This window comes from Schistocerca nitens, chromosome 7, assembly GCF_023898315.1.
Source record: "Schistocerca nitens isolate TAMUIC-IGC-003100 chromosome 7, iqSchNite1.1, whole genome shotgun sequence".
In the NCBI taxonomy this organism is placed as follows: domain Eukaryota; kingdom Metazoa; phylum Arthropoda; class Insecta; order Orthoptera; family Acrididae; genus Schistocerca; species Schistocerca nitens.
In genome coordinates, this window is record NC_064620.1 from 49,103,680 (window position 1) to 49,175,768 (window position 72,089).

The 72,089-nt window shown below is 43.2% G+C and overlaps 8 non-coding genes across 8 annotated transcripts; all 8 read right to left on the bottom strand.

Annotated features, from left to right (window-relative positions):
* Nucleotides 1–16,330: 16,330 nt before the first annotated feature.
* On the bottom strand, nt 16,331–16,405 carry Trnat-ugu (transfer RNA threonine (anticodon UGU)). The gene has a single exon. It is a non-coding gene; the product is annotated as a tRNA-Thr (tRNA).
* Nucleotides 16,406–16,736: 331 nt separating this feature from the next.
* Trnat-ugu (transfer RNA threonine (anticodon UGU)) lies at nt 16,737–16,811 on the bottom strand. The gene has a single exon. It is a non-coding gene; the product is annotated as a tRNA-Thr (tRNA).
* A 331-nt stretch (nt 16,812–17,142) lies between these two features.
* On the bottom strand, nt 17,143–17,217 carry Trnat-ugu (transfer RNA threonine (anticodon UGU)). Its single transcript has one exon. It is a non-coding gene; the product is annotated as a tRNA-Thr (tRNA).
* Nucleotides 17,218–17,548: 331 nt separating this feature from the next.
* On the bottom strand, nt 17,549–17,623 carry Trnat-ugu (transfer RNA threonine (anticodon UGU)). Its single transcript has one exon. It is a non-coding gene; the product is annotated as a tRNA-Thr (tRNA).
* Nucleotides 17,624–17,954: 331 nt separating this feature from the next.
* Nucleotides 17,955–18,029, bottom strand: Trnat-ugu (transfer RNA threonine (anticodon UGU)). The gene has a single exon. It is a non-coding gene; the product is annotated as a tRNA-Thr (tRNA).
* A 331-nt stretch (nt 18,030–18,360) lies between these two features.
* Trnat-ugu (transfer RNA threonine (anticodon UGU)) lies at nt 18,361–18,435 on the bottom strand. Its single transcript has one exon. It is a non-coding gene; the product is annotated as a tRNA-Thr (tRNA).
* Nucleotides 18,436–18,766: 331 nt separating this feature from the next.
* On the bottom strand, nt 18,767–18,841 carry Trnat-ugu (transfer RNA threonine (anticodon UGU)). Its single transcript has one exon. It is a non-coding gene; the product is annotated as a tRNA-Thr (tRNA).
* A 331-nt stretch (nt 18,842–19,172) lies between these two features.
* On the bottom strand, nt 19,173–19,247 carry Trnat-ugu (transfer RNA threonine (anticodon UGU)). Its single transcript has one exon. It is a non-coding gene; the product is annotated as a tRNA-Thr (tRNA).
* Between the last annotated feature and the right edge of the window lie 52,842 nt (nt 19,248–72,089).

The following is a 72,089-nucleotide window of genomic DNA, read 5'->3' on the forward strand; positions in this document are numbered from 1 at the left end:
ATTTCTGGAAAAAATATTCATCACTTCATAACCGTCGAGTACTGTCGCATACACTGGTAACACAAAAATTGGTGTTGACGTTACACTGCCCTTTGGGCTGGAAAACAAAATAATAAATTTTTCATGGATAAGTTTCTTTTTGCAGTCCACTAAGTCAATGCCATATATCGCTCAATTTTCACTTTACATAAAGAGTTTTTAAGATTGTAAACTTTAGATAGTGGTTAGACAAAACATCAAGTAGTATTCCATATGTCTGGTGCGGATATGGTAGTTTTAAATGGCTTCAGCAAATATACAGTTTCGAAAAAGGCAGCAGAGACTTCCCGGAATTGCTAATCCCATCCCATTCGGATTTACTGGATCCGGAAAACCGGGAACATAGCCGTCCAACAGGCTTCGAAAAGTACAGTTATCTAATCTTAGTGTCAGGTTTGACATGTTCATTATAGAGAATACTGAATCTGTTGTTGAGGTCAAAAGATGTCCATAAATGTTTAAAAGTTTATTTCAATTGAAAGAAAATTTGAATGAAGTTCCTGGCGACGTTGAATACACAACTCCATATCTAGTTACTGGATCGGAGATCAAAGACAGGTGGAGGCCGCCGCTGGTGAAGGCTGCTACTGGTTCGACTCCAGTACGTCGATGGAATGTCGGCTGTTATCAACAACACCCGGTTCTCGATCTAGTATTTTTGGAACAAGTCTTTCTTCCACGTTCCCTGTTCCTCTCGTCCAATGTGGGTACATGTAAGATCGAAAATTGGTGCCGGTGACAAAGAAATTATTTATTTTATCATGTGGAAGAAGCAAGCTTATCTCCATTCACACGCATTCACTCATTTTATTTATGGAAGATGTTCTGTATAAAAAACTGTTCCGGTTAATGTAGTGATTCACAGTTTGATTAAATAAATCGCACATGTATGACACTGCACTTTTTAAAGAGTCTGGTGTTCATCGTGTGCTTCGTTTATTTCTCACTGCACGTAAACATTTGCACATTGCGCTGCGGAACCGGCATTTCACTCGCATTGTTGGCGCGCAGTACAGTCTGCTCCGACAGTTTACACGCGCGAGGTTATCTCGTCTGAGGTCTGTTCATTTTTTTTAAAACTTTAAAGTTTGTTAACAGTCTACCAAAGTCCAGTCGTTGCTTCTAACATACTCACTCGAAGAGCGTTCATATTATCGCTGATTTGAATGATTTATCACTGCTTAAAGCACTTTTTAAGAAATGAAAAACACAGTTTGTGCGTATCCACTTTTTCTTAGAGTTCTCGTGGGACACATAGCACAAATATTGATTACTGCTTGGGCTCATAGTTCCACACAACAGACAATCTTCGTATCACTTTACACTGACACAGAAATGATGTTTGTTCATCTGTACATTTGGTATTATGTCCAAACTTGAAGGCAAAATTCATATACTTTATTGAGCATCATATAAAAAACTGACTGATAGAATCTTCTACAGTTGTCTTGATCAACAGGTCACTTTCGAACCGTGTAGATTTAAGTGAACCTCCATAAGTTGGTATATTGTATTTGTTTATTGTCATTTATTCTCATTCATTCACAATCGATTAAATCTCATTATTAGTATTTTGGAACAGATGGCCATATTCCGTACACCTGCCAGTAAGTAGCTCGAAGAGCTAACGGCAAAGCAAAACCCGAAAGTTAAAAGTACCCATTGTGATACGAAAGAAGGCAAATGCTCCAAACAGAGTCAAATTGGAAATAAACAAACATGTGGACTAGCACTCAACTAATATCAAGGTGAAGTACAGTCATGACCCATTACATTCATAGATGCTTGATATACTTTAAGTGTATGCATATTTACCCCAATATAACCTAGGTAGAAAAAATCGGAAAATCATGTTTACATTAAAACATTTACTCCAACTGTTTAAAAAATTTAGGGAATGAACATTCAGTATTGAAACTTGAAGGCTTTAAATTCTTCAGTTGTTCCCTTATGGGAAACTTATATTTGATCAGAAATTGAAATTACAGTTAAACATGTTATACATGACCTGAAATTAACCCTTATAAACAAAGACACATGAGTAAAAGAATTTACAATAAAACTTCTCTGTAACTGCTATTTACATATTTTACAATGGCGCTTGTGCACTAAATATATTTTGTTACTTGGAATCACTGAACTGTGATTCTCATTGCAAATATTTCTTAAGGCTCCTATGAGAGTAGAGTCCCCCTATACTTTCAATATTGTCGTCTTGCAGTAGATAGCAACCGTCATGAGCAATTAAAACAATCTTGAACGGCTCTTCAAATAGTAGATGCCACTTTTTAATTATTTTTTTTTTTTTGTCGAGATTTTCAGGCCTAGTGCGTACCGGCACAATAATCTTATTTATGTCCAGTGCATCTAAGACTAGCTGTATGCTTTTGTCAGCTTTAGTGACGGCTTATAAGGGGCTACTATAGGGTGAATTCGATGGCTCGATAACTCCCCAACCTTTCATTTTTCTTATCTCTCTCATTACCTCATTCTTCGTCGTCCAAGTGACCGAATACGAAGCTTTACAGTAGGGTGGTACGGATACACTTTCATATCACGAATATAACCTTTTATAACACCTGGGCGATCTATGAATACTTTTTCATAGTTAGACAATAGATTTACTAACTGCCTACTTGGATTTTGCAATACATGAAGCTTCCTTCCCTTTCTCCTCAATCATGGCAGAGATGTCACTCACATTGTTCTGAACATCATCCTTATGGCTAGTGTAATGGTCGCCTAGTCGTAGATATTGCTAATTGCTATAATCGCACTATTTCACTCCAATTTATGGAGCTTGTTAGCACTTGATGTTAGGTTGGCGCCATTAAAATGCATTGTAGTAATCGCTGCTGCTTGCTGGTTCGCTGCTGTGTCTCGATGCTGATGCTGGCGCTAAATCTGGTTGTCTAGGGTAAAAACATGAGGTCCCGTGTTTTTTATGTGCTGTTGATGATAAAGAACGAGCGAAACCAACAAATATGTAAAGATCAAATATTTATTACTCTGGTGGCCATCTTAATTCCACTGTCCACCAAAGACCATGACACAACACAAAGTAGTACTTCCTTTACATGTTCTTTGCATTGTTTATCCACCTCAAACAATAACACACAAACACACTTTACCAAAGTGACGTTCCGACTGCGCCCCGACCATTCTTGCTGCTTGTATTTATAACATTGTCAAAGAACTACTAAAAAGATACATAGTTTATAAGTCATATGTACCTCTGTTATCATAATTTGTGCAGATAAGTTATTAATTTGCATCGAGTGACATAATTTAACATGTTATTAAAATGACAGACAGATTTGTTGACTTGACAAAATAATTCTTTGTTACAAAAAGGCCGTTTTTTAGAAGTTTGTCAATTGACTTCTCTAATTTGCATAAATAATTAAGTAACATGAATTATTAAGAATTACATTGGTTTTCGTCTAAAATAGGATTGATTACGTGAATACTGAGTGAAAACGCTCCTAGTGAACAAATAGGTTTCACTGGGTGATTTTTATTTAAGGAGATCCAAAATACCTAAGTTGACCACCATTTTTCGTACTTCATATTAATTATTTAAGATAAACTTAGTGTTTTTACATGATGACATTTGCTGTATCAGTGATCAAGTGATATTATCTTTTGTGTGGGTCAGTTATTCAGTATAATTTAGTGGGTTGACTGTTTATGGAGACATGTTGTGCAATCATTGTTAACATACACAATAACTTTTCTATAATCATAAATACTCGTGAAACTGGTTGAATTTGGAGGGTATCGCATACTTCATTAAAGTGAAGCCTTTAATATGTTCCGTTACACTAGTATACCACTTTTCTGGGTGATTGTACTCTTTAACATAAGCAATTTTTCTTCGCTGACCGCTGTATTTACAGGCTTAGTTAGCTGAATCCCTACTTCGATTAAGATACCAACCATGTGCGTCAGCAAACGGATCATAAGAAGCCCAATTTATAGTGTGTGGAATTCTGTATAATTTTTGTTTTGTTTTGTCCAGCTGCTGAGAAATCTTTTTCTAATCGTTCAAACTTGTCATTTCATCAAAATTATGTACGATTTTTTTCAGCCCCCAAAGTTCATAGGATTTCACCTTGTATTTTAAAACAGTTTTTCAGAAAACGTCCACCGAGCGAGGTGGCGCAGTGGCTAGCACACTGGACTCGTATTCGGGAGGACGACGGTTCAAACCCACGTCCAACCATCCTGATTTATGTTTTCCGTGATTTCCCTAAATCACTCCAAGCAAATGCCGCGATGGTTCCTTTGAAAGGGCACGACCGACTTCCTTCCCCGTCCTTCCCTAACCAGATGAGACCGATGAACTCACAGTCTGGTCTCCTCTCCCAGACAACCCCAACCCCTCAAAAGTGTCCATTGGTTCTTGCGTATTATGCATTTTCTCGCAAAATCAAGTTTCCTTTCATTTAATAAAACACGCCTGAATTACTCAGTGGACAAAATATTGATGCGGGTTTTAACTGCCCAAGCACCAAGTGTTATTCTCACACTAAAAGCAGTTCCATGAGGATTAGCAACGTGAGTAGTGTGGCGACCACCCACTACTACAGAAAATAATGGGGATAACCAGGTATAACGTGGAGCAATTTAGATCCTGCTGGTAGACAACAATAACATAATTAATTTAATTAACTTGTATAAGAATTAACTGGCTAAGGGTTTTAGTGAAATGCAGTTCTCTCGCAAGATAGGCGTAAAAACATAATGACCATTGCCCACAGCGAGACTGGATGTATCGTGGTGCCGTTGCTGAAACATGAGACGTAATGAAAGTACAACGTGTTTCAAAAGTCGGAAAACACTTTAGGAGATTTATTGTAGCCGAATAAAAATAATAATATACATAATTTGAAAAAGTAAACTTATATTGTTTTCTCACTGCAGGTGTAACGTGTAGCTCCATGTGTGGTCACTAGGTCGTATAATCAGGATGGCGCTTTCTGTAACTGAGAATTTGACAAAGAGAGTGCAACGGATGTCAAACGAAATTTAGGATGAAGTACGGGAAATTATTGCCAACCAGAAAGGCAATCTACATTTGGCTTGTAAAGTTCGTAGAAACTTGTTCTTTATGTGACAAGAAGAGGATTCGTCTGCCAGGTGTGAATGCAGATGACATTCAGCGAGTGAGAGAAGCTTTCACAACGGCATAATCTCCACGCAGAGTTTGGAAAGTCAACAACGACTGTGTGGCGTGTTCTGCTTAAAAAAATATTAAGCCTGAAATCATACAGACTAGAATTACAGTTCGCAGAGACGAATGAGGTATCATTCTAGCGATAATATGGGCCGAAAATTGAGAAATCCACTGATATCAGCTGTTTTACCAAAGGCCAGATTGTTAAAGCCCGACACCTGGGAACGAGAAACTTCGAAACGGTGAAGGCACTGTTCGCGAGCTACTCTCCTGATATTCTATGAAAAGAGGTTGAAGGACGGTGCAGCCGCGACAAGCGGTTGACGACCAATACAAATTGCAGAACCTGTAGGTCGGAGGCTAGCTTGCTCTGTAAGGCAGGGTACGCGGCGATATGTGGCTGACCTGACGAGAGAATACAGTGCTGGGGCAGGCACTCGTGTTTCGAGGAACACCGTTCGCACACATTGTTGAACAGCTGGCTCCGCAATAGATGATCACTACGAGTTTCCTTTGCTGACAGAACGACAAGGTCAGTTACAACTGTAGTAAGCACAGCATCATTCAGATTGCACCTCGGTCGTAGATAAATGTTGCCTGGTCGGATAAACCGACACGCCAGCACCCAGGCGAACGACTGCCAGAGAGATGCGACTTGTCACCGATGCCGGCCGGCGTTTGTTGCATTATTCTATGGTGGAAGTTCGCCTGAGGTTCCATGTGACTTGTGGTTATGCCAGACGGTACCATGACATCTCTGAATTACGTGGACATTATTGTGGACCACCTGCATCCCTTCATACTCGATGTCTTCGCCGACGGCGGGGCATCTCCCAGCGAGCAACTGTTAGTGTCACAAATGCAGAATCGTGCTACGTTGGTTAGAGACGGCACCTTATTACTGCTAAGGTCATCAGTCCCTAAGCTTACACACTACTTAACCTAAATTATCCTAAGGACAAACACACACACCCACGCCCGAGGGATGATTCGAACCTCCGCCGAGACCAGCCGCATAGTCCAAGACTACAGCGCCCTGACCGTTCGGCTAAACACGCGCGGCACACTCATTACAAGTTCCATTTTCTTGTATACTGTTTCATTTGAAGCGGTTCTAGAGTGGCCATTTAGTTGACATCGTTCATTTATACACATCCTAATTATTCTTGTTTCTTTATTTGTTATTTTGTTTATTTCTGTTGAATTAGTTGTTTTGAATATGGTTTCAACTGTATATGTTATTGCTGGTTGTGTAACAGTTCGATAATATTTTAATTCTGCTGTAATAGTTAGGTTTTTTCTGTTCTATATGGTTTTGGGAATATAGTTTCCTTCGTTCAGTTTCTTTTTTATTCTATCTTGCCATGGTGGTTCCTCATTTAGATTGTATGGTATTATTCCACCTAAATATTTAAATTTATCAACAGTTTTGCTATTCTTCTGTGGTAGTTTTATTTGCAAGTGGTGGGGTGAGTTAACGTAATCTCTACCTTTTCAAATGAAGTTCTAAGGCTAGTTTTCTGTGCTATTTTTTGCAGTGATTTAACTTGTTTTCTGGTTTCTTGAACATTTTTGGCAAGGAGAGCGAAATGATCGGCAAATCCCAAGCAGTTTGAATTAATATTTTCGCACTTCCGTTTCTCATGTTCTTCTGGGTTATCCCTGTACCATTCTCTCATTATGTATTCCGGTGCTCAGTTGAACAGTAGTGGTGATAGAGAGTAACCTTTCCCTACGTTTGTGTTCATGAGGGATGGTTCAGAAATTTCTCCTCTAAAGGTCATTTCCGATTTGGTGTGGGTTACAATAAATTACCAAAGAACAAGGCCTGGAACAATGCACAACCATTTTTCACAAGAAAAGAGACGGTTAGTATATGGAAAACTGTAGAAATCTCATCCTCTTCTATGTAATACACAATATATTCGCTTATAAGCAACGAAAAAGAAGAAAGGAAAACATTTCAAGGAGACAAAGGATAATCTTAAAGTAGAAGAGGACTTAGCCCATTGTTTCACTCCCAATCTGTTAACAAAATCATAGGACAGAGCAATCATTATCATTCACATTTTATACTAGGTTCTCAGGTTCTGTGATGCATTGCAGTGGCATATATGCACATCAGCAGAGGAACATCTGCAAATTGGATCTTTAGGATTGTCTGTACAGAGTTTTGTTTAAAGTGATTCAGAGTTCTATTTCTTCAAAATCTTTGAATCCTAGAGACCAACACCTAAAATGGTCGTTCCTTTGGGAGCTAGATCGCGTGTGGAAACGAACACTGAAGAAAGTCTCCCTCAACTATTTGGTAAAAACATTCATGCAGCACTCCGTTGAGTCATCGTTATATCCTGTCTCACACAAAAATTCTCGTTGACTGTCACCGCTATATGGGCGAAATTTTGTAGTTATAAAACAAAAGTAGTTACTCGAAACTTTTAAAAAATTCGAAAATATATCGTCATCTTACGAATAACATGATCTGTTCCCTTTTAGGAAGACGAAGATGACTGTTATTGAAAGTTTCCCTCCAAGCTACCTTAGTTAGATAACACACTGGCGAAATGAAATATCACTCTTAAATTTCATGAAGAGTCCTTCAACACTGTTAAAATATTTAACTATTTTTCAGAAATATACACTGTTGGCCATTAAAATTGCTACACCAAAAATAAATGCAGGTGATAATCGGGTATTCATTGGACAAATATATTATACTAGAACTGACATGTGATTACATTTTCACGCAATTTAGGTGCATACATCGTATTGTGACGAGCCAGTTGGGCGGACACCATTGACCAGACGCTTTTAATTGGTGAGAGGTGTGGACACTGTGCAGGCCAGGGCAGCAGTAGAACATTTTCTGTATCCAGAAAGACCCGTACAGAACTTGCAACGTGCGGTCGTGCATTATCCTGCTGAAATGTAGGGTTTCACAGGGATCGAATGAAGGGCAGAGCCACGGGTCGTAAAACATCTGAAATGTAACGTTCACTGTTCAAAGTGCCGTCAATGCGAACAAGAGGTGACCGAGACATATAAACAATGGCACCCCATACCATGACGCCGGGTGATACGCCAGTATGGCGAAGACGAATACACGCTCCCAATGTGCGTTCACCGCGATGTCGCCAAACACGGAAGCGACCATCATGATGCTGTAAACAGAACCTGGATTCATCCGAAAAAATGACGTTTTGCCATTCATGCACCTATGTTCGTTGTTGAGTACACCATCGCAGGCGCCTCTGTCTGTCCATGCTACTGCAAACGTCGTCGAACTGTTCGTGCAGATGGTTGTTGTCTTGCAAAAGTCCCGATCTGTTGACTCAGGGATCGAGACGTGACTGCACGATCCGTTACAGCCATGCGGATAATATGGCTGTCATCTCGACGATACGATGCCGTGGGGTTCCAGCACGGCGTTCCGTATTACCCTCCTGAACCCGCCGATTCCATATTCTGCTAACAGTCATTGGATCTCGACCAACGCGAACCGCAATGTCGCGATACGATAAACCGCAATCGCGATAGGCTACAATCCGACCTTTATCAAAGTCGGAAACGTGCTGGTACGCATTTCTCCTCCTTGCACGAGGCATCACAACAACGTTTCACCAGGCAACGCCGGTCAATTGCTGTTTGAGTGTGAGAAATCAGTTGGAACCTTTCCTCATGTCAGCACGTTGTAGGTGTCACCACCGGCGCCAACCTTGTTGAATTCTCTGAATAGCTAATCATTTGCATATCACAGCATCTTCTTACTTTCGTTTAAATTTCGCGTCTGTAGCACGTCATCTTCGTGGTGCAGCAATTTTAATGGCCAGTAGTGTACATATTTTCAATGGAAATTTTAGAGAACAGGAACCTCATTTATCATTTCTTGACGGAGAGAACTAATGCATTCTTTCCCGCAAAGAAACTGTTTCTCTAGACGAGAGCTGACGCAGATTGCTCGCCACTGATTTATGCGCAGTGGGTAGTTACGCATTTCCAGAACCAGATGCAACCGCTCTTCAGAACCCACACCGGGGACACCGGCAAGGATTTCAATAAGGGATGTTTCCTCCGCCGCGGGAGCCTGCTCCCGGCTTAACTGAATTCTCAAGTTCCGCTATTCTGGCCTAGAAACCATCTGTTGCTCCCGCCGCTCCGGACCACGGACAGACCTCCACCAGCCCTGTACGTAGCAGCAGCGCCGTCTGACGGCGAGATTGCGGGCATTCTTTTGCTCTCTATTTCCTCGGAAGAGATTCTGCGCTAAATCTTCGCAATATCTTTGAGAGAGATTCCTATCTTCTCTGCGCTGGCATCGCCCACTCTTTTGCTACTGGTGAAAATTAAGTCACAAAACAGAGCGCAGAGAGTTAATTAGAACTTTGTTCAGAATTTATCCCGCTTTCGGGTCTTGACATGATGCGACGCCCTTCAACTTCAGTTCTCGATAATTTTTTTTCTGTCTGCGCACATCGATCGACAGAGATGAAACGTGATTTTATCACAAATTCTTAGATATACTGATTACTGTTTAATAGTGTTTCCTTACAGAATGGTACGACACTTAATTGCTTCTACACTGAATTGTATTTGAGTAACAGAATTTCATCCGAATTTCGCCGTTTAGTGCCTCCAATTTTGTCTAACGTTTGTATTGTTCATTCGCTTTTGTAGCCACACTTTATCCCATTTGACGATGCTTCTTATCTCACTGACCAGCTGCTTAATTTTGTGTTATATTCTATTCCTGTTCCGTCTGATGGTTTTTCCTTTCTTAGTTGTCGTCTCTTGTTTTTCCATTCCCTTATTTACATTTGGGCATTTTAATCGACTGTTAATTCCACTCACCTACATGCTCTATAGCCTATATTCCTTTTAATTTCTCGGTACTTCTTCACTGTTATATCTGGGTTCTGTGCAGACTTGTTACCTCACCGACTTCCGGTTAGTGTAGAAGGTACATTTCTTCACATCAAAAATCAAAAGAACCAATTCAGACACGAGAATTTTCTCTGTTGCTTAAGAGCTTGGGGGTACATGTTAACTTGTCCGGCTGATGAATGTAGGCCACTTTGTGACTGAGCAATATTTTGTAATGACAGTTGAATGCCTAAATCATGAGCTAATTATAAAATCTCTTTGTTTCATGTACCGTATGTTAAATAGTCTTCGTGTTCTACAAGTTTTTCACGTTGAGACTAGTCGACGAAATTAATCACATCCATACTATGGAGGTTACATGGTACTAACGAAGCCAGCAATGCTTCGCTATCTCTATTTATAAAAGGCAGTGTCACGAGTGAATGACTCATCATCGCTCAGCGCAAACCGTTATGGACAGAAACTTTAAATTTAGAGAGGTGTGGGTTATGAAATGACTTCTTTTTAATAATAATATGAATATTTATAGATGTGTTTGGAGAGAGAGAGATTGATTTTTGATTGAGATTTTTTACTTTTAAGTCATAACTGGTACCTGAATTTTGGTTGCTGCCTCCTTGAATGATCAGCTTCTGAACCAGTTGTTGACGTGTTGCAATTTGGAGAAAGTTATTGTTCTTTAAGGTTTAAATTACGACTCTGTTAGTTACTTTGCCGTATTGCGGATAGCTTTGACCCCAGGTTTTCGTAGCTCTGCATACCTAAGGTACCACTGTTGTAAGTAAATCAGATCAAACAGCAATCTGCTTTTCGTGAGAAAAGGAGATTGCTTAGCACACGAACTTCCTTCAAACTACACTTCCTGCTACATCAAAATTGGTCAGTGGAGTTCAGCACCATACTATTGTACAAGAATATAAGCCAATTACTGTAATTAAGAAATTATGATAGGTTGTTACTTATTGAATGAAAATTATAGAGAATGCATTTCTTTTCCTGTATTTTAGTGAACTTTGTACACTTACAATTCTGTCGATTGATAGACGGCGACAGCAATGAAGTTCACCTCCTTTTCCAAAAACAAGATATTTCTCTTCTTCACTTCCAGAAAGTTTGTATACATAAATGTTTAGCAACTCTTACACATACTTTACTCGGTTTTATCACTAAAATATCAGTTTTCATTAAATGTAACAATCCGTTCTGAGCGATGGCCTAGCAACACGTCCTTTTTCCACAAGATACAGATTAACAGTTCTTTTTTTTAAAAAAAAAATCAACTGTCTTTCTTTTTAGAGTCCATACTCAAAGATTCACAACTACTATCGATGCGGGGATTGCGCGCTAAAGAGTTTGTTGCTGTCCAGCGGCGCTTCACTTCACTTCAAGTACTTTTTGAATCAAATTTACATTTACGGTGTTTACATACAATACTGAACTTCTCAGAATAAAATCAGACACAAATTAGTTTAAAAAAAAGGGCCAGTGAGGCTCACATAACATTACAGGGTCTTATACTGTAGGCGTCGTTTAAGAAGTGTTTCTTAGAGACTACAACCCTAAGGGGGTGAAACAGACGAAAGCTTTTTGTTAAAAAAATGTCGCTATTAAGGCAATTTTGAAACTTGACCTACAAAAATTGGTATTTTGTTTTTTCGGTCAGAAAGAAATACGTGTTTCAGCATTTTTCAAAATTTAATACTGTGGCAGTGAAACAGTGGAAGCAAGCTTTTTTTAAATATATTGTGCCGTGATCTCCTGCAATGTTCCTGCTTTCGCGGAGTTCTCTCTGTCTAAACGATATGCTTTGCGGCAGGCTGGTTGGCGACCATCCCTTTGACACGCGGGGCCCGGCGCTCTGCAGATGGGAGGAGCGTGGAGCCTGTGTCCACGGGGTATCGCAGGGGATCAGTTGGTGCGTGGTGGACCGCTGTGCCGTATTGGTGTTTTCACTGCGGAGCCTGTGGCTGTTGGCGAGAGGAAGTGGAGTGTGGCTGCAGCGACCAGTAAACACAGCCTCCGTCCAAGAGTCGTTCCGTTATTTCGCTTTGACGAAACCGTCATAATTTAGCCTGCCTTGTGCATCTACGGCAGCTCCCTGGATTAATTTTCAAATGGTGAGCTATTTTTCTGGTGGATCGTTTTCAGACCGTGATTGCTCCCTGTGGCCACTCTGTTCGATGGGTGGTCTTCTAAATCGCTTGAGTGTTGAGTTTGCATCACAGTTAATCGTGAGGGAAGTAACCGACTTATGTCCCGGTTGACTTTTATGTCAGCTCTTGATTGTCAGTTGTGACCGATATTCGGTGAATTTATACCTTACCTGAGTGAGCTGCTACTTTCACGATTTGTCAGTGAATTCCTCGCCTGCATCCTAAAGGTTAACTTTCAACTTAAGATTGATTTTTTTGTGCCACTTGCTACCTGTAGGCGGTTGTCACTCATTGGGAAGCTTGGGCCGTCGAAGGGCGATATTGTTAGTAGTTAAAAATATGAGCAGGTGAAAAGAGCAACGTCAAAGTCCTGAGTGACTCTGCTTTTACCTTTCATGAGTGTGATGCAAGCTCTCTTAACGGCAGAATTAACCTCACCTGCAGCTGCAGTTTATTACGCAATGCCGCATTTAATAAACTTTGAGCCAAATATTATCTTCGTTTATTTTCTCTCTTGATGACCCTGTATTTTACTTTTGCGGTGATTTGTCGAAGTGAATTGTATACCAATGTTGCTTTTGTGTGCGTTATAGCAGCTGTTGTCAGTTTACAGCCCATGCTGGTTCTTGCTCCCGGTCGCGTCTCGCGCACTAAATTCAGACGAGCGGCCGATGTTGAACGCCAACCGTCAATGATGTGCTAATTTTTGTTTATTTTTTTCAGGCTGCTGCATTATGTAATGATACCCGATTTTTGTTGTTGTGCTTTTCTCTGCGTTAGCTGGAGATTCTTTGGTTATTAATCAGGTTTCAAAATTGAGATAGAGGCTTTTGCTGTTAAAACAGTTTGCATTTGAATAGTTTGGAACCTTGTAGCTTACTGTAAATTGTGTTACGGTATTGACATTCGTAACGGACTTCAATAAATGGTTCAAATGGCTCTGAGCACTATGGGACTTAACGTCTGAGGTCATCAGTCCCCTATAACTTAGAAATACTTAAACCTGACTAACCTAAGGGCATCACTCACATCCATGCCCGAGGCAGGATTCGAACCTGCGACCGTAGCAGTCGCACGGTTCCGGACTGAAACGCCTAAAACCGCTCGGCCACCGCCGCCGTCTCGTAACGGACTGTCAGGTTGCCTAGGTCAGGATTTGTTCATTCGACTAACATCAGTAGATACGTTTTACTTAATTTTTAATTGTGAGGTTATATCTATGTAGCAGTTACACCGTTTTTATTAACGTTTTGGACCGTAGGCTGTTTATCTTGCACACTTCAAGAATTGTATGCTTAAACGTGTGGTAACTCATTTTTTATATTTAGCTTTAATTAATTCTGTAACTATGAGTATACTACCGATTGCTTAAGACAGTATTATTCCGAAAATGTGTTGTTACCACTGGTTGCATCCTGATTTTGTCAAATAAATCTTTCTTTACTGTATCCTCAAACTGCGGCTCAACATTTCGCTCCAGCACCCTTGTGCCCTGCTCCCTAACTTATCATACATCATTATTAGAGGACTGCAAAACTAATTTTAAAGCTACATCTACGAACATTGGTATTTGAATCCTCGGTCACAAATGAAAAGTGTGTGTTTCAGTGTTTTTGGAAATTGAACCCAAAGGAGGGTGAAATATGGGGAAGAGACTTTTCTATGAAAGTAATTTATTATGAAAGCAGTTTTGAAGCAAAACCTTTGAAAATTGGTTGGGGATTCTCGGTTGGAGATAAAAAAATATTTGTTTCACTGTTTTCGAAAATTCAACTCGTAAGGGAGAGTAACAGGCTCAGATTGATTCATTGACTCGTTGTTGCTGAGCCCAAACCGCAAGGATAGCAACTTGAAGTTTGCAGAGGGTCTGGATCTAACAATGGAGGCTACATTTTACAAGGGATTGTCAGAAATTCCACTCCTAAGGGGGTGAAATATGGGTGGAAGTGCTTCTTGGAAGTACGTCGCTATTAAGGGAATTTTGAAGCTAGAAATACGAAAACTGGTATTTGGTATCTCAGTCAGAAAATAAAAAATATGTGTTTCAGCATTTTTGGAAATTCAACCAGTAACTTGTAATATAGTGGGTAAAAGCTTCTTTGAAATTAATTACTAAACAATTACTAAAGGATTTTTAAGGCTACATCTATGACGGTATTTGCTTTCTCGGTTAGAAATAAAAAATACGTGTTTCAGGGTTTCTTGAAATTCAACCCTTAAGGGAGTGCAATAGGGGATCAAAATTTTTAAGAGAGTGCGACATTAAAAAAAAGTTTAAAGCTGAATTTATGAAAACTGCTATTTAACGTCTCGGTTAAATATAAAGATATATTTTTTAGGGGAAGAAATTGCTCGAAACATCTCCAAAAGAACGTAAAAGGTATGGTTAACAGAAACATCGGACCCAAGCTACTGGAATTGCTTTTTGGTCAGAAGTACGTTCGGACAAAACCATGATTATATGGCCTTAATTAGTGTGAAAACTTAGAAGATGTGCAATTCGTGAACAACATAAAAATTATATTAAATAAAAATAGAAAATCTCTGCAGGCCATACAGTCTAAGCGAGCAAAGCAGCGATGGCTGAGTGAGTTGCTAAATATGTACGGACAGCAGTTAAACCGCACATCCTACACCTTTCCTCCCTTTTGTCGAGTTCCTCCTCCTTCTCCTCCTCCTCCTCCCCTCTCAGTGCATCACTTCCTCCTCCCTCTCTGTGTGCCTCCTCCTTTTCCCGTCTATGTTGATTTCCTCTTCCCTCACCCTTACATTCTTCTCCTACCCCACTCTGAGCTTGAGCCTCGTTTATAGTTATTGCAAACGAAATCATGATCGGGAATTGGAATCGCTTAAAATGAATGGGTAAACCTGCTGGGATCATTGGCATACAGGTTATAAGAGACACCTCTCCTCCTCCTGGATCTGAGTGGGTAGTAGCTCCCATGACAGTATTTCTCGTAAGTTTTATTTGTTAATGGGTAGCATTACCAAGTTTCGGACGATTCGGATTCCTAGCAGTATTCTAATCATAGTCGGATGAGTCATATTTACAACTTTTTATAAACTGAAGGTGAAGAGGGGAAGAAAAGGGGGGGGGGAGTGCGGTTCACTGCTGTCAGCTGTATTGGGACATTACGCGGAATCAGGAGCGACAACTGAAAGGTGGACTTTTTAATAACGAAGTGCCTTACGCCACTCTATAGCATTATGACGAAATGAAGTGCAAGACTCACGTTTTGGGAATGGTGCCATGTAATTGATGAGCGTAGCAGATACTGGTGTCAGAGTTTTATTTCCAAATATGATAGGCTTACTTCAGTTGCATGTTACGCAAATATTCCTCAGTTAACAAGTTAGCAGTAACATCCCGATTGTATAAAGAATCTAACGACTATGCATTGAACACTTGCAAACGTCAGAGTACTTTACAAATGAGTTAAAGTATTAAATATATGAAGTTGACCACGTAAGCGAGAAAAATGTAGAAAAGCTTTCAAAATGTTCTTATTCTGTAGCAAGTTGCGAATTACTCTCATTATGAAACACTGAATGAATATAATCAAGATATTTTGCAGTCAGTTTCAAGCAAAAGCAAGTTTTTCACGCATCTCAGTGTTTATGATATCCAATCTCTTGATCTATGCGTCGGTTAACGATATAATGTTGCAGGTAGATTCTACGACAGTGTTAGATATTTTTTGCAGAGTACGTTGTGAATAGAATTAGTAGTACAGAAGCAATAAATTGAAACGTCACGCTCGATGCTTAACTTCCATTGCGTACCATTTTAAGCACAAGCTAGTTTTTATGCGTGTAAAACTAAAATGAACCCTCAAGTAAAAGCATAATTTAGTTTATAACTGTCTTTAACCGAGCAGAATTGTCATTAGTTGCTTATAAATTCAAAACATACGAACAATACAAATGTATCATTGAATTTCACCAAGAAAATGCGAATGTCCACAGGCAACATATTTCCCATATATTAATTTTTTCCAAAACTGAAATGATAATTAAATGAACACCCTAGCTGCAAGCAGGCGTTGATACACTTCGTTGGGGACATGTTGAAAATGTGTGCCCCGACCGGGACTCGAACCCGGGACCTCCTGCTTACATGGCAGACGCTCTATCCATCTGAGCCACCGCGGGCACAGAGGATAGCGCGTCTGCAGGGACTTATCCCTTGCACGCTCCCCGTGAGATCCACATTCCCAACATGTCCACAACACTACTTTCGTAGTGCGCCTATTAGATGTTTGCCCATCATACTCATTACTCGTGGCAGAGTAATCTACCAAGTCCCGTACGAGTTCGGGCATAGCGTGTGCGTTCGCACACAAGAAGGTCAAAGGCTGGGAACCCATATTTATTTTAACTATATATGACCATGCAGCTTTACTAGAATTGAAATGATAATTAAATGAACACCCTAGCTGCAAGCAGGCGTTGATACACTTCGTTGGGGACATGTTGAAAATGTGTGCCCCGACCGGGACTCGAACCCGGGACCTCCTGCTTACATGGCAGACGCTCTATCCATCTGAGCCACCGCGGGCACAGAGGATAGCGCGTCTGCAGGGACTTATCCCTTGCACGCTCCCCGTGAGATCCACATTCCCAACATGTCCACAACACTACTTTCGTAGTGCGCCTATTAGATGTTTGCCCATCATACTCATTACTCGTGGCAGAGTAATCTACCAAGTCCCGTACGAGTTCGGGCATAGCGTGTGCGTTCGCACACAAGAAGGTCAAAGGCTGGGAACCCATATTTATTTTAACTATATATGACCATGCAGCTTTACTAGAATTGAAATGATAATTAAATGAACACCCTAGCTGCAAGCAGGCGTTGATACACTTCGTTGGGGACATGTTGAAAATGTGTGCCCCGACCGGGACTCGAACCCGGGACCTCCTGCTTACATGGCAGACGCTCTATCCATCTGAGCCACCGCGGGCACAGAGGATAGCGCGTCTGCAGGGACTTATCCCTTGCACGCTCCCCGTGAGATCCACATTCCCAACATGTCCACAACACTACTTTCGTAGTGCGCCTATTAGATGTTTGCCCATCATACTCATTACTCGTGGCAGAGTAATCTACCAAGTCCCGTACGAGTTCGGGCATAGCGTGTGCGTTCGCACACAAGAAGGTCAAAGGCTGGGAACCCATATTTATTTTAACTATATATGACCATGCAGCTTTACTAGAATTGAAATGATAATTAAATGAACACCCTAGCTGCAAGCAGGCGTTGATACACTTCGTTGGGGACATGTTGAAAATGTGTGCCCCGACCGGGACTCGAACCCGGGACCTCCTGCTTACATGGCAGACGCTCTATCCATCTGAGCCACCGCGGGCACAGAGGATAGCGCGTCTGCAGGGACTTATCCCTTGCACGCTCCCCGTGAGATCCACATTCCCAACATGTCCACAACACTACTTTCGTAGTGCGCCTATTAGATGTTTGCCCATCATACTCATTACTCGTGGCAGAGTAATCTACCAAGTCCCGTACGAGTTCGGGCATAGCGTGTGCGTTCGCACACAAGAAGGTCAAAGGCTGGGAACCCATATTTATTTTAACTATATATGACCATGCAGCTTTACTAGAATTGAAATGATAATTAAATGAACACCCTAGCTGCAAGCAGGCGTTGATACACTTCGTTGGGGACATGTTGAAAATGTGTGCCCCGACCGGGACTCGAACCCGGGACCTCCTGCTTACATGGCAGACGCTCTATCCATCTGAGCCACCGCGGGCACAGAGGATAGCGCGTCTGCAGGGACTTATCCCTTGCACGCTCCCCGTGAGATCCACATTCCCAACATGTCCACAACACTACTTTCGTAGTGCGCCTATTAGATGTTTGCCCATCATACTCATTACTCGTGGCAGAGTAATCTACCAAGTCCCGTACGAGTTCGGGCATAGCGTGTGCGTTCGCACACAAGAAGGTCAAAGGCTGGGAACCCATATTTATTTTAACTATATATGACCATGCAGCTTTACTAGAATTGAAATGATAATTAAATGAACACCCTAGCTGCAAGCAGGCGTTGATACACTTCGTTGGGGACATGTTGAAAATGTGTGCCCCGACCGGGACTCGAACCCGGGACCTCCTGCTTACATGGCAGACGCTCTATCCATCTGAGCCACCGCGGGCACAGAGGATAGCGCGTCTGCAGGGACTTATCCCTTGCACGCTCCCCGTGAGATCCACATTCCCAACATGTCCACAACACTACTTTCGTAGTGCGCCTATTAGATGTTTGCCCATCATACTCATTACTCGTGGCAGAGTAATCTACCAAGTCCCGTACGAGTTCGGGCATAGCGTGTGCGTTCGCACACAAGAAGGTCAAAGGCTGGGAACCCATATTTATTTTAACTATATATGACCATGCAGCTTTACTAGAATTGAAATGATAATTAAATGAACACCCTAGCTGCAAGCAGGCGTTGATACACTTCGTTGGGGACATGTTGAAAATGTGTGCCCCGACCGGGACTCGAACCCGGGACCTCCTGCTTACATGGCAGACGCTCTATCCATCTGAGCCACCGCGGGCACAGAGGATAGCGCGTCTGCAGGGACTTATCCCTTGCACGCTCCCCGTGAGATCCACATTCCCAACATGTCCACAACACTACTTTCGTAGTGCGCCTATTAGATGTTTGCCCATCATACTCATTACTCGTGGCAGAGTAATCTACCAAGTCCCGTACGAGTTCGGGCATAGCGTGTGCGTTCGCACACAAGAAGGTCAAAGGCTGGGAACCCATATTTATTTTAACTATATATGACCATGCAGCTTTACTAGAATTGAAATGATAATTAAATGAACACCCTAGCTGCAAGCAGGCGTTGATACACTTCGTTGGGGACATGTTGAAAATGTGTGCCCCGACCGGGACTCGAACCCGGGACCTCCTGCTTACATGGCAGACGCTCTATCCATCTGAGCCACCGCGGGCACAGAGGATAGCGCGTCTGCAGGGACTTATCCCTTGCACGCTCCCCGTGAGATCCACATTCCCAACATGTCCACAACACTACTTTCGTAGTGCGCCTATTAGATGTTTGCCCATCATACTCATTACTCGTGGCAGAGTAATCTACCAAGTCCCGTACGAGTTCGGGCATAGCGTGTGCGTTCGCACACAACATTTATTATCACACTTTTTAGAAGAAATTAGCATAGCTCAGTAACAAACTTCTCTTTTTACTCTGTTGGGATACAATGATTTCATAATAGTCACGTGACTCCTTAATTCTCAATTAGTACTCGTTTGCAGGAGTGGGAACATCAGAAACGTCTGATTTCAAATGCACTCCTCCGGATCATGCCCTTGGCTAGCCACCATGACTGTTGCAATAATTTAAAGAACTTTGGCATTAGAGGATATTTGAGCGTCTACTGTTTCTAGCTATTGACTAAATCTCCTACAGCAGCAGCAGATAACAAGCAGATAATTCGTCTGCAGTCTACGGCGTACCTTCGTACTGCCTACAGCGTGACTGTTCTCCCGCTGTTGTTACTGGCATCTTAGTGACGAGAACGTGGACCGTTTCATTTCAGTAACTGCTTATACCCTTTTCCATTGATAAGGTCTAACAGCTTCTTTTGTTCAATTACATTGCTGTTCTTGTATGTATAATTATTTTATTTGTGTACTTTTATTTATTAATATCACCTATGTATCTTACGTAAGTAAAGGTGAGTAGCCAAGGTGAGGTCCGCTAAGCTACCTCTTAATCAAGTTCACTTGTGACCTGATCCTGTATTTCCTCAGAGCACCCGATTCAGTCATACCGTCCTCACATCTAAGTACTGCAGCATCTTCTTAGGATATTTATTACGCTTCTGAGATCTTTGCTCAGAGAAACGCCGTAACCATATCTTAGGAAGTCGAGATTAGCATGGAAGCTGAAGGCCGCTATAAAGTCACTCAAACACAAGTAGTAAATCAATAAGATAACAATTTATTCAAGGCCACATTTATAAACCAGCTAACATACAAATCAACACGTGGCCGTCTTAAAAACGACATCCAAAATGACAAATAGCTTCCTTCTCAAGCAAGCAGCAAATTAGAATTACTTAATGACAATAGATTACAATCTGAAGTAATTTAAAAAGGTGGCTCAGATAAAATTTTTTTGAGCAATAACACAACTCGCACAATACTTTACACTTCATGTAATTCATTGGCAAGCAAATGAATTTTTTTTAAATATACGAGGGCAGTTCAATAAGTAATGCAACACATTTTTTTCTGAAACAGAGGTTGTTTTATTCAGCATTGAAATACACCAGGTTATTCCCCAATCTTTTAGCTACACAACACTATTTTTCAACGTAATCTCCATTCAATGCTACGGCCTTACGCCACTTTGAAATGAGGGCCTGTATGCCTGCACGGTACCATTCCACTGGTCGATGTCGGAGCCAACGTCGTACTGCATCAATAACTTCTTCATCATCCGCGTAGTGCGTCCCACGGATTGCGTCCTTCATTGGGCCAAACATATGGAAATCCGACGGTGCGAGATCGGGGCTGTAGGGTGCATGAGGAAGAACAGTCCACTGAAGTTTTGTGAGCTCCTCTCGGGTGTGAAGACTTGTGTGAGGTCTTGCGTTGTCATGAAGAAGGAGAAGTTCGTTCAGATTTTTGTGCCTACGAACACGCTGAAGTCGTTTCTTCAATTTCTGAAGAGTAGCACAATACACTTCAGAGTTGATCGTTTGACCATGGGGAAGGACATCGAACAGAATAACCCCTTGAGCGTCCCAGAAGACTGTAACCATGACTTTACCGGCTGAGGGTATGGCTTTAAACTTTTTCTTGGTAGGGGAGTGGGTGTGGCGCCACTCCATTGATTGCCGTTTTGTTTCAGGTTCGAAGTGATGAACCCATGTTTCATCGCCTGTAACAATCTTTGACAAGAAATTGTCACCCTCAGTCACATGACGAGCAAGCAATTCCGCACAGATGGTTCTCCTTTGCTCTTTATGGTGTTCGGTTAGACAACGAGGGACCCAGCGGGAACAAACCTTTGAATATCCCAACTGGTGAACAATTGTGACAGCACTACCAACAGAGATGTCAAGTTGAGCACTGAGTTGTTTGATGGTGATCCGTCGATCATCTCGAACGAGTGTGTTCGCACGCTCCGCCATAGCAGGAATCACAGTTGTGCACGGCCGGCCCGCAGGCGGGAGATCAGACAGTCTTGCTTGACCTTGCGGCGATGATGACACACGCTTTGCCCAACGACTCACCGTGCTTTTGTCCACTGCCAGATCACCGTAGACATTCTGCAAGCGCCTATGAATATCTGAGATGCCCTGGTTTTCCGCCAAAAGAAACTCGATCACTGCCCATTGTTTGCAACGCACATCCGTTACAGACGCCATTTTAACAGCTCCGTACAGCGCTGCCACCAGTCGGAAGTCAATGAAACTATACGAGACGAAGCGGGAATGTTTGAAAATATTCCACAAGAAATTTCCGGTTTTTTCAACCAAAATTGGCCGAGAAAAAAAATGTGTTGCATTACTTATTGAACTGCCCTCGTACATCAGAGATTTTACATGTTTATCAAATGGGTAGTGACGCCAGGTTGCCCTAGGCAAAAGGTGAGTTAAAATGCCGGAAGCAGCGGACCAGTCGTCCAAAACAACACCTAAACGCCGGGGCCCACCCGGGAGTCACTTCCCATTAGACGACACGTCACAGCTTCTGTGCACCGAAGCAGAACGTGGCGCCGCTCCCACACACCCCAACTCGCAGAAAACTGGAACACAAAAATACCGCAGAAAACACGGCAAACATCAATTAATATAAGTTAAGAGATCAATAAACAGTATAAGTTAAAAAAAATAATTTCGTTCAATAGAAGCGACTTAACTTTTGCAGCAATATCAATGCCGTGGAAATGGAAATGAGCGTTTGGCGTCATTGGCCGGGAGGCCCCTAACGGGGCAGGTCCGGCCTCGTTGGTGCAGGTCTTATTACATTTGACGCCACGTTGGGCATCCTGCGCGCCAGATTGGGGTGAGATTATGATGAAGAAAACACAACACCCAAACCCTGAGCGGAGAAAATCCCCGACCCAGCCGGGAATCGAACTCGTGCCCGTTAGGACGGCAGTCCGTCACGCTGACCACTCAGCTATAGTGGCTGATTATCAGTGCTGTAAAAAATTTAAACTAAGACTTGTGCACAAATGCAATGCTGTAAAATAGTATCAGACTTTTACACTCTCATAGTTTACCCAACAATAGTTATGCATATGATTAAGGCCGACATTTGTACAAAGATGAAATGGGAATAATTTCAAGAAAATATCACGCTGTTCAAATGCACAACTTCACAGAAAACTAGGTTTGTGCACTTTAATTTCGTTGCATAGGTCTGAAATGTAACTGTCAATTGTGTAAGCTTGGTATGCAGAAAATTACAACTAGACAGTGACCTAATATCTTCAATACCTTACAGTTACTACATCTTTTGGGGACGCTGATATTCTTAAAGGAAGGAGTGACTGCTGGTCTCCATGCGATCACACACCTTGAAGGCTGCTCTTAGTTCAACAACACATACATTAGGGCAACCAACCAACAAGTGACAGTCACCACATCGCAAATAGTTCCACGGAGCGAAGGCACCAAAACCACTTACACCTCCGATGGAGAGCGTCGTTCCAGATGGTCTGGAGGAATGGGTCTGTCCCAAAGCGATGTGACGAGCAGCGCCCGGAGTCGACATCAGACGGGTCCACCACAAACTTCCGACCGGCGCCGCTGCTGGGCGAGCCCGGGTGTTTTGCTCCTTCGTCCCCTCAAGCACGTCCTAGTGCCTCGTAGCGAGTCCGGCGACCAACTCGCCTACCGCAAATACCCGTTGCCAGATCACAACAGGGGCAAAGATTGTAGTACAGCCGAGTAATCGATAGTCGGGCCAAAGAGCTGGTGTGCCAGAAATGGCGCACCAAGCCTCAATGCACATTCAAACAAATACGTATTCACACTCAATATACGTATATCTATGTCAGTGTGGCTCACCTACAATACAAGCACTGGAGTAATTCTCAGATCTGTTACCAATAATCAAACATCTCTTTTTCGTTTTAAGGACATTTTTCTACAGCATTCCTCAACATCCTTAATTGTTTTAAACGGAATTCCCATAGGCTATTCAGCCAGGCTTCGCACATTCACACCATACCTTTTCACAGTGTATATGAGTTTGTCTTCGTGCTTTGCTTTCATGTTACCTTAAACAATACTCGTCATTTTAGTACCTATACGCTATTTCGCTCCTATACGGCAATTTTACTCCGTTGTTTGTAAATATTCCTTTTCGTTGTACATGCCAAGTTTATATGTATACAGTGTACCTTCTTGGTATTTTCTTTTATATTTGCTTTCTTTAGTGTAGTACGAATGGAATAACATAGTATTAGTTCATCCCCTGGTAGTGAGTCCTTCAGTAACCTGACCCAAAATTCTAAACATGCGTAGCCTGACCGTTCATCAACGCAGCAATCCTGCTTCAAAAGCATACACCGAACTCATTAGTGCTAAATTGACGCTTTTTATCCCCATCTTCCTCCTCCTAACCTGAGAGTACTTTTTCAAATATTTATGTGATTACACCCCCTGCGTCTTTCCAGTATTAGGGCAACTGAGTAACTAACATGCCAGGTGTGGTATGTCCGTGATCACATATGGCTCAGTGTACTGTAATTGGTTGAGGATATCTTTCAGTGTATACGTCTCTAGCTCTCACTGAATTTTGTTCGTAATCTCCGTAAATGAGAAGCATATCGACTTGTTCTTCCAAGGAATACATAATTCACATTCGCTTGACTTGACGATACTACTCTTACAGTTCCTATTAATGCTGTATTGCGAAACCGTCGAATGGTGTTTACATGTCAATGGCACGTTAGATGGATACGCCATATTCGGCGAATATTTAATATTCGCATGATACGGCAGAGAACTGTCAGACCATGTACTTCTATAAGTGCGAAGTGACAAGGAATACTACTCAATCCATGATAAGAAGATGGCATCACTGCGTTGATACCAATGGTCATCACTTCGAACACATTCTGTAAACGAACGTTCATGCCACCTTGTTGACCTTCGTTGGCCTTCAAAGACCCTTACTGTTACACATCATTGGATTCATCTCGATAGCCGCTATCAGAAAATAAGTACTAAACTCTAGTATCCCATTTAAAAAATCAAATCTGACATTCATATCTCTGACTCGACCCCATCTAGCAACAAAAAACCAACGTCATATTACGGCACCCGTTGACCCATGCAACATTTGTCCTACAAACTTTTAAGTTGCTAGCATAGTTTCGGAGTTATTCTAGGTGGCAATAGTTAGTGACTCACCCTGTAGTTTTGTGCCAGCACAATGATGGCGCAGCCTCCATCGAATATAGGTTTCCTAAATTACTGACTTCACGCAGTTTCATAAATTATTGAAGCAAATGTTTGGGTTGCTTCACAGAATTTACAAGTCAGAAGAACTGTCATCTGACTTTAAGGAAAAAGTTATCCACATAATTCCGAAGATAGCGAGGCCAAATAACTGCCAGAATCATCGCACAATCAGCTTAAGTCACGCATCTAAGATGATGGCAAGAATAATAAGCAGAATAATGGAAAAGAGTATTTAGGTTGACAATCAGTTTTGCTTTAGGAAAGGTAAAGGCGTCGGAGAGTCAGTTCTGACGTTGAGTTTGAAATTGTAAAAAAATTAAGAAAAATCAAGACAGAAAGACTCAGGTGCGGCATTAAAATAAGGGTAAAAAGCCATTAATACAATGATTCGCTGAGGGACTACTATTGTCAATAAAAGTGAGGAAGATTTACAGGATCTATTCACTGGAATCAACACGCATTATGGTCTGAACGTAAATGGAAGACAGATGAAAGTATGAGGAGCAGTGAAAATGAGCTTAGCGGTACGCTTAACATCGAAATTGGTGACCAGGAGGTAGGCTACGTGAATAAATTCTACTGTCTTGGAAGCAAAATAACACGTGATGGACTAATCAGGGACGACATAAAAAGCAGGCTAGGACGAGGAGAGGGCATTACTGGCCAAAGAAAGTCTAGTAGTATCAAGGATGGACTCTCAATTATTAGGAAAAATTTTCTGAAAAAGTACATTGTTGCGCAGCATTGCATGATAGAGGAGTCATAGAATGTGGGAAAACTGAAGAAAAGCGATTAAAGCTTTCGAGATGTGGTGCTACAGAGTGATGTTGAATGTTAGGAAGAAGGTAAGAAATGGGGAGGTTCTCCGCAGAACGACGAGGAGAGGAACATGTGAGAAACACTGAGGAAACAAGGGACAGGGTGATAGGATCTGTGTTAGGAAACCAAGTGTACCAGAGGGAGCAGTAGAGGGTAACAACTGCAGTGCAAGACAGAGATTGGAGAATATCTAACAAGTAACTGTGGACATCACGTTTCTCAAGAAGTACATCTACGAGGGCAGTTCAATAAGTAATGCAACACATTTTTTTTTCGGCCAATTTTGGTTGAAAAAACCGGAAATTTCTTGTGGAATATTTTCAAACATTCCCGCTTCGTCTCGTATAGTTTCATTGACTTCCGACAGGTGGCAGCACTGTACGGAGCTGTTAAAATGGCGTCTGTAACGGATGTGCGTTCAAACAACGGGCAGTGATCTAGTTTCTTTTGGCGGAAAACCAGGGCATCTCAGATATTCATAGGCGCTTGCAGAATGTCTACGGTGATCTGGCAGTGGACAAAAGCACGGTGAGTCGTTGGGCAAAGCGTGTGTCATCATCGCCGCAAGGTCAAGCAAGACTGTCTGATCTCCCGCGTGCGGGCCGGCCGTGCACAGCTGTGACTCCTGCAATGGCGGAGCGTGCGAACACACTCGTTGGAGATGATCGACGGATCACCATCAAACAACTCAGTGCTCAACTTGACATCTCTGTTGGTAGTGCTATCACAATTGTTCACCAGTTGGGATATTCAAAGGTTTGTTCCCGCTGGGTCCCTCGTTGTCTAACCGAACACCATAAAGAGCAAAGGAATACCATCTGTGCGGAATTGCTTGCTCGTCATGTGGCTGAGGGTGACAATTTCTTGTCAAAGATTGTTACAGGCGATGAAACATGGGTTCATCACTTCGAACCTGAAACAAAACGGCAATCAATGGAGTGGCGCCACACCCACTCCCCTACCAAGAAAAAGTTTAAAGCAATACCCTCAGCCGGTAAAGTCACGGTTACAGTCTTCTGGGACGCTGAAGGGGTTATTCTGTTCGATGTCCTTTCCCATGGTCAAACGATCAACTCTGAAGTGTATTGTGCCACTCTTCAGAAATTGAAGAAACGACTTCAGCGTGTTCGTAGGCACAAAAATCTGAACGAACTTCTCCTTCTTCATGACAACGCAAGCCCTCACACAAGTCTTCGCACCCGAGAGGAGCTCACAAAACTTCAGTGGACTGTTCTTCCTCATGCACCCTACAGCCCCGATCTCGCACCGTCGGATTTCCATATGTTTGGCCCAATGAAGGACGCAATCCGTGGGAGGCACTACGCGGATGATGAAGAAGTTATTGATGCAGTACGACGTTGGCTCCGACATCGACCAGTGGAATGGTACCGTGCAGGCATACAGGCCCTCATTTCAAGGTGGCGTAAGGCCGTAGCGTTGAATGGAGATTACGTTGAAAAATAGTGTTGTGTAGCTAAAAGATTGGGGAATAACCTGGTGTATTTCAATGCTGAATAAAACAACCCCTGTTTCAGAAAAAAATGTGTTGCATTACTTATTGAACTGCCCTCGTAATTTCACACAGGTACTCCCATTCAGGCAGCATGTGCTACTAATATGTCCCTAAACGCCGCGCATTAAAACGTTATTTTCCGGTGCTCATACCTCGGACTCTATTGGTGATGTGTTCTTGATAGCCCTCGGGCTGGGGACCATTTGCATACTCAACAAAAGGATCATCTTAGTAGCAGTATCATACAGAACGGGATCAAATGTTTCACACTTCTTGTTTGGCAGATGGAGAAAGTCGGTTGATTCTTTTTGTATTTTATGTGGTCTAGGTTGGGCTTTATGCGACTTACGGAAGCACCATTACTTCATGGACAGTTCCTCGGAAAATTCCATAAAAATTTTGGTTGCCATTTTTTGCCGTCACCTGGGGAACAAAACCCAACCGAGTACTCCAATACAGCCAAAATTTTTGCGGTATATTCTTCTGATTCCGATCTCTTGACTGAACCATGAATATTTTCAAAGAATATTCTTAAGAATTTGTTTTATTTACTAGCGATTCATCAAGAACATTAACACATTTAATCACACTATGTATGCATGGAAGTAGTTGCCAGGGAGTAACTGATGAAATCATACCCAAATTCCTTTTAACAAATGGGAATTTTATTCACTTTACTAGTGCCTAAAAGCATTTTTTTTAAAGAAACTGATTTAAAATTATAATCAGAAAGCACCCTCTAAATATCAAAGTTATAATTTATTCAGAGGCAGAAATAAACAAGTTTTGACTGTATAAGCTTTCGGGCAGAGAACCTTGCCGCTCCCTTTTGACACAGCCGTAGTTACGACCGCTCACACCAGACTCTCAAAGACTACACTGGTGCAAATCTGCAACACACCAGATAACTTCTTTAAACTAAGAGTTTTAACAATTTACACAAGCACACAAAGTATACGCCCCCCCCCCCCCCTGTAGGAGGGATGGAAATGGTACGAAACACTAACAATTAAAATATTAACCTTGCCACCGAAGGTGCAACTTCTTTTTAACCTCTAAGAAAAGTCTTACGGTGAAAGGGTGGCCATTTTATATACTAAAATGATCATTTAAATAAAAGCCCATGAAATGCAATCTTATATAAAATTCTAAAAGGTTGGCCAAAATATAGTCAAGATGCTCTACAGTACACAGATACCGCCTCTCAAGATCATAGGCAATAATAGCAAAATTTCCAAAGATCAAAACATATTTCAGGTATTAGGCCGTTACACTCCGAGCAATAAATTCGTTAACACACCAAATGCGACAAACATGACAGAGACAGCTACTAACGTACGGTAGATTGATAGGGAGATTACCGAACAACCCGAACCGCAGGTTGCTCTAACCTGCCCCTAGTCCACAAGGGAAAAACGGACCACCCAATTTATAAACAACCACCTTCCCGCGGGTGGGCAAACGGAGAAGAATGGTGGGACGATCCAAAGCAAAACGACTGGTGACCTCACCAAGAAAACAAGTAGAATTTAACAAGAGTAAATCAAACAAGATATCACCAATCACTTAACTTGTAATAAACTGCGATTTCTCGAGAAGACCTGGCGCAGCAACCCCAAATCGCTCTCCCGAACCGTTCGCTGCCAGCCGCTTCAACGGACGCAGGAAGGCGCGCCGATCTCCCGTCTCACGGCGTCGCAGCTCGCACCGGCCAGACCGATGTCGTGGGTTGACTCCTGTTGCGCTCGTGTCGACCGCTAAGTCACTACCCCTCGCTATACGCCGCGGCCCACTGGACTCACGTGGCGACCTCACATGCGCCGACGCTCAAGGCGGACAAGTCACCTTGAGTCTCAGTGCGCGACCGACCAACCGATCGATCCAACCGCCAATGACCATTGCCTGAGCAAACTCGAGTAGACTGGCGGCCTAACGCGCAGAATCAGATGTAGGAACGAAGCCCCGACTGGGCAACTACTCGCTGAGTTCTCTTACAGGCGGAGTGGAAAGACTCTCATTTCGGTTTTAAAGGTTGATCCGAACGACAGACATACTAGCATTCCGAACGACTGACAGACACTAACTACCTAACAAATGCGGACGAGAGACAGTCCCAGACTGCCCGACTGGCGAGTTTTTCTTTCTTTATTGTTATTTTTATACCTGTTACAGGTAGGCCATCAGCGGCATAGTACGCCGCTCTTCGGCCAACGAGAAAACGTAAGAGACAAATGAAGACAATCATTGAAATAAACATGGTGGACATATAGATGTTTTTTTTTTTTTTTTTTTTTTTTACTTTATTGTCAATTTAAAGCCTATACAATAGGCAGGCTGGCAGCAGCACACTACGCTGCTCTTCAGCCAAAGAAGACATAAGCATAAAAAACAGGAGAAAAACAGAAAAGTCACAAAATGGTGGGCGATAAAACAGGAGACACAGAGACACAAACACGGAGCCGTTCACACTCGACGATAAACCACACTGCAAACTGTTGAGACGACGCACAAACACTGAAGAAGACGATGGCACTGGTGAACAATGGAGTGTGACGGTGAACACTGAACACTAAACACGACGGCACAGACAAGACACTGATGGCGGCGATCTCCGGCGCGCGAAAGTCCACGTAGCGTGTGCGAGTCTGGGGACCTGCCAAGAGGGGAACGGGGGTGAGGTGGGGGAGAGGGGAGAAAAGGACGCCAATGGCGGAGGAGACGGGGGCAGGAGGGAGAGGGACAGGGGAGGGGAGGCCCGGGGGAGGAGGGGAGAGAAAAGGAGGGGGGAGGGAAAAAGGGAGAGAAGGGAGGGAGGGTGCCCTGAGGAGCATGCACAGGAGGAGGGTGGGAGGATCAAAGTTGGTAGGAGGGGTAGATGGAGGGGAGGAGGACATCATCAGGGAGGGGGAGCTGGCGGAAGCCACCTTGGGAGAGGGTAAGGAGGGTGGAGAGATGGAGACCGGGTGGGACATGGGAGTACAGGCGCGGCAGCGGGCGGGGGCGGGAGAGGATCGGGGAGACGAGCGGGTGAGGAGGATCGAGTTTACGGGAGGTGTAGAGGATGCGGACATATAGATGGAGACATACACTTTTAAAAATACACGGAGCCGTTCACGGGCATAGAGTCCAAGATAAAATTGTTCAGGTACGCGGACACACACAGAGACGATAATTGGCATACGCGAACGTTGGAGCACAAATGAATAAACACTGGAACACTTGAGCACGAACGACGGGACACACAAAAACATGAGGCGATTATCTCCGGCGCGCGACCCTAATGGCGAGCTCATAGCGCCCCTTAAATGCACGTGAACAGGCAACCTTTCCCCTTTCCCACCAGAGGGAGACACCAAAGCTGCGACTGCAACAGCGGCGCCACCACCAGGAACGGAGGGCGACTGCTTCACACTAAGCGCTGCGGCGCGCTCTTCCAAACAACAATTTTTACAACGGCTCAGATACCTTTATCCGTTTCGAAGATATGGAGGTTCAAAATTACTGTACTTGTACACGTATAATATGCACCTAAAATCCAGTGCGAGGCAAAAACGTAATTTGTAAACTGGGTAACACGGACAAATACGATGTAAAGTGTCTCCGTTATCATCTGGGAATTCCATGTTGTAATACTGAAGCACATGCAAAATTCTTTTGTACGTAAAATCCGGTCTGAGGTGCAAAATTAGTTTTGCGTCATTTCAGTTTCATATAAATAAACTATCTGAATTGTATTGACCAGTGCATTTCTTTTCATATGACTAACATGCCCTGCTGCAGGAGGGAAGAGAAAGGAACCAGCGGAAAAATTCTCCTATCGAAGCACAAAAAAGATGAATATGCCCCTGTTTGAAAGATTCCGACTGAAAACTAAGTGCCTTATTCCACCTTCCTCAGCACCTTTAAAAATTTTCCCAAAAATGTTTGCATGCATACATATTCGTGATTTTTTATGCTGAGGGTTAAGAAAACAGTGGCAGTGGCAAAGAGACGGCAATGTAATAAATGCTGGAAGGTAGTAGACAGTGGTTATTTTATAGAAGGAGCAAAGGGGACAATGGCAGTGGGAGGAAAAGAGAGGGACAATGGCAGATGAACATTGACAGAACGGAGTTTGGAATAAAGTTAACGTGACAGTGCCCTAGGGCGGGGGGGGGGGGGGGGGGTGCTAGTGAGAGTGAGAGAGTGAGAGTTAGTGATAATGACGATGACGATGAGAAACAGGAAACAGAGAGTGACAGTGAGAAGAGGCAGCAGAAGCATAAGGAAAGAGTGAGGTATTAGCAGTAAGAGAGAGCAAGAAACGGACAGTAACAATGAAAGGAGACTGTAGTAGTAGGAAAGAACAAAAGGGAATGTGGCTGTGATACACGAGACAGTTACAGAGAATCACAAAGAGATAATGACAATGAGTTCGACTGAATGAGTGAATGAAGACAGAAACTATAGGTGAATTGGTATGAGCGTCATGTAGCGATGGTCTTGTGGGTATACATGAGTTATAGTTAGTGGCGTTTAAAAAAAGCCCAAATGTGTTCGCATGCCAAAATTTTTAAAGAGGTTGAGGAAGGTAGAGTGAGACAGCTGGTACTTCACTATTCAGTCAGTGCCCTTTAGATTAACACGAACGTATTCACATTTTTTATGCTCCGATAGAATCATTTGCCCTCTGATTCTGTATCATACTTCATAAGAGCTGTAAGAATATTCTACAACTGGAAGTTTCACATTCGTATTCACAGCTACTGACTTTACGTGATGGTTCGTTTCACACCACACCAAGTAAATGCAATGCTGACCATTAAAACTGCAACACTGTGAAAGAGAGATGTAAAGTCAAGCTGACATCTAGTGTACGATACTGTACGCTTGGACAGTATCTCAACGCAATGGTAAAAATGAGGCATGACTAGCGCCATTTACATTCCTTCATTAAAATGATTATACAGCAGGTTTCTCATTCAGAAATCTGTTTGCAACAAGACAGTTTTATCCCTCGAGCAAGAATTAGAAACGTCTTCCGCATGGTGTCAAAATAGGACAGTGCAGGATCGCCGTCTATGGAGAATGCCATGTATCACAAGTTGCGACATTGTCGTGGTTTAAAACACTGATCCAGGAGGTGTGGAATAAATTTATTTTATTTCCGCCAATGATCACCAAAGTTTTGGTCCTTAGACTACCGCTTTCGGCCAACAATGATCATCTTCATATATGTTTTATTACGTGTCGTAATATAATAAAGCGTTAGTGCCATCGTCACAAAATACACATAAAATCAGCGTAGCATTGTCGCACATACACTCCTGGAAATTGAAATAAGAACACCGTGAATTCATTGTCCCAGGAAGGGGAAACTTTATTGACACATTCCTGGGGTCAGATACATCACATGATCACACTGACAGAACCACAGGCACATAGACACAGGCAACAGAGCATGCACAATGTCGGCACTAGTACAGTGTATATCCACCTTTCGCAGCAATGCAGGCTGCTATTCTCCCATGGAGACGATCGTAGAGATGCTGGATGTAGTCCTGTGGAACGGCTTGCCATGCCATTTCCTCCTGGCGCCTCAGTTGGACCAGCGTTCGTGCCGGACGTGCAGACCGCGTGAGACGACGCTTCATCCAGTCCCAAACATGCTCAATGGGGGACAGATCCGGAGATCTTGCTGGCCAGGGTAGTTGACTTACACCTTCTAGAGCACGTTGGGTGGCACGGGATACATGCGGACGTGCATTGTCCTGTTGGAACAGCAAGTTCCCTTGCCGGTCTAGGAATGGTAGAACGATGGGTTCGATGACGGTTTGGATGTACCGTGCACTATTCAGTGTCCCCTCGACGATCACCAGTGGTGTACGGCCAGTGTAGGAGATCGCTCCCCACACCATGATGCCGGGTGTTGGCCCTGTGTGCCTCGGTCGTATGCAGTCCTGATTGTGGCGCTCACCTGCACGGCGCCAAACACGCATACGACCATCATTGGCACCAAGGCAGAAGCGACTCTCATCGCTGAAGACGACACGTCTCCATTCGTCCCTCCATTCACACCTGTCGCGACACCACTGGAGGCGGGCTGCAGGTTGTTGGGGCGTGAGCGGAAGACGGCCTAACGGTGTGCGGGACCGTAGCCCAGCTTCATGGAGACGGTTGCGAATGGTCCTCGCCGATACCCCAGGAGCAAGTGTCCCTAATTTGCTGGGAAGTGGCGGTGCGGTCCCCTACGGCACTGCGTAGGATCCTACGGTCTTGGCGTGCATCCGTGGGTCACTGCGGTCCGGTCCCAGGTCGACGGGCACGTGCACCTTCCGCCGACCACTGGCGACAACATCGATGTACTGTGGAGACCTCACGCCCCACGTGTTGAGTAATTCGGCGGTACGTCCACCCGGCCTCCCGCATGCCCACTATACGCCCTCGCTCAAAGTCCGTCAACTGCACATACGGTTCACGTCCACGCTGTCGCGGCATGCTACCAGTGTTAAAGACTGCGATGGAGCTCCGTATGCCACGGCAAACTGGCTGACACTGACGGCGGCGGTGCACAAATGCTGTGCAGCTAGCGCCATTCGACGGCCAACACCGCGGTTCCTGGTGTGTCCGCTGTGCCGTGCGTGTGATCATTGCTTGTACAGCCCTCTCGCAGTGTCCGGAGCAAGTATGGTGGGTCTGACACACCGGTGTCAATGTGTTCTTTTTTCCATTTCCAGGAGTGTATTTAAAATATGGTGCGAACTAGGTGACAGTGCCGGCGGAGGCACATTGTCAACGGCACTATTATTGTTCACTTTGGGATCCATTGACTGTCATCCGAATATGAATCTATTGGTTCAGAAGGACCATATTCAACACCATGCTGAGTTCCAAAGGCTTCACGCGTCCATCATCCGAGAGGGTAGACATTACGTATGCTTGGTCTGTTCAGGATGATACAGCAGTGCCACGTACCATGAACAAGTTTTTTTTTTTTTCAGCTAGACAATTATTACACGGACCGCGCGATGACCTCTTTAGCACCAGGGTAAATCGACACGAAGAATGTTTTTACGGCAACAGTAGAGATGAGTGTGCAGACAATGGTGAACGCAGTGACAATTCCGGACATTGATGTGGTACCCCATAATCTTTTCAGAATAATCCTGGCGCTGAATGCAGAAATGAAATTGGTATAATCCGAGTGTAGAGATCGGTGACAGCAAAAGCTGCCAGATTTCATTCTTCATCGTCATAAGCATGCAGAACTTCAACCGATGTAATGCTGTGCCATTGGGTACAGAGCACCATCACCTCTGAAACGCATTCCCGTGATGTTTCTGATGCGTTAATGACGATGTCTGTTTCCTATTTTCGAGGTCACGGTGGTGGTATCTCATGTTACCGTTCAGTCCTGACCTACCTCGATACTAAGGGTGCTCGATTTTTGGGTGTCCAGCACGGTCTCCAGAACTCTCACTCATTGATGACATCTGCCAACGAACTGCCGTGCCACCAGTCACCAGCCATATTGAAGAACTCTGAGCATAAGTTGCTTGTGATCACCTAAAAACATTCGTCATCCTGGTTCATTTACAGTCGCAGTCCAGCAGCTTTATAGCTGTTGCTGTCAGAGGTGGCAGCTGTGAGTACTAAACTTCGCATTCTGTATACCTCCAATTCACCTACAAGTATAATCATGTAATCCTGCTAAACTGTATACGCACAGTAAGCACCCATGTTTAAGGACAGCTGCCGGTCAACTGCCATTCAATATATCAAGTGGAAATGTTGTCCAATTCTCTCTACGTTTTATTTCAGCCTTCCAAAGAAGATGCTGTTTTGTAGACAACAGCATCATCAGCGAAGACTACTACACATTTACAGATCTTATCACACAGGGGTTGGACAAAAATGTGGAAACACCATGAGAAATACATCCTCGAATATAAATGGAGATGCTAGCCAAGCCTGCAGGTTGCGCCGTTGTATTTGAGCTCGAACGGCACCTGTGCAAAGTCTCTGTACGTTATACAAGTGTCAGACGTGGTCAGAAGAGCGTTCTGTGAAGTTGTTAGAGCGTTATGCCAGAATTAAATGGAATCTGACGAGCCCAAATTGTTGGTGCTCGTATGTTTCGTGCTCCCGTAACCAATCTACCCGAAGCGTTTCGTGTTTCAGCATGCACATCATCGACCATCTATGCTTCATACATTGAAACTGGGAGGTCCTCAACTACTACGTCAAAACGCAGACGAAATTCTGTATCGAGTGATCGTAACGGACGGCCATTGAAGAGGATGGTGACGAAAAATTAGACGATACGCGCAATAGGCATTTAAATGGTAATCAGCGTTTGGCGTCATTGGCCGGGAGGCCCCTTGCGCGGCAGGTCCGGCCGCCTTGGTGCAGGTCTTATTACATTCGACGCCATATTGGGTGACCGGCGCGCCGGAAGGGGATGAAATGATGATGGAGACAGCACAACACTCAGTCCCCGAGCGGAGAAAATTCCCGACGCAGCCGTGAATCGAAACCAGGCCCATGGGACGGCAATCCGTCACACTGACCACTCAGCTGTCGGGGCGGACGCAATAGGCATTACAGGACTGTATGACGTACTCGCGAACCCTGTCAGCGCCAAAGCAATAGAAATGGATCTCCAGAAGCAAGGACTTGCACCGCAAGCTGGAATACCGAAACGACGCTTCGGCGATGCAACTGTCCATAACAGGAGAACGTGGTGCCGGATCCATAAAATCTTGAAGATCAGGGAGTGGGGGTTTGGCGATAGTTTGGTCAGCCACAATGTCGTACTGTATAGGCTCCATGGTTACACGGCAAGGTCGCATTACTGACATGGATTATGTTAGTATTTTTGCTCATCAGGTTCAAATGGTCCAAATGGCTCTGAGCACTATGGGACTCGACTTCTGAGGTCATTAGTCCCCTAGAACTTAGAACTAGTTTAACCTAACTAACCTAAGGACATCACACACATCCATGCCCGTGGCAGGATTCGAACCTGCGACCGTAGCGGTCTCGCGGTTCCAGACTGCAGCGCCTAGAACCGCACGGCCACTTCAGCCAGCACTCATCAGGTCTAACCCATGGTACAATCTGACAAGTAAATTTTCCCCCCAGAAATTTAAGTCCCTTCTTTATCTACTATAATGACTGAAGCAGAAGAAATAAATTTATATTTTTGTGCAGTAGCGTTGGACGTAATGGAAAAGACCTGTACCATAGGTTATCATATAGGTCTTATAAATACTTTAGTTCATTTCTTCTGCTTCAATCATTTTCATAGATTAAGAAGAGACTTAAATGTCTCAGGGAAACATGTAAGATCCATAAGGCAATTCTGACCCTGCGACTTATCTTAGAAACTAGAATAAGGATGGGCAAACCTACGTTTCTAGCATTTGTAGACTTAGAGAAAGCTTTTGACAATGTTCACTGGAATACTCTCTTTCAAATTCTAAAGGTGGTAGGTGCAAAATACCGGGAGCGAAAGACTATTTACAATTTGTACAAAAACCAGACGGCAGTTATAAGAGTAGAGGGACATGAGAGGGAAGCAGTGGTTGGGAAGGGAGTGAGACAGGGTTGTAGTCTCTCCCCGATGTTATTCAATCTATATATTGAGCAAGCAGTGAAGGAGACAAAAGAAACATTCCGGGTAGGTATTAAAATCCATGGAGAAGAAATAAAAATTTTAAGGTTCGCCAATGACATTGTAATTCTGTCAGAGACAGCAAAGGACTTGGAAGAGCAGTTGAACGGAATGGATAGTGTCTTGAAAGGAGGATATAAGATGAACATCAACAAAAGCAAAACGAGGATAATGGAATGTAGTCGAATTAAGTCGGGTGATGCTGAGGGAATTAGATTAGGAAATGATACACTTAAAGTAGTAAAGGAGTTTTGCTATTTGTACAGCAAAATAACTGATGATGGTTGAAGTAGAGAGTATATAAAATGTAGACTGGCAACGGCAAGGAAAGCGTTTCTGAAGAAGAGAAATTTGTTAACATCGAGTATAGATATAAGTGTCAGGAGGTTATTTCTGAAAGTATTTGTATGGAGTGTAGCCATGTATGGAAGTGAAACATGGACGATAAATAGTTTGGACAAGAAGAGAATAGAAGCTCTCGAAATATGGTGCTACAGAAGAATGCTGAAGATTAGATGGGTAGATCACATAACTAATGAGGAAGTATTAAATAGAATCGGGGAGAAGAGAAGTTTGTGGCACAACTTGACTAGATGAAGGGATCGGTTGGTAGGACATGTTCTGAGGCATCAAGGGATCATCAATTTAGTATTGGAGGGCATCGTGGAGGGTAAAAATCGTAGAGGGAGACCAAGAGATGAATACACTAAACAGATTCAGAAGGATGTAGGTTGCGGTATGTACTGGGAGATGAAGAAGCTTGAACAGGATAGAGTAGCATGGAGAGCTGCATCAAACCAGTCTCAGGACTGAAGACCACAACAACACCAAGGTCACCTATGGTACAGGACTTTCCCATTACATCCAATGCTGGGGTGCTATTCCAATGCCGGAGAGCTGTGGCAGTAGTGACAATGTAAGGGAAAATTAGCAGAAGATAAGAAACGAAGTTTGTGTTGTGGATGGCACTGAGCTTGGGTAATTCGTGCAGCAAGATAAGTTATAGTGCTGTGGTGATGTAATGGTTGGCATTTCTGCCTACCAAGCAAGAAAACCCAGGTTCGAGTCCTGGCCGCTGCATGAATTTTAATTCATTTCTTCTGTTTCAGTTATAACCATGGTACAAAGTTTTTTTCCCTGTGGTGATACTGCGTTCCAAAACGCCAGGGATTCACACAGCTAGCTCCATCCAGGACTAGTTTTGTGAGCTAGAAGATCAATTGTCGCATCTTCCTTGACCACTAGTCGCCAGATCTCAGTACAGCATTATTTAGCCTTTGTGGTCTACTTTGGAGAGAACGGAACGGAGCGTGTTCGCCATCGTAGTCCATCACCGTTATCTGAACTGGATACAATTTTGCAGGAATAATGGTACAAGATTGTTTTCAAAAGCATACAGGACCTCTATTTATCCATTCCGAGAGTGCTGGAAGCAGCTTTGAACTCCGGTGGTTTTCCTCTACTGATTTAAGCATAATAATGTGTTGTGATTGTGGTGTTTCCACATTTTTGTTCCTCCCCCCCAGACATACCGGTTATGTACACAGAGAACATCTGAGGTCCTGTTACACTACTGGCCATTAAAATTGCTACACCAAGAAGAATGCAGATGATAAACGAGTATTCATTGGACAAATATATTATACTATAACTAACATGTGATTACATTTTCACGCAAATTTGGTGCATAGATCCTAAGAAACCAGTACCCAGAACAACCATCTCTGGCCGTAATAATGGCCTAGATACGGCTGGCCATTCAGTCAGACAGAGCTTGGATGGCGTGTACAGTTACAGCTGCCCATGCAGCTTCAACACGACACCACAGTTCATCAAGAGTAGTGACTGGCCTATTGTGACGAGCCAGTTGCTCGGCCACCATTGACCAGACGTTTTCAGTTGGTGAGAGATCTGGAGAATGTGCTGGCCAGGGCAACAGTCGAACAATTTCTGTATCCAGAAAGGCTCGTACAGGACCTGCAACATGCGGTCGTGCATTATCCTGGTGAAATGTAGGGTTTCGCAGGGATCGAATGAAGGGTAGAGCCACTGGTCGTAACACATCTGAAATGTAACGTCCACTGTTCAGAGTGCCGTCAATGCGAACAAGAGGTGACCGAGACGTGTAACCAATGGCACGTCATACCATTAAGCCGGGTGATACGCCAGTGTGACGATGGCGAATACACGCTTCCAATGTGCGTTCACCGCAATCTCGCCAAACACGGGTGCGACAAACAGGATACTGTAAACAGAACCTGGATTCACCCAAAAAAAATGACGTTTTGACTTACCTGCACCCAGGTTTGTCGTCGAGTACACAATCGCAGGTGCTCCTGTCTGTGATGCAGCGTCAAGGATAACCGCAGCCATGGTCTCCGAGCTGATACTCCATGCTGCTGCAAACGTCGTCGAACTGTTCGTGCAGATGGTTGTTGTCTTTGCAAACGTTGACTCTGTGATCGGGACGTGGCTGCACGATCCGTTACAGCCATGCGTATAAGATGCCTGTCATCTCGACTGCTAGTGATACGAGGCCGTTGGGATCCAGCACGGCGTTCCGTATTACCCTTCTGGACCCACCGATTCCTTATTCAGCTAACTGTCATTGGATCTCGACCAACGCGAGCAGCAATGTCGCGATACGGTAAACCGCAATCGCGATAGGCTACAATCCGACATTTATCAAAGTCGGAAACGTGATGGTACACATTTCTCCTCATTACATGAGGCATCACAACAACTTTTCAGAAGTCAACGCCGGTCAACTGCTGTTTGTGTATGAGATATCGGTTGGAAACTTTCCTCAAGTCAGCACGTTGTAGGTGTCGCCACCGGCGCCAACCTTGTGTGAATGCTCTGAAAAGCTAATCATTTGCATATCACAGCATCTTCTTCCTGTCGGTTAAATTTCGCGTCTGTAGCACGTCATCTTCGTGGTGTAGCAATTTTAATGGCCAGTAGCGTATGTTTTCTTGTGAGACAGGTGACGTTATTTTGGCTGTCCTGTATGACGTATTGCGACATTTTCATGTGTATCGTTTTAGCGTTTTGTTTCACTGAGGTTTTCTCTGTCTTTCAGTATCTTGCACAGCAACTGAGATGTTCATGTATAACTAACATAACAACAATGAGTGAAATTCCACCAGACAAATATCCTCTAGTAATCTTTAAAATTCTGCAATTCAAAGCTAAACATAGAAATTTAAATTCTCTGTCGGCACTTCATTTCCCTTAATGATTTCGAGGGCCGCCACGATAAGCCGGCACGGTAGCTCAGCGTGTTCGGCCAGAGAGCTGGTTTCCCTCTGTAATAAAAAAAAAAACTGAGTGGATGAATCAACAAACGAACTTGAACGGATGTCATGTGACGTCCGCAACGACCAAACACAACGATCAACAACGACAAAATGAAATAAAAAAGAATGTAGCTGAGTGGTCAGTGCGGCAGAATGTCAGTCTTAAGGACCTGGGTTCGATTCCCGGCCTGGTCGAAGGTCCTCTCCTCTCATGGACTGGGTGTTGTGTTGTCCTAATCATTATCATTTCATCCCCATCGACGCGCAAGTCGCCGAAGTGGCGTCAGTTCGAAAGACTTGCATCTGGCGAACGGTCTACCCTACTGAGGTCCTAATCACACGACATTTACTTTTAATGATTCGAGCGTAATTCAAAGTCGTGTCAAATATTTCCGTAGTCTGTTTTATTTCTTACTTCCATACAAATCATTTCAGAAAATATTTGACTGTTTTTCAATTTTTTATTTTCAGAAAGGATTAAATATTATACCTTTTAGTATCAATCGGTATCCTATTATTATGAAAGAGAAAACAGCGAATTTTAGATTTATACTGAGATTTGATATTTTTTGACACTTCAACATTTCTTGACACAGCAGCTCTTTGTGAAATATTTCAATTTCTTCTCATAGTTTACAAAATTTTTCTTAGTTACCAATTACTTTCAAGCAATTAAACCTGTTTCTGCAAAAACAGAGCTTACTCTTGTCAGTTTTCAAACCGATTGTGCTTTTCCCACTCTTTGTTTGGCAGCGAAAATTTGAACAAGAATTTTTTGTGTAAAAATGGTTCAAATGGCTCGGAGCACTATGTGACTTAACATCTTAGGTCATCAGTCCCCTAGAACTTAGAACTACTTAAATCTAACTAACCGAAGGACATCACACACATCCATGCCCGAGGCAGGATTCGAACCTGCGAGCTTAGCAGTCACGCGCTTCCGGACTGAAGTGCCTAGAACCGCACGGCCAACGCGGCCGGCATTTATTGTGTAATTTCCCCTAAAAACGCTAATTAAGTTTTCTTTATTATATTTATTACTTGCAATACATTAACATGTTTCAGAAAAACTAAACTTCACGCACGCCAATTTGATACTCCATTTGTCATTTCCCGCTCTTTGTTCATCAATGAGAATTTGGACAAACACTTTCTCTTACATAACTAATTAAGTGTTCTTTAATTTAGCTAATTACTGTCTAGCAATGTAACATTTGAAAATATAGACCTCACACAAATAAACTTGAAATCCAATTTGACCATTTTCCACTCTTCGTTTGACTATGAAAATCCATTATATAATTTCCAGGAAATATTGTCGTCACTCCAGTCAAACACGTGACCAAAGAATACGAACAGGAGCCAAGAAATGATTACTTGCACTTAAAGTTTGTAAAACACATAGAGGAACAGGACCCTGAGGAGAAGTGTTAATGATAGGTTGGAAGGGAAAAAGGACGAAAATATAATGAAAAGGAGAAGTGGAAGGAAAAAAGAATAGATTGCAGGATATGGCAACGACGTCAGGGGAGAAAAAGGAGAGAAATAGAAGAGAAGAAGACAGATCCAATCGACATAACGAGTGAATGAGGACCATTGAAGCGGATAGAAGGAAAGAAAGAAATAGAAGATCAACATTTCAATGATATCAAAGAGGAAGAAAGGTAAGGCAGTTGCAAGATGAGTGGTAGGAATAAAAGGAAGAATAGTTATCCGAGAACAAGGGGAAGTTACGAAAGTGCATTTAGAAGAAGAAGAAGGGAAAAACCGAGAAGGAGAATGAGGAAAACTGAATGGATCCAGCGAGGAGAAGAACGAGGTATAGATGGCGTAAATAAAAAATTTGGGGTAAGTGCTGAGCCGGCCGATGTGGCCGAGTGGCTTTAGGCGCTTCAGTCTGGAACCGCGTGACCGCTACGGTCGCAGGTTCGAATCCTGCCTCGGTCATGGATGTGTGTGATGTCCTCTGGTTAGTTAGGTTTAAGCAGTTCTAAGTTATAGGGGACTGATGACCTCAGATGTTAAGTCCCATAGTGCTCAGAGCCATTTGAACCATTTTTTGCTGAAGAGGGTGGCAGGTAAAAGGAAGCGTAAAAAGGGAACTTGGAAGAAAAAGAGGAAAGGAATAGTGGTTGAATGGATTTGGAAAAGAGAAAGAGAATTTAATAGAGCGAGAAGGGCCTGAAGTACTAAATCAAGTAGGATGGGGAAGAAGAGAAGAGAGAATACAGCGAGGATTTTAGAATTAATACAGTACAGTATATGTTATTATATTTGGCTTCCGAAGGTTCATTGTTAAGTACGGTGCCTAGCTGTCAGGCTGAAAACTTGTTGCTTAATCGTTGTAGCTGTTTCACAGGGGACTAACGATTGTATTGGCAGAAACCGCAACACTGTTTGAATATCCCAAACAGAGAGAAGCAGTTGAAAGCAGTTATTTATCAGGGTGACACGATTGGCAATTAGCCGTGTTCCGCAGCACAGACTTTCAGTACGTGCCGTCGGTGCTCACGGGCCGCCACTGTACCGGAAACGAGCAGCGGCCGCTGTGTGCGCTGCAGCCCGCCGCATGCCAGACGAGCCGCGGTGATCGCCATGCAGGCGGCGGCGCATCCCTCCACACCGCGGCCTGATTGCGCGGGAGACGGCTGTCCTCCGTATCCGGGACGCGAGCTGCCGCCCGCCGGCTGCAGCCAATCACATCGTCGTCCGCCTCTCACCGCGGCCCTCGCCTTCAGCTGAGACGCCCCGAACGCCTACCAGCTGCAGAATGCAACCCCCGCAACACATCCGTCTCTCTGCCGCCACCAGCACAGTGGGTGAGGCGTGCGATTTGCATCTGTTGTCGCCATGCAAGGTCTGCATGTAGAGTTTAGCCACAGCCGAATTCCTTGGCTCCTGTAATTAGTAAAAGACTGTCAACAGTTGAAACGATTAAACTGGACTTTTGTTTACGTTTTATCGGGAATTCACAGACACAAATGGTCCAATCGTGTTTAATGGCCGGCTGGAGTGGCCGAGCGGTTCTAGGCGCTACAATCTGGAACCGCGCGACCGCTACGGTCGCAGGTTCGAATCCCGCCTCGGGCATGGATGTGTGTGATATCCTTAGGTTAGTTAGGTTTAAGTAGTTCTAAGTTCTAGGGAACTGATGACCTCAGAAGTTAAGTCCCATAGTGCTCAGAGCCATTTTAACGATTTTTTTTCGTGTTTAATAAAATAGTTATGTTAGAGACGTGCTATATGACACGAGCATCGAAGAGAGCAGCGACCAAAGCAAAGTATACCTTTCAGATTTTGTGAGTCGTTCAAGACGGAGGTATGATGAATTATGACAGTGTGGAGATGATTAATCATCAATGGTGGCGATGGAAGTGGTACTACCAGGAAGGACAGCAAATAACCCTGTTTCACTATTTTTTCTCATCTAGGATGAAACGGCACGTCCAGGTGTGCTACCTAACTGGGGAAACAACCCAGTGAAATCGAGGAAGGGTTGGGCCAACTATGAGTTAGACATCATTAACCACTGCGCAAAACTTCATATTATCAATGACAAATCCCAAAAACGAATTCAATAAGTGAGGACTCTTAAGTAAAGCCCGATATGATGATTAAAAAGAAGGGCGCATGTTACTGCCCTGTTACTCAAATTTTTTGGGCATAAGATAGCCTCAGCAGCTGTGTGTGTTTGTCCTTAGGATAATTTAGGTTAAGTAGTGTGTAAGTTAGGGACTGATGACCTTAGCAGTTATGTCCCATAAGATTTCACACACATTTTTTGGGAATTCACAGACATAAATCTTCCAGTCGTGTTTAATGAAATATTTATGTTAAAACCGTGATATATGATACGTGCGTCGAAGTGTGCAGTGACCAAAGCCAAGTATACCTTTCAGATTTTGTGAGCAAGTCGGAGCTATGCTGACAGTGTGCAGGCGAGTCCTTATCAATGCTGGCGATTGAAATGGTTCCAAGGACATCAAATAACCCAGTTTCCCTATTTTTGCTTATCTAGGATGAAACGACACATCCAGGTGTGCTACCTAACTGGGGAAACAACCCAGTGAAATCTAGGAACGGTTGGGCCAAGAATGAGATAGACATCATTCACCACTGTACAAAACGTCATATAATCAATTACAAATCCGAAAAACGAATTCAGTAAGTGAGGACTCTTAAGTGAAGCCCGATATGACGAATAAAAATAAGGGCGCAGATTCTCTGCCACGTTACTCAGATTTTTTGGGCATAAGATAGCCTCAGCAGCTTCCAAGGATGGGCTTAAGGCCATTTAGCTATCTAGAGCCGGTAATTTCGGACTTCAGGTAATCGGCACCAGGACCCTGAGGTTTCTCACGACATGGGCCCTTTAAAAAAATAAATACATAAAATCACAGTCACGAAATACAAACTCTCTGACCAAATACACGAACAGGTTTTAAGTAATAATACTTGGAAAAACACGGCACAATACCCCAATAAATTACATGCAAGTGGTAGACTGAGATTTAAGCTTGAATTCCACTCGGTGGACGATTGATTAGGAAAATGCTAAACTCGTTTAAAAGGTAACTGCAATATAAGTACTTTAAAAAAAGAAAAAAAGAAGAAAGAAAAAAGACTACTACACCATGAGCTTCTGAACGTTTAGCAGAAAACAGACATTTAGATTTACGACTAAAGGCGTCCTAACAGAGGATTCAGTGTAATTTCAACGTCATAAATTCTTAACCTAGTTTTTTACGTTTTTTGACATTGGAACAATTAGAGAAATGCCAAAATCCTGACCAAAGGTCGGCTATAGACTTTAAGTGGCAATATTTCAAAGCGTACGGCACAGTGGCCAATTTAATTTCAAAAGGGAGGTTAAGCTTTTAAGTTGCATCTGGGTTACCGGCCAATAGGTTGAATAGCAAATTACAGTAAGATCAAATTGAAACAAGTAATTGTCTTAGACATTGAGGACATTAACGCAAGTTTTAAGGTAAATTCGACCCCGGGGATCGACTAACTGAATCCAACCATATCAGAAACAAGTAAAACCTACTAAGGGCGCAGGGTGTGCCAGGATCTAATTAGAATTGGAGTAACAGGCTAAATCCTTACATTAAATTGTCACAGTGGCTGTTTAGTTAAGAAGCCAAACTCTACTAAAAGCCGCTTAAGGAAACAAGTGAATACTCCTAAAGCCTCAGTACCTGCCACGCTTAAATGAAACAGAGCAACAGTTCTCATTTTTAGGATAAATCGGCGCGGTATCCATTTAGTTACGGCAGTCAGGCTTTACTAAGAGCCACTTAAGGAAACAAGTGAACCGTTGTGAAGTCTCAGTTAGTTAGAGAAGAGTGTACCAGGGCATTAGGTTACCACAACTTCGTGAAAAGCTATGTTCTATTGTCACAGCTGTATGTTAATATGTCATGAGATTATTTAAGAATATCACTGCAACAAGCAGGAAATTCGCAAACTACGCAACAGCCGATGGATGCTGTAAGAAAGAAAAGACGGTGTTTGCGACAGTAGCCAAACTATCCAGTGTCTCTAGAAACACATTTAAAGGAATTCCTAAAAAAGCCGTGATGCTACGGAAGAGAAGAAGGTTGTTGCTCACTTGAGATGTGTGTTCAACCAAGAGCAAGAGGAGGAACTCCTTAACCATGTTTTTGACATCGATCAAAGATTTTATGGCCTATTAGTAACTGGTGTAAAGTCTAGGGGACTGATGACCTCAGATATTAAGTCCCATAGTGCTTGGAGCCATTTCATTTGAAACAGTTTCCGTTTACAGTCCATACAGTCCAGAATAGGTAAGTCAAATCAATACCACAGACGTAACAGGTTGAAAATTACCGTTAGGCACAACACCGTGTCCTGCTGTCCTGCTGCGTGAAGAAGTGCGAACAGTCCACTACACAGCCTCGTCCGACAAGAGGCATGATACTTGCATGGGGAGAAATCAGGAGTATAGAGAGGGCTGTCGAGTGTGTCTCACTTGAGTTGGCGTGGCTGTCTACTGGTGTTCGTCCTTCGATAGCCATGAAAAGAATTATAGCACGCTGGTCCTGTTTGGACGCACTTGGTAATAATGCCACTCTAGTTCACTTCTCCGCATGTACAACACGCACATCGGAAAAACACGCATATCACACTAGTCCCTTGACTACATGTCGGTGATTATGTACACGCATCGGAGTCACGCTACGTTACCTATACACTGCAGCAAAGCCCTCAAACGAAAACATTTTGCGTCTCTTCTACAGGGTGACAACTATTAAACTATATCGAAAAAAAACGTAAATTAGTTACAAACTACGGCATGCATACATTTCATTCACCAAGTAAACGTCACCACAGATATTTAAATTTAGGTTATCAGTTATTCGATATGCCTGCCATCAATAGTGGTGACGTGGCGCAGACGAATAGTGAAATTCTACATGACCCGCTGAAATGTCAGAACATCGATACAGTCGATGACCTCTTGAATGGTATGGTTTTGGGGATATTGCTGTACACCTTCACCTTAATTTAGCCCCACAAAAAGGATTCACATGTGTTCAGATCCGGAGAACATGGTAGCCAATCGAGACCCATGCCATTGGCCTCTGGGCACCCCAGAGCCCGAATGCGGTTCCCAAAGTCCTTCTTCTGGCGTTACAACAAGCGATGGCACGAAGATAACGCAAGAGCAGAGAAGGCTGTGAGACGAAGTCAGCCCATATACTGCTGACTAGGACCAGGAGCGGCCTCTAGAAGAAGAGAATACAAACGCCGCTGCTGCCAGCCACGGCTGGACAGTAGAAGACGGACACTAGCAGAGAGGCCTAGAGGAGCGGTGATATTAACGATAGCAGTGACTTATGAGCGACTGTGAATGCTTGCACGGACATTGTCTATATCGAAGGACATTGATTAGTTGTAAATCACCCATTGCTTGCGACAACTCTTGTAAATACGAAGTTAAGTATTCTCAATCTACTTTATTGTAATAAAAACCATTAATGTGATTTGCTTGAACCGTTGTATAACCATCCGAGACAGCAGCATCCTTTAGGCACCCTATAAGAGACGAGTGGGCAGGGCCCCACACTCCTCCAGAACATCAAACTCTCTCCTGCTTCGATGGGGTCCAGCTACGTCTTGAATGAACCACATTTTGACGAAATCAGAGTCACTTTGGATAATGAGAATGAAATCATCTTCCAAAACGTTCACGTACCGAGCGGTAGTCAACATGTCATGGAAGAATATCGCACCGATTATTCCGTGACTGGACACTGCACACCACACAGTCACCCGTTGAGAGCGAAGAGACTTCTCTATGGCGAAACGCGGATTATCAGTCACCCAAATGCACCAATTTCACTTATTGACGAACCCATCCAAATAAAAGTGGGATTCGTCACTAAGCCAAACCATATTCACATCAGAGCCGTGTTCTTCAGTTCTGTCTACAATAGTGTTGGCGAAACACAACCGCTGTTTCATGGCCCTGGAGCTTAACGGCTGACGGGTTTGAGTTTTTTATGTGAAGAGATGCAGGTCTTCATCAACAATTTGTCGCACTGTCTCCTGGTTGATTTTCCGCCTGTTGTGCAGCTCGTCTGATCTATTTCCTGGGGATGGTTTGAAATGCAGCGCGTGTCTTCTCGATGTTTTCAGGCGTTTTCACCATATCTGGGCTACCGACATTGCCAACACTGTCATCACAAAAGCTACCTGTTCTCTCAAACTTGAGAATCAAATTCTTCATTGATAGCACACTCGGTCGCAAACTCCCTTTGAGCCGCTGATGGGTTGTTATTGCTCGCGCAGTTAATCTTCATAACCGCTATAAGCACAGGCACGCTGCACAGTGACATTTTCACACGCAAACGGCCAACAACAAGAAAGCGCGTGCGCATGCGCATACAAATTTCGACCGCGCCCCGCGGCCAATGGTGCAGTTTCGAAGTGCTAACCCAAACCGTTCAGAAGTTATGGTGATTTTATTTCTTATATTTTAATAATTGTCACCACTGTACAAGACCCATTCAACAATGAGAAAAAATGACAGACCTTGACTGTGTGACAATTTAGGAAGAGATATCCAAACAATCCTCTCCGTGTGTGGCTTACTTTTCCTTTTCCGTCTCAATGGCCATCTACCGGGCAGAGGGTCTGCTTTGCAGACTTTCGCTGAAGGTCAGTTTAAAACTACAAAAGGAGGACCTGAATAATAACTCAATTCTTTTATTTTCTCGAAATGTATGTTGTACATAGATACATATTTCATATGTTAATCTTTGACATGATCTCAAAGAAAAGCAACATTTTACGTAGCATACTTTACTCAGCTTTCCCTTATTGACAAGGAGAGACGATGATAATATTTTAAGGCCTGTGCATAAACGTAGACCCTATATGTGTACATCAGAAAGAAAGGCCCTTCACTTTCTAATAATATTACCTCTTAGATATGATGCATTGTTCGCTCTAAACACAGAAATTCCAACTGTACTCTATAGATACGAGTATTTCCGTCCCCAGCACACACCCATGTACAAGTCGACTGCCGTTCGATCTACCGGCAGGTTTGTCGGTGCTTTCCCGCAGACTGGTTCTCTCATTCACGGAAGAAGTGCAGCTGGAGCGTGAAATTACGCCAGCCGATTAGCAGTCGCCATAATTTAGAGGTGCCGTAATTAGCTGCGCTTTGCGTTTGACGGTAACCTGGCTGTCAAAGAGCATTTACGCGATCGAGCAACTTCACGGAAGTTCAGCTCGCATCCTGTCCTGGAGATTTATTGGCATTGATCGTGGCGGCATGACCTCCAGTTTCAAAAAACACAGCACAGCTCTAATAAATATAATACAAAGAAATAACTATTCCTTCGATGTTTTAAATTTTTTTCCATATCTACGTGCATTAATGATTTATCTATTGGGGAGCTACGCAGATGGTACGGAGAATCGACCAGCACGTACGAGAGAAATTCCACCTCAAAATGGTATAACGTACTGAAAAACCATGACGAAAAAGTGACATTAGAGGTTACGTTGGTGTTGCTTCTACTTCCACTACTACGTGTCGAGGTCCCTAATACTTGTTGACATACGAGATCAAGTCAAAAAGTAACTGCCTTATTTAAAGAAACTTTTTATTACCACAACGTTTCAAGTAACATCATTTCTCTACAAAAGCTCCCTCAACTTCTGCCCACTTGTTCCACCTGTTGACAAGCTGGTAGAAGTTTTGTAGCAATGTTCGCATCCTTTCTTGCAGCAATCTACAGCTCTGGATTCCATCGAAAAGTTGGATTCGAGTAGCTGCTCCGTCGTCGGATCTACAAAGTGAAAACCGTCTGAAGCTATGTCAGGCCTGTGCTGTGGAAGTTCCACTATCTCAGTGTACTGTAATGTTTTGCGTGTACTATGAGGGAGAACTTTATACTGCAGAAAAATCACTCCTTTTGGAAGCTTACCTGTCGTTTTCGTTTTGATCTCTCAATAGTACATCATAGTTGTCACTTTTCATTATTTGACCTTTAGGAGTGTGATGAGCCAGCAGTGGACCTTTCATATCTCAAAACACCGTCAACATCAACTTTCCTACCGATACTTTTATTTCAAACACTTTTGCTGTACGTGAAGGTGGATGTTTTTACGCCGAGCTCTACCGCTTATTTTGTGGTCCGCAGTGATGGACCCACGTCCCATCAATGGTTACTATTCGACTTCTCCTTCCTCTCCAAAACGCCTTAAATCTGATTTCGAAATTCCGTGTTCGTTTATCAACTGTCGTGATACCCAACAAACACTATATTTGAGGTGAGCCGGCCGGTGTGGCCGTGCGGTTCTAGGCGCTACAGTCTGGAACCGCGTGACCGCTACGGTCGCAGGTTTGAATCCTGCCTCGGGCATGGATGTGTGTGATGTCATTAGGTTCGTTAGGTTTAAGTAGTTCTAAGTTCTAGGGGACTGATGGCCACAGATGTTAAGTCCCATAGTGCTCAGAGCCATTTGAACCATTTTGAGGTGATTCAGAGATAATGAACGACTGAAAGTATTGAAACGTTTGTAACGTTTAGCTCACGTCCAGTCTCATCAAATCTGTCATGAGCATAAACTCAAAATGCTCGCTCAGCAGTCTCGATATTCCTATCTGTCTTCGTAGAAAATCACCTACCACGACGCTGTTTACCAACTCGTAAATTTTGCGTCTGCTGAGACAGCTATCAGCATGCTGCCACCACATTCAGCCAATAATCTCAATACCTTCAGCCCTTTCAGAGTACAGAAAACCAATCAGTTCCATCATATGTTCCTTGCTGTACACACAGAATGCGGTATAAAATCACTGTTCACTGAACCAACACAGGTAAAACACACAGCTAAAGCATAAGCATAACAACGAGGTAAAACGCCATTGATGAGGCAGTGCCGTCAACCTATGATACAGAAAAAAATTGCCTTAACCTATTGAAATGCCCTCGTGGTTTTCACGCTACAAGTGAATGCGAGAACATCTCATGTCAGACGCTCCAATGTTTTCTACGCAAGATCTGTAAACATTTCTTGTTGATGTCCTTTGTTTGATTACCTCCAGAATAATTCCATAGGATTCAGGCCGGATTGATCGGGAGGTAATCATAGAACAGACTTTTTGTTTTCTTTTGAAGTTGCTGAATGAATACACTGGTTTTATCAATATCTTGTCACCGACATGTTTTATTCTCAATTTCCTTCCGGAAAACAAATTTCATTAAGGAGTAAATATACTGAGAGGCAGTAGTTAGTATACCCAGTTCTTTGAAGAGGTTTCTACATGACGTCCGTGAGTTTACTCCACAAATAATACGTATTACACGCTTTTGGACTCTGAAAACTTTCGTTTGACTTGAAGAGTTACCCAAAATATTATACCATATGACATTATGGAATGAAAGTAGGCAAAGTATGCAAGCTTTTTCACTTTTATATCGCCTATGTCTGCTAACACTCGAATTGCAAATACAGATTTGTTACGGCGTTTCTGCAATTCTGTGGTGTGCTCCTCCCAACTGAATTTATTATCAAGTTGTAATACTAATAACTGTGAGACACGTTGTATTGTCTTGGTGTAGATGACATCGTGATGAAGAAAAACAAACTGAACGGGGGTATATAAATGATCCCCAAGGATAGATGCGTACTTGTGCTGATCCATTGTGCCTTCCAGAACAATGAGACATCCAGGGAACGCCACGGAAGCACTCATCAGACCATAACACTCCCTTCTGTGCCCTGGACACTTTCGACCATTGTTGCAGGGGCCTACAAGGCAAGGGGCTATCTGTCTGATGGAATAAAAAACAGTAGTCACCTGAAAAGGCCACCTGTCCCCAGGCAGTGGGCATGAGGTTGCAGCGGTGGCGTGCAAATGAAAGCCTTCATCGCCTATGAACGGCTCAGCGCAGGTGCACGAATCAGGCGCCTGTTGCAGAGGCCCACGCCCAGCAACGTTCACTGAACAGTTGCTGAGAAGACGCTGTTGGTAACCCCTTGCATTATCTGGCCGGTCTGCTTCTCAACAGTTCTACATCTACGTCTACATACAGGGTGTTTCAAAAATGGCCGGTATATTTGAAACGGCAATAAAAACGAAACGAGCAGCGATAGAAATACACCGTTTGTTGCAATATGCTTGAGACAACAGTACATTTTCAGGCAGACAAACTTTCGAAATTACAGCAGTTACAATTTTCAACAACAGATGGCGCTGCGGTCTGGGAAACTCTATAGTACGATATTTTCCACATATCCACCATGCGTAGCAATAATATGGCGTAGTCTCTGAATGAAATTACCCGAAACCTTTGACAACGTGTCTGGCGGAATGGCTTCACATGCAGATGAGATGTACTGCTTCAGCTGTTCAATTGTTTCTGGATTCTGGCGGTACACCTGGTCTTTCAAGTGTCCCCACAGAAAGAAGTCACAGGGGTTCATGTCTGGCGAATAGGGAGGCCAATCCACGCCGCCTCCTGTATGTTTCGGATAGCCCACAGCAATCATTCGATCATCGAAATATTCATTCAGGAAATTAAAGACGTCGGCCGTGCGATGTGGCCGGGCACCATCTTGCATAAACCACGAGGTGTTCGCAGTGTCGTCTAAGGCAGTTTGTACCGCCACAAATTCACGAAGAATGTCCAGATAGCGTGATGCAGAAATCGTTTCGGATCTGAAAAATGGGCCAATGATTCCTTTGGAAGAAATGGCGGCCCAGACCAGTACTTTTTGAGGATGCAGGGACGATGGGACTGCAACATGGGGCTTTTCGGTTCCCCATATGCGCCAGTTCTGTTTATTGACGAAGCCGTCCAGGTAAAAATAAGCTTCGTCAGTAAACCAAATGCAGCCCACATGCATATCGCCGTCATCAATCCTGTGCACTATATCGTTAGCGAATGTCTCTCGTGCAGCAATGGTAGCGGCGCTGAGGGGTTGCCGCGTTTGAATTTTGTATGGATAGAGGTGTAAACTCTGGCGCATGAGACGATACGTGGACGTTGGCGTCATTTGGACCGCAGCTGCAACACGGCGAACGGAAACCCGAGGCCGCTGTTGGATCACCTGCTGCACTAGCTGCGCGTTGCCCTCTGTGGTTGCCATACGCGGTCGCCCTACCTTTCCAGCACGTTCATCCGTCACGTTCCCAGTCCGTTGAAATTTTTCAAACAGATCCTTTATTGTATCGCTTTTCGGTCCTTTGGTTACATTAAATCTCCGTTGAAAACTTCGTCGTGTTGCAACAACACTGTGTTCTAGGCGGTGGAATTCCAACACCAGAAAAATCCTCTGTTCTAAGGAATAAACCGTCTACAGCACACTTGCACGTTGTGAACAGCACACTCTTACAGCAGAAAGACGACGTACAGAATGGCGCACCCACAGACAGCGTTGTCTTCTATATCGTTCACATCACTTGCAGCGCCATCTGTTGTTGAAAATTGTAACTACTGTAATTTCGAAAGTTTGTCCGCCTGAAAATGTACTGTTGTCCCAAGCATATTGCAACAAACGGTGTATTTCTATCGCTGCTCGTTTCGTTTTTATTGCCGTTTCAAATATACCGGTCATTTTTGAAACACCCTGTACATACTCCGCAATCCACCATACGGTACGTGGCGGAGGGTTGCACGTCTGTTCGCCAGTACACATGGCCACGGCCGTCATTCAGCCCTGCCATCTATGGACTGTGGTGTACCATACTTGCCTCGGCGGCGATTGTGGATATCGCCATTTTGCCATGCACGGTATACTTCAACCACGGCGGCATACGAACATTTACAAACTTTGCCGTTTGGGAAATGCTTCCACCCTTGCCCCGAAAGCCAACGATAATGCACTTTTGGAAGTCAGGTAAACCGCTCCGTTTCCGCATTACGTCAACGACTCCAGTTCGGTTTTACAGAGAGTACTCTACTGCATTGGCTCCTTACTTAGCTTGCATTTATCGTGAATCTCTTGCCCAACGTAAAGTCCCGAGTGACAGGAAAAAAGCGCAGGTGACGCCTGTGTATAAGAAGGGTAGAAGGACGGATCCTCAAAATTACAGACCAATATCCTTATCATCGGTTTGTGCAGGATTCTCGAACATATTCTCAGTTCGAATATAATGAATTTCCTTGAGGCAGAGAAGTTGCTGTCCATACATCAGCACGGCTTTAGAAAGCATCGCTCCTGCGAATCGCAACTCGCCGTTTTTTCACATGATATTTTGCGAACCATGGATGAAGGGGATCAGACGGATGCCATATTCCTTGACTTCCGGAAAGCGTTTGACTCGCTGCCCAATTGCAGACTCCTAACTAAGGTACGAGCGTATGGGATTGGCTCCCAAATATGTGAGTGGCTCGTAGAGTTCTTAAGTAATAGAACCCAGTACGTTGTCCTCGATGGTGAGTGTTCATCGGAGGTGAGGGTATCATCTGGAGTGCCCCATGGTAGTGTGGTAGGTCCGCTGTTGTTTTCTGTATACATAAATGATCTTTCGGACAGGGTGGACAGCAATGTGCGGCTGTTTGCTGATGATGCTGTGGTGTACAGGAAGGTGTCGTCGTTGAGTGACTGTAGGAGGATACAAGATGACTTGGACAGTATTTGTGATTGGTGTAAAGAATGGCAGCTGACTCGAAATATAGATAAATCTAAATTAATGCAGATGAATAGGAAAAAGAATCCTGTAATGTTTGTATACTCCAATAGTAGTGTAGCGCTCGACACAGTCACGTCAATTAAATATTTGGGCGTAAATTGCAGAGCGATATGAAGTGGGACAAGCATGTAATGGCAGTTGATGGGAAGGCGGATAGACGTCTTCGGTTCATTGGTAGAATTTTGGGAAGATGTGGTTCATCTGTAAAGGAGACCGCTTACAAAACACTAATACGACCTATTCTTGAGTACTGCTCGAGCGTTTGGGATCCCTATCAGGTCGGATTGAGGGAGGACATAGAAGCAATTCAGAGGCGCGCTGGTAGATTTGTTACTGGTAGGTTTGATCGTCACGCGAATGTTACGGAAATGCTTCAGGAATTTGGGTGGGAGTCTCTAGAGGAAAGGAGGCGTTCTTTTCGTGAATCGCTACTAAGGAAATTTAGAGAACCAGCATTTGAGGCTGACTGCAGTACAATATTACTGCCGCCAACTTATATTTCGCGGAAAGACCACAAAAATAAGATAGATTAGGGCTCGTACAGAGGCATATAGGCAGTCATTTTTCCCTCGTTCTGTTTGGGAGTGGAACAGGGAGAGATGATGCTGGTTGTGGTACGAGGTACCCTCCCCCACGCACCGTATGGTGGATTGCGGAGTATGTATGTAGATGCAGATGTAGACTGCACTGATATCCGCATTCTCTGCAGACCCTTTATACAAGGTGAATCACCTAAAACTAGCAGCGGAAAATATTTTGGAAATGGAAAGTGCTTTTTATGTGTGGTTCTCACAGAATGGATTGGTAGCCATAGGCTCGTATTGTCAGCTAAAAACAGATTGTAATAATGGTCAGAGAGTGTACTTTTTATGCGTTTTCAAACGGAACAATGACTGTTGATATTAGCAGACTAAAAATAGGCTACGTTAGAATTTCAGAGGTATATGTTGCAAGATTTTAGTGCGATTCATTTACGAGATACCGTATTTTGAGAAGTTTTGGTACTGGCATTTGTGCCATTCAGGTTGTGTAGTTGCTAGAAACGATGTTGTTATGTTTGTCTACAGTGAGCTTGTGTGTTCCTCGAGTGCATTGCGACTTGCTGCTCACTTAGCGTGTGACAGTCAAAGCAGTAGGTAGTGACTGGACGATGGGCTTTACATATGCAGAAAAACCAGAGCTGCTCATGATGTATAGAGAGCGTAGGAAGAATGCAGTTCATTATTGTATGGCGTATGGGCAAGATAACACAATAAACGTCAACCATGTCGACAACTATTTATCAACCTCTCGAACAAGTTACGTGAAAGTGGTAATATAACTAGTAGATGATGGTCGAAGGAGAGAGGATATAAAATGTAGACTGGCAATGGCAAGGAAAGCTTTTCTGATGAAGAGAAATTTGTTAACATCGAGTATAGATGTGTCAGGAAGTCATTTCTGAAAGTATTTGTATGGAGCATAGCCATGTATGGAAGTGAAACGTGGACGATAAATAGTTTAGACAAAAAGAGAATAGAAGCTTTCGAAATGTGGTGCTACAGAAGGACGCTGAAGATGAAAGATGGGTAGATCACATAACTAATGAGGAGGTATTGAATAGAATTGTAGAGAAGAGAAATTTCTGGCACAACTAGAAGAAGGAATCGGTTGGTAGGGCATATTGTGAGGCATCAAGGGATCACCAATTTAGTATTGGAGGCCACCATGGAGGGTAAAAATCGTAGGGGGAGACCAAGAGATGAGTACACTAAGCAGATTCAGAAGGATGTAGGTTGCAGTAGGTACTGGGAGATGGAGAAGCTTACACTGGATTGAGTAGCATTGAGAGCTGTATCAAACCAGTCTCTGGACTGAAGACCACAACAACAACAACTACTAGATAACGCTACAAAAGGAAAGAAGTGACGACAGAAGAGCAGGAAATTAACGTTCTTTCTGCTGTTGCAGCTGATATGCATGTTAGGCAGTGAACAATCGCACGAGGAAGTGGCATTAGTCAAGTATCCTATGCGTTCTGCATTGTCTTAGGCTCCATCCCCATCACATCTGTCTCCATAAACAGCTGCATGGAAATGATTACTAGTTTCGTATTAATTTTTGTACATGGGCATTAAGACAGAATCTCCAGACGTTACATGTATTTATTTAGTAGTGAAGCCACATTTTTCAATCATGGCTAGGTAAACCGCTGAACCATTCACTACTGGTCTGTTGACAACACCTGTTGGCTTCATCTGATGGAACGTCAGCGTCCATGGACTGTAAATAGGTGCTGCGGGATACTGGACCATCAGCTTGTAGTCCCGTTTTTCGTTAGTGGAACACTGGAAGCACACAAGTATCGCAGCCTACAGACAGACCATCTTCCATCGATGCTGGGAGACGTTCCTCCGCAGACTAGGAGGAGCCAGTGGTACCAACATGATGGAAGTCCAGCCCATAGTGCACCAAGCGGTGCAGCATGTGTTCACTCATTCCAAATCGTTGGGTTAGACGCGGAGGACCTGTATCTTGGCTGGAACATTCGCCGGACATTTTTCTGTGGGGAAAGCTGAAATGCGCTGTCTACAGGCACATAGTATGCAATGTCATATTACTGCAGCCTGCTCGGACATCTCCGCTGAAATGCTAGCGTGTGTGCAGCAGTCATTCAATAACAGGCTGGAAGCGTGTGTTGACGGTGGCGGTAGTCATTATAAACACAACCTGTGATGGTCAGTTGTCTCGTTACTGGTCAGGATCCATATAACCAGTGTATGCACTATTGTTGTTCTTTAATGTGCGCTATTACAGCTATTGTACACGTGTCGGTGTGTAAACTTTGCAAAATGCGATACTTCGTTAGCGACTCGCACTAGAATCCTGAAAACAAACACCACCGGCATTCTATGAGGGTGAGTCAAATGAAAACATTAAATTTGTAATAAGTAATAGAAATTTCGCGCCGTTATCCAGCAAGTTGGTAATAGTGCTACAAACAGCATGCATAATGGCCTGTAGGTGGCAGCATAGTGCAAATGCACACATTCCGTCGCAGTATAAGTATAAAGATGGCCGCCCCACTTGCGGCTTGCACCAGGGAAGAACAGCGTTCTGTTATTCGGTTTTTACGTAGTGAAGGTGTGAAACCTACTGAAATTCATCGACGAATGAAGGTTCAGTACGGTGATGCATGTTTGTCACAGCAGCAGGTCTACGAAAGGAGTAGGGAGTTCGCAAATGGAGTGACTTCAGTGGAAAATGCTCCTCGTCCAGGTCAGGGACAACGAGTTGTGACTCCACAGAACATTGCAGTAGTTGAAGCAATAGAGAAGGAAAACCGCTGAGTGAAGCTAAATGACATTGCAGCATGTTTACAGATTAGTCATGGGTCAGTACACCACATTTTGCATGATGTGCTCCAGTTTCACAAAGTGTCTGCAAGATGGGTGCCACGGCAGCTGACTCCTGAAATGAGAGAACGACGTGTTGATGCTTGTGCTGAACTTCTTCGGCGCTTTGAACTGGAAGGTGATGGCTTCCTTGCAAGAATCGTTACTGGGGACGAAACCTGGGTTCACTTCCACCAACCGGAAACGAGGGGAGCGAGAAAGGAATGGCGCCATTCCTCATCACCAAAATCAAAGAATTTTCAAACAGAACTATGAGCAGAGAAAGTTATACTGACTCTCTTTTGGGACGAAAAAGGCGTCATTTTGGAGCATTAAATGCCTAGAGGGACCACTGTCACCAGTGCTCCATACGCAGATCTAAAAAATCATCTGCACCCGGCAATCAAATCAAAGCGACGTGGATTGCTGTCAGCAGGTGTCCTTTTGCAACACGACAACGCAAGGCCCCACAGTTGCAACAATCACAGACCTGCATTTTGAGTGTCTTCCTGATCAACCATACTCACAGACCTTTCCCCAAGTGACTTCCATATGTCTGGACCACTCAAAGACGCAATGGGAGGAAAGAAGTTCCGTTCTGATGAAGAGGTACGCCACGTGGTGCATGAGTGGTTCCGCGGACTACCAAAATAATTTTTTTCTAAAGGAATTTATGTACTTTGTAAGCGATGGAGGACTTGCATTGAGCGTGGGGGAGATTATGTTGAAAAGTGATACAGCTTTGCACCACTTCTGCACAATAAATAATATTTAAAAAAATATTTAAAATTTTCATTTGACTCGCCCTCGTAATTTACGATATTTTTAGTTTGTTAACGTCAATAATCATTGTTTGGTATAAAACAGTGTATCTTTGCACAAAAAATACACTTTCTAAGTAGTATTACAATATGTGTGTCGATTAACAATACAAGCCCCTACTAGCAATCCATTCTGTGAAAATCACAAAACAATAGCACTTTCCATTTTCGCAATAGTTGCGGTGCAAGTTTTAAGTGATTCACCCCCTATACCCTCTACTGCTATGGTTGCCACCAACCACCTGTGATTAGTTATTCCACGTTAACGTCGAACATAGACGTCAATCACATTAGAGTGACTGTACCGTACGTTTATGTGTGCAACAGAAATGCAAACAGTAGACTGCCGTATGACAAGCGAGATAAGCTGTTCACTATACGGTCTCCTTTCAAGTTCACGTGAAATATGCGGTCTGTTAATCCCACCCTTACCGCACCTCCAGCACCGAGATACCTCAAAGCTGTCCTTTAAGCACGTGCACGACGACACAGATCGCTTCTCGGATTAATCAGATACGCCCCAGACGCAAGGGCGTAATTAACTTGCACTGGCGCAAAACACGCGGCTGTCCCTATTTAGCGTACTTGCTGTTCTGGGATTCATTACACCCTGTTTCCGTGCAGGCTTCTAGCTCTGAAACAACTAATACAGTGACATCCTAGGCTGCTTATGGGGGCGGTCTAAGGCGCTGCAGTCATGGACTGTGCGGCTGGTCCCGGCGGAGGTTCGAGTCTTCGCTCGGGCATGTGTGTGTGTGTGTTTGTCCTTAGGATAATTTAGGTTAAGTAGTGTGTAAGCGTAGGGACTGATGACCTTAGCATTTAAGTCCCATAAGATTTCACACACATTTGAACATTTGCTTCTTATGCGGTTTTTTATCACTGAGTCTCTGATGTCGTCGGGTATTTTTTTAACGCGATACCTACGTTATTTGCCTCTCGTATTCGTACGGAAGACAAGGGAACTCAGCAGTTACGCAGAACTAATGATTTAACATAACCTGATATATTAAGCTTTCACTACTGTGCTCGTTTCCAAACTCCTGCGTTGAGTATTTTACGCATAAAGTTATTGTGACAGATGACGAAACATTGTTCTTAATCAAATAAATAATGTTTTGCAGAACACGACGGAAATGTTTTCTATTTAATATTGTTGTCAAGTTGAGTGAAAAAAATTGGATATTTTTGGTACGGTCTTCTGGGATCAAACTGCTGATATCACCGGTCTCTAAGCTTACACACTACTTAATCCAACTTACACTAAGGACGACTCACACTCATGCCCGAGGGAGGACTCGAACCTCCGCCGAGGGGAGCAGCGCGGACCGTGACAAGATGCCCCAGACCGCACGGCTACCCTGCGCGGCTGTTGAGTGAAGATAAGACGGAAAATTCAGTTAACTTCAGACCGATTTATTCGAACCATATCGTAAACTGAGAAAGATGTATAGAGACTTGGAGGCTATTTATTGCGTCATTGCAAATTTATTTATTTAGTGTATGGCAAATCTACGCAGAATTTGAGACATGACAAACACAAAAATGAGGTACAAAAATAATATAAGAAAATAATAATGAAATGGTATAAAACTACAGCAAGCTAACATTTAGAGACGTTATTTTACAGTCGCTCAAAGCTCTATAGCGAGGCAGCTTAACTGTGAACTATTCTTATAAGGGGCTTAATTACGTCGTTTCAGTTTCTTTTTTACTGGGCATGCACGGATAATGTTGCCTGCTGCTTGGTCTACTGCACTGCAGTCACGTACAAGTTTGTGTGCGATTTCTCATTTACTAATGGATACTTTGCATCTTTTACACTTGGTTCTGGTGGGGCTGACGAGGCTCCTGATTTTCTTGACAGTTGTATATCGGTAGGCGACGCGGTCTCATTCCCCAGGCCTTGCCCTGCGATCAGAGTCAGATTATATCTCATGCATTCTTCTAGATGGTAAGTAGCAAGTTGGTGGAGGTTATGAGATTTCACACAGGCTTTCTAGATTTAAACCAGACGCTAGGAACGTGAAAACCATTTTCTTGACTTTTTGCGAGTTTCTAGAAATTGAATCATTATATTTCATACTCCATTCTTAATCCATGACGTATTTCTTTATATCTGGTCGTGTTAAATTAGACAAGGCGCGAAGCCAGGGTGCTGGTGTTGGTTTTAGGGTAACAGTAATTCTTCTTCTTTTGTCGTTAAGTTGGACATTACTATTGCTGGCAATGCTTGTAGCCCACACACAGGAGCAACCTACGTGGCAATAGAATACGAAATCGACTGTGATTTAGAGCATAAAATTCTCGCATATGCTCCCCAGCTGGTTTCAACTAGCTCTCCGATAATGTAATTTCTAGAATTTTTTGTTCGGCCATACGAAGTGAGGTAGCACTGAACTCGCATTCGGGATGGTATCCTTCTGGCCATCCTGAAATAGGTTTGCAACGATTCCCCTAAATCGATTAAGGCAATTTTTGACATTGTTCCATTGGAAGGGCACGACCAGTTTCATTCCCTATATTCGTTAATCAATACTTTAATGATAAAAATCGAAACCAACATCTGTATTCTAATTAAAAAATCGTTTATTCAAAGCATGCTACCAATTACAATGCGAAAATGCGTCATCTTCAGCCGAGACTGGTAGCATGTTTTGAATAAACGACGTTTGGATTACAATACAGGTGTTGCGTTCAGTTTCCTTTATTCAGTCACCTCATGTCCGGCAGGTATCCCAACATGGTGAACTCTAATCTTCCTTCATTCCATTTTAAGATGTTTCCGAAATATCGGATTCTGTTCAACTACGAGTCGTAGATATTTAGGAAGCAGACTGTCGGTACACTATGCTCCACATAGGTTAATGGTAAGTTTAATGTCAGAGAGTTTGTTGCTTGGGTAGTGGGACTGGGACAATGTCTCCACTATTTATAATATTATTTAGAGTATCAAGACTCTCTTAGAGCTCCAAAGGCTTATTTTCTGTGGCTAGATCAATACGACCGATTAAGAAAGCTGCTTCGACATGAGTTTGTGGGTTTGTTGTTTGTGTGTAACTTGATGAAATCTTCTCGGGCTTCCACCCGGGTAGTTGCTTCGAAAATCCGCGACGTTTCGGTGAGTGTCATTCTCGTCATCTTCTGGCGAGGATGATGAGAATGACACTCATCGGGACGTCGCGGATATTCGACGCAGCTACCAGGATGGAAGCCCGAGAAGACTTGATCAGCAGTACACACCTGGAAAGCCTATATTCGCATGTGTGTAAGTTAATTATAAAAGGAGCAAACACTGATCCTTGGTGCATTTCGTTTTTAGGGTTCCGTACCTAAATCAGTGAAAACTGAGTCCTTAAGAGATCACTTTACTGTCCGCCCGTCCGTGTGTATGTCCGAACGATAAACACACTTGTTTCTCAACGACAGGTAGACGTATGAGCTTTAAATTTGTGTCACATACTAGCGCTTACAGTCCCTTGGCAGTGTAATAAGTGGCTAATTGGCAACCAATGCTGTACAATCACAATAAAGTCATGATAATTTCAACTGACTCTTGTATTAGAACAGGTTCTAATAAAAGAGTCAATTGATCATCTCATGACTTTATTGCGATTGTACAGCACTGGTTGCCAACTATTAACATAAAAATGATCGCAGGCCTCAGACTGGATTTTAGGTCCTGTGTATTGTAATAAATTGAAACTTCTAAGCCAATGAAATCAAATGATACAGCCATTTACGTCACATATTGATACACGCACACTCATCAAACGCTTTAGGGTACTTCTCAGTGACCCAGAATCACGACACTTAGTATGAAGGATGACTTCATACTACAACTAAAGGAAAAAAATCTGGAAAGCGTCAATTTGTAACTATCTAATACGGAAAAGAATTTCTTAATTATTTGATAACCGACAGTCTGGCTGTCCGTCCATCTGTTAAGACCTCTTTTTCTCAAGAACGGGTGAACTTATCAGTTTGAAATTTTTGTGACATGCTAAGGTCTGTGGAACCTTGGGGATTAAAAACGTTAAGCTTTTAAGTAAATGCAATTAAGACATACTGCCATTTATGTCATACATTTTGATACTCGCAAACTTGTTCATTAAAACCTATATAGTACTTTTGGTTGACTAGAATCATGAGATTTGGCAATAAGTGAGGCTTCACAGTACAAGTAAAGGAAAAAAATCCGAAATTTGTTAACGAGTAATTGTGACAGACGAAAAATGTATTTCTTTTGTCATTTGTTACTGTGCTTGAAACTTCAAATCAAACCACTCTCCAATGTCTTGGAATTTCCTGGTTTGATGCGAATGCATCTTTTTCTCTTTTTATCCACCCATACGCTGCCACTGTGTGAAAGCACCCGGGTTGTGGCGTATGGATGGCGGCTCTCACTGAAACAACCGGTTTTCGGTTATATCGTTTTCTTTTTCAGCGTCAGTTTAATCTGAGTGTTAAAACTGCTCAAAATGACCCGTTTCTGAAATAACCGATTTTCGGTTTTTATTCACATTATTTCCAGTAATAAATGTATAAATCAAACAAGGACTCACAAGTTTTTATTCCCTCAGTTTCACATTACACAGAACCAAAATATTTTTTTTAAAATAGGCATATCAAAGACAACTTAGTCCATCCACCGTTGGCTGTTTTTCTCGAAAAATGATAAGTGGTTGAATACTAAAAAAACACACCAGTATTCTCGTAGTGATACTAAACTTTTGAAATTATCTTGTAATTTAGGATCATATGACTGTTTGCGCATTACGAATATTCAGTGCTAAAGGCTGAGAACTGAGATTGAAGAACTCTATTTTTCGAGTGAATTTGTTTCTTCTCCAAGGGTTAAATGCAAATAAAGGCCTATTGTGTGGACAAAGGCAGTATATCAGTTACTTTCTATTTTCATTATTAACTATAAAGTTATTACCTATAACGTATCTCCTTACACTGATAAGCCAAAACATTATGAGCGCCTGCTTAATAGTTCGTTTTTCCGTCTTTGGAACTATTTTAATTATCAACTATCCCTTAGAATGATGAGCCGAAACATAATGAACACATGCTTAATAGCTTATTTGTCCGTATTTGGAAAGAAATACATAATTGATTTGCGTGTCAGAGGTCCGACAATTTGTTGGTATGTTTGTGGAGATATGTGGCATTTGTCTACGTACAGATCATGGAATTCGCGAAAATGACGAGCGGCTGATTTGCGTATGGGGTGATAGCGTCCGATAGCAACCCAGATGGGTTCCATAGGATTTACATCAGGCGATTTTTTTTTTGTCGAGACATCAACTAGAGTTCGCGATAATGCTCCTCAAACCACTGTTGCATGGTTGTGGCTCCGAGAAACGGACAGTTATGCTGCTGAAAGGTGACATCGCCGTCGTGGAAAGCATGAAGGGCTGCAGGTGGTTCGCAGTTTTGTGTGTGTCTTCAACGACTACCACAGCTCCGATGCGAGCGCAGAAGGTCTCCCATAGGATAACACTGCTCCCACCCGGCCTTGTCCGTGGTGCGTTGCCCATATCGAGCCGCGGTTCACCTCGGTGACGGCGTTTGTGGACACGACCAGCGACCTAGTGTGGCGAAAATGTGATTCATCCGAAGAGCCGACACGTCTCTATTGATCGACGATGAAGTGCCGATGGGCCCGTTCCCTTTGAAATCGTAATTGACGATGTCGTTAGATCAAATGTGAACACGTAGGGGTGGTCTGCTGTGGAGTTACATGTTCAACAATGAAGGATGAATTGTGTGCTCCGAAACACTTTTGCGTGCACCAGTATTGTGCTCTTTCGACAGAGAGGCCACAGATCACCATCAATCCTACTTTACACAGCAAACAATTCTCCGAACCCCACTTTCGTAAAGAGTCGTGGTCGTCCAGCCATTTAGCGCCTCGTGGTAGTTTCACTGCCGTTATACCTCTTTCCGTTGATGGTCACAACAGTAGCACGTGACGTTCAATCAGTTTCGCCGTTTTGGAGATAGTTTCACAGGCTATGAGTAATAATAATCTGCCCTTTGTCAAAGACGGTTATCTCAGTGGATTTCCCCATTTGCATCCCATATCCTTGCTAGGGTGATTCCGCGTCCACGTGCGTTCCGCTTACATATTTTTGCTAACGCATCACGTGCCCGTAGGGTCACCAGTCAGCCTCCAAGTCGCGCTGGGCAATGGTCATAATGTTTCGTCGTATCAGTGGTATATGACGCTGCAAGTTTGTTGTTTTTGCATCCCGCCGGGAAGGCGGCGGGTGGGTCTGCTCCTGAAAACTGAGGGGTAAGCCGAATGTGGGAAGTTAGGAGGAGCAGGTGAGGTGGAACTCTCGGTAGTGCAATTAAGTGAAAGTGGGTTTTCTATATCACAACACAATAATAACTTGAATACATAAATTGTTACCTAACTTTGGCTGAGATGCACGTAGGTGCGAATCCGGCTGTATCAAAGCTAACATAAGTTCCACAGGCACAACCTGTAGTGGCTCGCCCTCTATGAAATAGAAACAATGTTGCTTGGTCGTCTACTCTTGATCAAATCGCCTGAATCTGAGGCGGCGTTCGTCGAGCTGCGCAGCCCCGGCTAGAGGGCGCTGTGGTCGGCGTTGTTCGTCTGCTCTCGTAGTGCCAACCTACGAGAGCGCACTTACGTTGTGGCATCGTAGCTATCGATACCACAGTTGTGGCTCCTCCCGTTCTTAATCTTTCACTGCAAAAGGAGCTTTGTACATCATCGACACCACACTTCGTAAAATACTTTCAGACTAGAGATGGTGCCATACGCTAATACAACTGACGCCCGACGACAGCAGCGAGAAACTTCCATACAGGTCAGATGAGGCAGGTCTCGCACAGTGCTTGTACATGTGTACTGCCCAATACGCCACGTCACGGGGTGACAGATGCGTTATTGTTTCAGCACTGCTGTACCAGTTCTTATGCCATGTGTGAGCTGCTCGTTTTTGTCGCCAATATTATTAAAATAGCAGTGATCACTTTTACAAGTTTCTATAATAACACAATATTTCAAAAAGAATGGAAATTGTACGAATACAAATTTCTTTGAAAAGAATTATTTAAAAGCCAAAACTTTCAGTATAGCTGCTCTTTGTGCCCGTTTATTAGTAGAAAATAAAAAAACACCTATTGTAATGTCAGAATGTAATATGAACAATTTTATTAGTGAAATGACCGTTTGACATTTGGCGATGTATATAGGAATGAAAGACGGTATAATCTTGCAGGGAGGTATGAATACTAACATATCTGGTTTATAAGATTTATGTTGTTGTCTGGAATGTTAATTATTCTGACTATTATTCTTGGGATTCTTCGGACTATTGTTCTGGTTTAGATAATCTTGAAACTACTACAGATCTGTAGATGTATTGTATTGCATGTATTGTATTGCATGAGCTCATCTCAACTGTTTACTAGATGAGACTCGACATTAATTATTCTTTTACAATTACATTCTCATAACAACATGTTCATGGAAGTGAAGCATGGACGATAAATAGTTTGGACAAGAAGAGAATAGAAGCTTTCGAAATGTGGTGCTACAGAAGAATGCTGAAGATAAGGTGGGTAGATCACCTAACTAATGAGGAGGTATTGAATAGGATTGGGGAGAAGAGAAGTTTGTGGCACAACTTGACTAGAAGAAGGGGTCGGTTGGTAGGACATGCTTTGAGGCATCAAGGGATCACAAATTTAGCATTGGAGGGCAGCGTGGAGGGTAAAAATCGTAGAGGGAGACCAAGAGATCAATACACTAAGCAGATTCAGAAGGATGTAGGTTGCAGTAGGTACTGGGAGATGAAGAGGCTTGCACAGGATAGAGTGGCATGGAGAGCTGCATCAAACCAGTCTCAGGACTGAAGACCACAACAACAACAAATAGCTAGAGATTTCCAGATACGAGGGTCACTCCAAAAGAAATGCAGACTGTTTTTTTTTTTTTTTTTTTTTTATAAATCCATCTTTTTTTCTACATGTTTGGAAGTTTTACAGTGTGTAGATACATCCTTTAGGAACAATATTTTCATTTCTCCACATCATTTCCATCCCTCTCAACTGCCTTACGCCATCTTGGGCCAGCGCCTGTACACCCGCACGGTAAAATTTTGGACCAACCTGCTGGAGCCACTGTTTGGCAGCGTGCACAAGGAAGTCATCATCTTCAAACCCTGTTCCACGAAGAGAGTCTTTCAGTTTCCCAAAGAAATAGAAGTCACATGGAGCCAGGTCAGGACCGTAAGGCGGATGTTTCAGTGTTGTCCATCCGAGTTTTGTGATCGCTTCCACGGTTTCTTGACTGACATGTGGCCGTGCATTGCCGTGCAACAGAAAAACAACTTGCTTTTGCAGATGTGGTCGAACACGACTCAGTCGAGCTTGAAGTTTCTTCAGTGTCATCACATGTGCATCAGAATGTATGGTCATTCCACTTGGTGAGATGTCTACAAGTAGGAGTCCTTCGGAATCGAGCAACACCGTAGCCATAACTTTTCAGCAGAAAGTGTGGTTTTGATTCTTTTTTCTTGGGAGAATTTGCATGATGCCATTTCATTGACTCCATCTTCGTCTCTGGTGAAAAACGATGGAGCCATGTTTCATCACCTGTCACAATTCTTCCAAGAAATTCATCTCCACCATTCTCGTACTGTTCCAAAAGTTCACTGCATACCGTTTTCCTTGTTTCTTTGTGATCCACTGTCAACATTCTGAGAACCCACCTGGCACGAACCTTTTCTTAACGCCAACATTTTCAGTATCCTGCAAACACTTCCTTGCCATATCTCAACGTAGCGTGACAATTCGTTCACTGTGATGGGTCTGTCAGCAGTCATCGATTCATTAACTCCCTGCAAATTGTTTGGAGTGTGTGCAGTACGAGGCCTGCCGCTGCGAGGACAATCCTCAAAATTCCCGTGCCCGCTTTCATCACGTAACCTGCTTACCCACCGACTAACTGTACTGCGATCTATAGCAGCATCTCCATACACATTTTTCAGCCGCTTGTGGATGTTTGTAACGCCGGAAATACATATCCTCCTATTTCCATCTGTTGTACTATAGATTTTTCCTTATTTTGTTACCTGAAGATATCACATTTCTGTGTCTTTGTATATTGTAATTGTTTTACTATATATATATATATATATATATATATATATATATGCATTTATGTCGATGTATAATTGGTTTGTTTTGTAAATATTATTTGTATTTATACGCTGGGTCTGGCCTAGGGAAAACTATGCTATCGAACGAATACATCGATAGGTCGTGTGGAGAACCAAAGTGTTTACGATCTTTGGTAGTGTTAACTCTGTCGCATGGAGCCCGGGCAGGGAGAGTCTCGCTGCAGTAGGGCAGTGGAGCAGGTGTGTTGTGTGACGCTCCCGCGAGTTGCCGCGCTTTCGGTGTTTGGCTGCATGTAATTGCGCTCGACTTGCTATGTTAGTTTCTGACATGGTGTCGCGGACAGGAAGCGTTAGCTGGCACACATCAAGAGCCCGTTTCGGCTGGAGACCGTGTCGAGAAGAAGGCGCGCCAACATCCAGCTTCTGCAACAGCGACGGCCGACAATGAGTGACTGTCGCCACCTCCTCGATCGACGGCTTAAAACCTTCAATCAACCAACAAGGAAGACTGGTAGCACGTAAAGTTTCAGAACTGTATGGCAGACCTCAGCTTTTCAAACTGTTAAATTTTCCTCGCAAAACTACAGCAAGGTAGCGTGAACCTTTGTTGCTCATTGTCCCAATTGCATTACCAAGCAAGGTCCCTTCCATTTCAGAAATGAACTCGAGTGTCGTTGAAATTCAAACGCCAGCGTTGAAGTAATATCATTCCATTTCACTGCTTTAATTTCAAGTTCAGTTAATGTATTCATAGCTTGATACAGTATTTAGATTACGCAAGCACAAATTAAGAGTGCGAGTTTTGTTACCATATTTTAACTTACCTGTGACTGCAGCTCGGCTTGGTACGTACTAAATGTTACTATTGTTAATTGTTCAGAATCATTTAATTCAAGTTCAAAGTTAAATCTCTTATATCTAAATTGCGTAGATTCAAGTCGCTTTTGAAATGATTGTTGAGGTAGCCCAAAACTACCCTTATTTTACTGAATTTCGTAGTGCCTCAGAAACAAATCTCACTATTAATTTCAGTCACTAAATTAACTTTCAATTTTCCGGTTTTATTAATTCTTTTGCTAAATTAAGTCAGAGTGTAGCGAAATCTATTACTTCTGACAAACTTTCAGTTTTCACACTACACGTGTCAACCTTCAGTTGCCACGCTTCTAGTGCTAATTATATGTGTAATAACCTTTCTTTTTCAATTACTATTGTAATTGTCCATAAGACTGGCGTCCGTAATTTTCCCCAAATCTCAAATATCTAATTACCACTAGTTAATTGTTAACGTAACGGCCGCACATTTACTTTCTTTATTAACTTTACCTCTTTTCAAAATTAATTTCCACCAGTTTCATTTCCATATTTCCTTTCATTTAGATGTAACCCTTTCCTGCCGCTTTAACGACAGATTAACTTCGGTGACGATTGCTTTTCCCAAATTTCCATTAGGTACACGCGGTTTAATTTTTCACTGTCATTAAGGTCGATAAGTGAGGGGGAGGTTACACGTGGCGACCTGGTGACAGGACAATCTTCAAATTTTAGGTTGTTCTGGACACGAATTTTGCATTGTGCAAATCTCGTAACAAAGTACTGGTTACGAACAGGCCGTTACGTCCGCGAGAATACGTAGTGGGAGTAATCCTCATTATATTTGAGATTTGGCATTTATATTGAAAATTATTAAAATGAGTGAAGGCAACAAATACCAAAATTTGGTAGACTTGGATACGGAACAATCGGTCGTACAGTGGGAAACGCGCACCTCGGTACCCATTGTTCAGGGACAGGCGGCTAGCATGAAAGACGCGACCGCCGAAACGCAACAAAGAGCAGAAATGGAATTCCAAACTTTAGAAAATGTTTCGGAATCGGAAATGAAAATCAAATCTGAACCCCTTGATGACGAATACGGGGGGGGCAATTAAAGAGGAAGCCGCTACCGAAGTAAAACCGGTAGTTTCTGGGAATTTAACTGATTTATTGAATATTTTGATTAACGAAATCAAGTGTCAATCGGCAGAAATTAAAGCTCAGGCTGCCAAGCAAGAAGCTCAGTCTGCCAAGCAAGAAGCTCAGGCTGAAAAAATTGAACGGAAGCTAGACAATCAGAACAAAGCTATTAATGTTGTTAACAACAATGTTGGAGTTGTTAACACAAAAGTTGATAAAATCAAAGAAGATATTGTTGTGATTAATACCGAAATCGGTAATCTTAAACAGGAAATGATAAGCGTTCAGGCGGAAATTGCGAGCATAAATACTCGTTTTTATTCCGAAATTAGCAGAATCGAGAAAAGTGTAGGAGAAGCAGTTGCTCCGATCATCGAGAATAAGGTGACGGAACAAATTCAATTAGTGAAAAAAGAGGATCAAAAGAAGGTGGAAACTTTAAAGGCTTTAGTATCCGAAGTAGATACCAAAGTGAGGAAGCAGGCTAATACCTGCGAAGAGAAAAAGAGGGAAGTGGAAACGCTTGAGACAACCACTTCCCAAGGAATTACGAGAGTTTCGGAATTAGAAAAGAAACTTGACGTAAAACAGAGCTATGTGCCAATCTGTGCACATAATTCGGAATTGTTGACAAAAGAGGAGCGGTTCGACCCATTGGAAAAAGGCGGTATACACGCGACGGATTTCATTAAAAATTGTGAAAGAGTTTTACCCAGATCATGGACTAATGAGAGAAAAATTAATGCGGTTATTGACGTGTTGGCTGGTGATGCCAAGCGTTGGGGCCTAAACTTCAACATTACGAACCTGGCTTTTGACGAGTTTAAAAATTTGTTTCTGGCTGAATACTGGTCAGAGCAAAAAAAAAACAAAGTGTCTGGCACGAATTTGTCGTATCGAGGCCTTTCGATGCAAATTCGCGTAGCTGGATGAAGGAGTTTTGTGAGGGCTGGATCCGAAAGTTGGAATATTTGCGTGATCGCCGCACGGAATCCGAAATAGTGTGGGAACTCTGTAAGAAGCTTCCAGATGATACAAAACGCTACGTAGAGAGCAATTACAAGACAATCAAAGATTTCCTGTAAAGAGTTGAGGACGAAGACAATTGGCGCAATAATCACGACAGTGGTAGAGACCGTGGTAACAACAACGGGTACCACAACAACCACAACAACGATAACCATGGGAATAATGCATACCGGTACCGCATATATGGCAGCAATAGCAATAATGGTTCGCACCGTAATAACAATCGGTACAATGCAAATAATAACAGGAATGACAGAAACCAGTATGATACTAACGTGATACGGGCTTCACAGAATAGTAATAACGCCAGAGGGTATGATCAGCCGCCTCAGCAGCATCCGGGGAGCGTATCTGCTGGGACGAGACAGGGAAACCATTAGCTGCGCCGGTGAGGGGCCGACCGGGCGTGGAGAAATTTTGGCGGCCCAATAACAGTAAAAAATCGAGGTGTCGTCGTTATGAAAATTCCGTATGGAATAATCAGCGGTGGGAGAGTGTGCCAGTGTTAGGAGAAAGGAGTGCACCCACAAGTAGTAGATCAGCTGTAGACACGGCAGTAGAAAATACATTCACTGTCAGTGAGAACAATGTAAGTAGTGTTTTGGAAATCGATTACAAAGTGGCAGCTGTAACACCCACAGCGGAACTGGAGATTGAGTTTACGAATGATTCGCAATTGTTGAGAGAAGACCAGATGTCGGATAACACGTCCGTCATCGGGCGAGGGGATGCAGAGAGGGATGAGGTCTGGTTAAGGCAGTTCGGTCGCTTATACGACGAACTAAGAGATTATAGGGGCATGTATGGGAGAAGTGTTTATGGGGAGCGCGTGCAGGATTTGCCGCGTCTCGTCCCGCAGGAAGATAGGGTTTGTGAAGTGATAGAAAGTTCTGGCCCTGACCGGCAAACTTTACCAGAAATAGTTGATGCTAATGGGGAGCACGAGCAAGATTCGTCGTGTTTCGTCCCGCCGGAGTTACATGTTGAAGTAGTTACGGAAAGTTCTCGCCCAGACCGGCAGACTTTACCGAAAGTTATAGCGGTAGAAGTGGCCGATCCACCCGACGCAAAACTCCAGTTTAAACATTGCGAAAGTATTAAGGAGAAATATTACGAGAATTTTAGTGATAGCCGGAGACGATTGGTAGGAAAGCACGCAGATTACAGCGTGTATGAGGTTAGAGTTGACGTTATACGGTCGGACGATAGCAGTATGGGTTGCGCAGATCTAGAGGAAGTAATTGCAGATACTACTGCGCACATTCCTCCAGGTCGATTGGCAGATGAGATCAATCTGGCCAAAGAAGAATCAACCAAGGTGAAAATTAGTGAATTGACAGCAAAGCAACACTCACTAGTTGACGAGTTACAGGAAAAGATTTCGGTATTGGAGTAGAAGCTACAGACTAAGGCTCAGGACAAATGTGTTGAAATTGACACTGTATGTGAACAGAGGCTGAGAAAGCCGCCCGATAAGCCGGATTTAGGATCAAAGCCGGATGGTTTTTTCTGGAATGACCTGGATA